At 38.5% G+C, this 72,089-nt stretch overlaps 2 protein-coding genes across 9 annotated transcripts in view; one reads left to right on the top strand and one right to left on the bottom strand.

The window, feature by feature from the left end:
- Positions 1 to 26,427, bottom strand: part of rfx2 (regulatory factor X2) — a 37,195-nt gene extending 10,768 nt beyond the window's left edge. The window contains exons 1-8 of one of the 7 annotated variants that reach the window (XM_015386214.1): positions 26,273 to 26,427; positions 11,182 to 11,290; positions 10,550 to 10,621; positions 6,954 to 7,030; positions 4,788 to 5,058; positions 3,771 to 3,845; positions 1,141 to 1,322; positions 865 to 984 (exon numbers count right to left, since the gene is read on the bottom strand). In XM_015386214.1, coding sequence (XP_015241700.1) covers positions 865 to 984; positions 1,141 to 1,322; positions 3,771 to 3,845; positions 4,788 to 5,058; positions 6,954 to 7,030; positions 10,550 to 10,621; positions 11,182 to 11,289 — 905 coding nt within the window. In that variant the 5' untranslated portion in view covers position 11,290; positions 26,273 to 26,427. Of the gene's footprint in view, positions 1 to 864; positions 985 to 1,140; positions 1,323 to 3,770; positions 3,846 to 4,787; positions 5,059 to 6,953; positions 7,031 to 10,549; positions 10,622 to 11,181; positions 11,291 to 12,542; positions 12,564 to 25,898; positions 25,987 to 26,272 lie in introns of those variants that run through there. The other 6 variants (XM_015386215.1, XM_015386216.1, XM_015386220.1 and 3 more) reach the window with 6 other exon arrangements.
- Positions 26,428 to 31,358: 4,931 nt separating this feature from the next.
- LOC107091968 (long-chain-fatty-acid--CoA ligase ACSBG2-like) lies at positions 31,359 to 61,414 on the top strand. 2 transcript variants are annotated; one of them, XM_015386223.1, is made up of 15 exons: positions 31,359 to 31,448; positions 42,142 to 42,274; positions 44,127 to 44,239; positions 46,930 to 47,177; positions 49,833 to 49,921; positions 51,187 to 51,307; positions 52,342 to 52,422; positions 52,498 to 52,647; positions 55,170 to 55,346; positions 56,316 to 56,497; positions 56,715 to 56,957; positions 59,592 to 59,809; positions 59,889 to 60,028; positions 60,672 to 60,918; positions 61,060 to 61,414. In XM_015386223.1, exons 2-15 carry the CDS (start codon positions 42,165 to 42,167, stop codon positions 61,176 to 61,178), a joined length of 2,238 nt encoding a protein of 745 aa, XP_015241709.1. In that variant the 5' UTR covers positions 31,359 to 31,448; positions 42,142 to 42,164; the 3' UTR covers positions 61,179 to 61,414. The 2 variants fall into 2 exon arrangements, with proteins under 2 accessions (XP_015241709.1, XP_015241707.1); XM_015386221.1 differs by lacking the exon at positions 31,359 to 31,448 and adding an exon at positions 38,058 to 38,244.
- The last annotated feature ends 10,675 nt before the right edge of the window (positions 61,415 to 72,089 follow it).

Below are 72,089 nucleotides of genomic sequence, written 5' to 3'. Positions count from 1 at the left end.
CTTACCTCCATCAGCAGGTGAATGACTGAATACAGTGTAAAAGCACTTTGGAGGCTTCTTGAAAACATGTCTGCATTGTTTCACCCCTACAGTATAGTTCTCTTGTGATGATCCCAAAGTTCTTTCCATAAAATAATCATTAGAGCTCAAACCTGACCAAAGAAAAAGGCTCCTAGTAGAAAAAAAACAACATGGCCGAATAGGATCAATGTAACAGACTGCATAAAGTAAAGGATGTAGTACTTGAAAAAAATTTTTTATATTACATTGATTATTAATTATCTGACTTTTGTCTTTATAATTGTAAATGTATATATTTCTGATTATAAAACATTATTTTCTGACTCCTCTGCTGTCAGTTCATTAGAAATCATTCTTTAAACTTTCTGTCAACAAGGAAAAGATCAATACAGATACACTTACAGAATATTTATTTTAGCTTCAAAGTATTAAAATTGTTTAAAAGTCAGTTCAAGCTGATCTACTTATATATTTTTTTGTGGATATATTTTCTTCCAGCCATAATTTTTCTAAGCAGCCTAAAGTAACAAGTTAATTTTAGGGAATAAAGTAGAATAAATCTGATAGTTTTGCTAAACTTTTTATTTTATGCCAATTAATATTCATACATCATTTAATCTCCATGTCTTGTTTTTTATAAACACTGGTTTTAAAGTATTTTATCAGTATTTAGTCTCAGATATCATCTAAAAGGAGAGCATAAATGTAAAGTAGAAGGAGGAGGACAGTGTTGCAGTGCGTACAGTTAACAAACGGCAACAACTATGACAGAAAATTACTAAGTGTTGTGGAAAAAAACCTAACTTATTCGATAATTATGGTACAAGTTCAGAGGAGTCTGACCTCTGTTTCTGGTGGACAGGCTGCTGCCTCATTGCCATGTACTGGGTGTCCTCCTGCAGCCGGTTCAGTGGAGAATCTGGCTTCACCCGGATGCCATAGTAATGGTACTTGGAGTTGCCTCTGAAGCAAAAAGAGAAAATATTCAGAAAGCAGTGAAAAAAGCCTCCCCATCAGTGTAATTACTGTCTTTGCTCTTCACCACCAGTCCCTCAGTGCATAATCGTATTCAATGAATCTTGAAAACTTATGCAATCCCTATTATCAGCGTCCTCCTACCTTGTGCCAAGGCGCCGCGTCCTTAGGCCCATAAAGACTGAGCGGATGAGTTTCCCAAAGGATGCTGCGTTGACAGGATCCAGTTTCTGCTCCTGACAGTGTCTTAGGTAATGGTTATACAGGGAGCACCGGGGCAGGCTCACCCCCTCCGCCGTCTCATAGTTGTCCAGCAGCCACTGAAGCTAAAAACAGAGAAGAATATATTTGTACCATCAGCGTTTCCAGGAGACGAGCCTGCTCTGTGATGGTCAGCTGCAGAGCAGAGCAAAGGAAGATCTTTTTATCATAACAGAAGCCAACATAAAACGAGCATCACTTGGCCTCGGGTTTTGAAATATCAGGGATTTTACTAAAATGAATCTGTGTCAAAACATTTGACTTATTTCTTAGCTCAAGCTGCAAACGAGCAGGTCAATCTGATCTGATGAGATCCTTACTAAGTCTGAATGATTTCCATATAAATGCTGCCTAATGCAGGAATGCTTCTCCTGTTCGAATGTTGAAAACAAAGTTAAACGAAGACCTTTAATCACATCCTTTAAACCTTTTTTAATACTATACAATCTTACACCTTGCAAAAAATCCTTTTCCAACGACTACAAGAAGGAAAAAATATTTAAATGCATCAAAATCAGAATCAATTATGTGACAAATTAGAAACAAAAATGTACAATTGAAAAACAAAAAAAATAAAAAGAAAAGAAACTAAATAGTAAAATAAAATAATATAAATCAAACACTTAAATGAGGAAATACTAATTAAATTTTAAATTTTACAAACAAAAATAAACCGAAAGCATCAAATATCTTGTTGCTCTTTCCCTTTTTTGTAACCTGTTCCAGTACTGATGTTTTTTTCTGGATTATATCCGTTAAAGACATTTAATCAAAAAAAGCTTAAGCTTCATAATTCAGCTTAATAAATGAACCAGAGTGGCTTTTTTTTTTCTTTAATGTTTTCATGCTGGAGAGATGTTGTACCCATCATTGATAAGTAATCACAAACAGTCCATGGAGACAGTTTTAATGGTCTAACCAGCGAGTTTTTTCTATAGCAGCTTGGGCTTTACAGAACAGACATCTCACAATCAATATTCCATTAAACATTCCTCTAGAAAACAACAAAAACATGGTAAATCAAGATGGTATTATCTTTTAAGTTTTATATTTAACATAGTTTATTAGATGTTAAATGTGTTGCTGAATATCACTTTATTTTGTCTTTTTTTTCTTTAGCAGTTTTCATCTTCATTCTCCTTTTATAACACAGTATGTTCATCTTTCTGTGTTGCTCTGTTCAGTCATGCTGATCTAAACTACACTATAATATGCGGTAAAGATCTTCCTGAATAAGTGAGACCAAACACCAAATGTTAAAAGGGAGACTTGGCTGCTTTAGCTCAGTGTGCTCAGATATCCTCAGGTAACTGTGGAAGAAAGCAACTGGATATTTGATTTTAGAATTATATTTTTAAGAAAGCACTAAGATTAGAACATGTGGACAAATGCTTTTTTTTTTTTTTCAAGTTTTACCACATAAAATACTTCATAAAATTTTTTTTGGGGAGCTTATTTTTCAATGAGTCATATCAAAAAAGAAAATAAGAAATAATTTTAGCCTTTAGCACTGGCTTTGTATATGTGTCTGATTTATCCGTTTCAGTTCTATCCCATGGTCTTATTTTAATGATGAATCAGCTGGAACGACTGAGTTTTTCTTTTACTTTGCAAAATGAAAAACAGTTGAAAGACAAACAATATTGAATGTCTACTCAAAGGTCCAGGAAGCAAACGGTTCAGACTCCAAAGCTTACAGCTTGTTATCTGGAATGGGTTCATACTAATTCGATTTAAAATTCATGTCGGAATCAAGTAACCTCAAGTATGGGGTAGGAGAACAGAGACCTTAAATGGTTTTGATTAGCTCTGCTCACCACGGGAATCCAGTGTGATCTTTGCTCCCCACGTGCAGTTTACTTTATTTTCCTTATTGGTTAAAATCTCTCTTTTTTTTAATCCAAATTCATCAGGAATGCAAAGCTAAATTTTTTATATTTAACAAAAAGAAATAATTTTGGTCCGGTTACCTAACCTGAACAGAACAAGCTTAATCTTATTTTTTGTCTGTGAGTGACACAAAATGGATATATATCTTCGTAGGCATTGAGCCGCATGATAAAGGCCTGACAGGAGAATTGGAAGATGTGGAGTCAGTTGTTTATACACTAAAATCTGCTAAAAATGTAATGACTAAACAGAAAACTTAAAATGCTGTAAAGTTATGTAACTTCTGTTAGTACATCAATGTTTTCCAAGTAAAATGACCAGATATAAAAACCAAAAATAAAGCTAGCCAGTGAAAACGAATTCGATTACTCTTATAATGAAAGTAAGAAAAACAATCAGTAATAAACCATGCATCAAAGGAATCATCTCAAATCTGCATGTCATGAAAAGTAAAAGCACACAGCTCTGATTTCAGATCAAGAATTAAAAGAAAATAATATCAAAATAAAATTAGAAAGGAAATAGTGTATTTCACTGAGCAGACACAAGCAGAACACAGAGGCTAGAGATTCAGTCGTCACTTTCTGATGTTTCCTTACATAGAAAGTTCCTGTTTGACTTACATGGCTGTTGAGCAGGCTGCTTTTGTGACTGGCAATTCCTTCAGACTTTTGGAGGTTTTCAATCGCCATTTCAAGCTGAAGAAAGAAGCATGCAAAACAGAAAAAAAGGACACAGAAGGGGGAGGATGCAGAGCGAAAAGAGGGAGAGAGAGAGAGAGAGAGGAAAAGAAATAACCAGGGACATAATGTTGGGGGAAAAAGAAGCGAGAAGGGAAATAAGACTGTTAGAAAGCAGCCAGATCTGTGCATTTCCATTCAAATAGTCAGTGTTGCAGCCAAATCAATTATTGGCTGACAAAAGCATGCAAATCAGGGGACTCATAGGGTTAAGCGGCTCAGTGAAGGTCCTAACACCAAAGTATGCAAAACTAGAACAACAAACAGGGATACGGGTCACATCCAGACCTGGGACGGAGGATCAACAATGTCAATCATCTCAGAGTTTAATAAAAGCAGAGAAAACATCAGTAAAACCAAAGAAGTAGATAAGGCAAGATGATACTATGTCAAAATTAAGCACTAAATATATTAACCCTACATAATTCTAAAACTTTATAAGAAAAACATCTAAACAAAAAACAATCCAAGTCTGCTTAAAGCTTTAACTGAGTGAGTAAAGCAGGAGGATTTTCTAAAGTTAAGGATGAAAATCTATGAAAACTGCACTAAACTTCAGACATGAGAGAAGAAAGAGAAGCAGGCAGTGTTCAAAGAGAGCTCCAGAGGACCCTTAGCCAAATGGTAATAAGCCCCAGGGGTTTCTTTGTTTCAGGGGGTGCTCAAGGCCTGTGAAAACCCATAAAACAAGGCAGCGCTTCCTTAAGGCAAAGTCCCACTTCTACAGGCTTACGGCCTAGCACCACTTTTCTCTCAGTGATTGTTCATATAACAGTACAACAGCTCCTGATGCGGACCCCTGGCATAAAGGATGGTTAGTCTGGACATGGGTACTGACTGGTGAGACAATAGAAACTACAGCTATAACAGCCCCACCACAGGAGCAGGAGTTATCCTCACCATTGCTGAGGAGGAGCGAGACGAGTGTGAGATGTGGTTGCGGTTTCCGTCCAAGCCTCCGCTATGAAGCAGGTAGGTGCTGCCACCGGAGATGATGTGGCTGCTGCCCACGTCCATGGCAATGCCGACCATGCCATGAGGAGGCACGCCACTGCTGGCGGAGGAGACCACAGTGGTGACGTGGGTTCCACCAGCCTGGGAGTCAAAGTAGGTCCCTCCGCTACCTTGTCCATACAGCTGAGAGTCAGGGTTGTAGGAGTAGGCTGTTCGGCTGGAGAAAGATCACTGCAGTTAGCATGACATGCTTTTTAAATCCATCTCACATTATATGATACTGAAATACACTGAATCCTGTTTGAGGGGATTGTGGAAAAAAGAGATGCACTTAGAAATCAATTAATGGGCAAGAACTGTCCGACCTTTTAGCTCGATAGGCCCCCGATTAGTCGGAAACCTAGTGAATGCATCACACAGTAAGAAAACTACTCAGTACTGCTGCACATCATACTAATTGCTGCATTAGCCTGTTTTGTAGCTAAATTCTGAGCTTCAGTAACATTTTAGTTAAATTAACTTTTATTGCCATCTGAAGTCGATTTTCAATGGCTGAGCTAGTAAAGCTCCCTAAGAGAAAAGAAAGAGAAACATAGTGGTAAAATGTGGGATAGTCTTTATCAGCTTGTAATGAAAACATCCAACATTAGTATGTCAACTACATGCTTTCCTGTTATGCTGTTCTGCCCTTTAGTGAGAACTCGTGGGGCTATAACGGGATCTTTTCTTTCCAAAATAAGGCATAGGAAGTGATGACAAGTTAAACTAAAGGCTGCTGTTTTAGTAATGCTGGCTGATGCCACCCTGCCATATTCTGAACATTTTAATCATTCCTTTAACATTATCGATTCTAATTGGCTGCAGGGTCTTCGTTAAAAGGTGCTGTAGGAGCCTTTTTAAGGACCCTGATTGTTGAAAGTTTTTGGTCTAGCTCAAATGTTGGCTGCACTTGCCCTATGAAACTATACCTTGTATCATTTAACATAACATTTAAAAATAATATTACTTCCCTCTGCTGATTAAATCTAATTTGCCATTTGCTGCTGATTGAGCTACAGGTTCTGTGGCCAAATCAGATTAACTTTGTAACAAGTCATAATGACAGTTATTAAATAATACAAAAATGTACAATGTTAATGGTAAAGGAGCAATAATTACAAAACTGCATTAGTTATTACGATAGATGACATTTAACATTTATTTATTTTGTAATTGTTCGTGGTAAAAATGGGATAAGGCCCTTGGAAGTGTCCATTATTGGACATGAATGCTTGGAAAACAAATTCTCATTAGTGTTTGTCCAGTGTAAAGTAAGGTACACAAACATTGTCATGGTGACGATATTTAAGAATGCTTATTTGAATATTTTTTCTCTTGATAATTTTACATTTCTGGATGTTTTGCATATTTAATAATAACACCTCAGCCAACCTTAAAATACTGTCAAAATGCGTTTTATTTAAGTTATTTTGCATTTATTTCAACACCTATTTGTCAGTTATTTATGATTCTGTTGGTATTTATGTCAACTTGGAAGGCAAGTTCCAAGTTAAGATTAAAAAATGTTTATGTAAATAAAAATATTCTTTATGCTTTTAATTATCAAATATTTTCCTTGATTTCGATATCTAGCTTCAAATTTCAGTATGGTGACAACTCTAGTGTAAAGCAACAGGTCTGCTGAGAGATATTTGTGTTCAAAGGGAAGATGACTAACTGATGTCACAATATTTGGTATTATCGTAGTAAAATGAATCACTGAAACTTTAAGAAAAAAACAAAACAACTGAGCCTTAATTATTCTAAATGGCAAGTTGATTGGAGCTACATTAAAACCAGTTGGTGACACATATAAAACAAATAGTGTAGGAGATCTTATCGGTCACCGTTTATCAACACAACACTTGTTCAAACTTGAGTCACAAAGATCACCGGATCAACAATCATTGGATGCTAAATGCAGGTGTAGCTCTGAGTCAGACTTTGAAAGAAATACCTGGAGGTTTTTTCACTACTAAGACTGTTTTTTTCCCCTTCCCATTTATTATTTAGTGCCTTTAAACAGAACCTAAAAACCTCATTAACAAAGTAAAATGAAAGAACCGGTCTTACATAGTTCCGTTGGTATAAACAGCTTCCTCGCTTTCTCCTACATATTGTACTTGGGACTGGTAGACATGTGGCACCTGCTGCTCATACAAAGATAAAATTAAAAAAAAGGAGAGTTTAGAGTTAAAACAGCAGTGCTTAGGTAAAACACACTGAAAAAACAACAGTAAAAAACTATCCACCCCTTGGCTTATTGACAATCTGTCCAAACAGACGTTGCTGAATCGGAAAAAAAAATAAATAAATATTTCACCGCAGAAGGGTGTGTGAAAGAAAAAATAAATGACTAAAATAACATGAGAACATATAATAAAAATACATAAATGTATTCAATGAGACAAAAAAAACAAAAAAACAAACAATTTTTTCTATGCGTTTTTGTTTTAGGTGAACAATATTTGACATTATTTTATTGTTATATTATATATTGTATAGCTATGGTAATATTTTAGTGTTAATGTGTATTTATCATGTTATTGTGATTTTGTTTATTTCTGCAATGCAATATTGTCTTAAATCCCTCTTAGTGCTGCCCTCTTAGGGTTGAAGAGTGGCTACTGCTGATTTATTTTCCTATTGGCTCAAACAGAATGTGATTCTAAGATGTATTTATCAAGAGCCTTTCATAGAGGAAAGCTTCACAAAGCCATATACAGAAAAAGGCAACATAAAGAAGGACGACAAACTAGTCCTTCTAGGGCTAAATCAAAACATCTTTTTTTTTAAGCCCTACACAAAGCTCTTATCATTTGTCAATATCATTTTATCCATATTCAATTTTGACTCTAAAAAGCTTGTCTCTGTAGTAAAAGCCACATCTTGTCTCTGATTAAATTTCCCAGGACAAATGTGAAAGACGATTCCAACCATGTTGGTTGTATTTTGTTAAAGTTATCTGTGTACTGGTTTATGCTTAACAGGGGGTGAGTTACACTTTACACTTTAATGTGACACATTAAAGTGACACACAATTTTGCTATTAATAATTAAAAAAACAAAACAAAAAAAAAAACACATGAGATTGAAGTAATGCAGATTTGTGCTGCCAAACTGCACAAACCTGTTTTCCCTTGCGTTTGGGAGATTTTATTTTGTATTTTCCCACATAGCAAATGCATTTTACTTTGCAACCACATCTCTCTTTCCTCAGGTGCTGAATTTTCTTCAGGTCCAAATCCATCCTCTTGAGTCTAGGCTTCTATTTAGGTCACTCAAAGAGCCCCCTGCCCTCTTTAGAGCAATGCAATGCTAAACATCTGTGTGTCATTACAGATAACAGCAGAAATGTAGGTTCTTCAAGACGAGCATTGTGCTGGTGTGACTTTACTGGTTTTATGGCTACAACCGAAGCATTTGGTTTCTAAAGCAGCCGTTATGGCACACTTTGGCTAAACGAAATGAAAATATGTTTTTGCCAATCCATAATCATAACCGTTCAGTCCTCGCTATTAAAAATGAAAACTCTTTTTCTGTTGTTAATTAACTCTATATCCCATCTTTAAATAAAGAAAGCATTAGTCTCTGTGGGTTTTGGTTTCTCCACACTGGATAAAGATAATCCAATTTATAATTTTTTTTATCTGAGGCTATAAAACAGAAGCAAAACATTGTTTTATTAAAAAAAAAAAAACTTACGCCTTACCTGGGGTGCCAATATATTTGGATGTAAAGCAATTACATTTAATTCTTTTCAACTGATTATGAAGTTCATCATAACCTTAACACAGAGAGAAATGTAGGTTCTATATGAGGTTGAGATGATGAAGTTACACGATAAAAGATATATGATCTACTAAACTATGACAATGGAGGAAAACGTTGTGGAAAATGGTTGGGTTTTGGTTCAAGCCTTCAGGAGAAACATTATAAATCTGCAGCAGGTAGAAAACAAAGACTCCTCCTCATTACAAGGTAACATGTCACATTGAACACCTAAGCCCCAAACTGTCCATAGCCCTGGCAGTTTTAGATTTGGAACCATTTCTATCCAACAAGAAGTTTGTTTATGATTGGTGATCAGATTACATCATCCGAAAATTTGACCATGCAAAAAATCTTTCATAACAAAATCTTACTTTCATTTTATTATCAAATCCAGAGTCACAATCAATCGATAGGCCCTTTATTATAATCAATGAATATTTGTTTTTCTGATTTTTAGGGTATTTTAATCACCTGTTTTGGTGACGAGCTCAGAGTTTTCCACGTTGAAAGGCCTCCTCAGCATCCCTCTAACTGTAAACTCTTTCAACAGATTTTCTATCAGATTTAAGCCGGGACTCTGGCTGGCTGCTTCGAAATATTAATTTTACATTGAATTGGAGGAAACATGTTGATAAAAATATTACTGTAAACATGCTCTTTGTTAAGTGCAGCATTTGAATAATGCTGCACTTAACAATGCCAACATTATTGCAGCTGAAATCATTCCAGTTTATGTTTAAATCTGAGCTTCTCTCTGTATGTTTAGCATGTTGATAAGAGTCCTTCCTTCATAAGACTGACAGCCCTATGAGAGTTTCTTAGAGGAAGGGGGGGGGGGGGGGGGGGGGGGGTGCTGACAACAACCTTGCAGATGTTTTAACAAAAGTATTTCAATAAAGATGTTTCTAACAAAATGAGGTGGAATACAGTATCAACACCAACTCTTATGAGGACAAAAAAAACCTAAAGAGCCTGATACCTCCCTTCACATTGGGGAAAAGGAAGCTCCTGTGCCAAATAAGAAAAAGAAAACTGCCTGACTAACTCAGGTTTCACAGCTCAGCCACAGAATAAAATGTTCCATATCTTCAAGTGGTAGAGGAAGATAATGAGTAAGATCAGGATTTATATTTACCAAACAAAACCGAAATGTTTAAAGTCTAATCATAAATTCATTAAATCTCTTAATTTTGTATTTTGGATAGAATCCAATCAAGTGAGATTCTTTTTCTGATTGACTAAGTCTTTGATTTATTCATATTATATTATATTTTTATTACATATAAAAAAATAAATCAATCATCAATGAGTAAAATCATGATTTTGCTAAAGAGAGAAAACGTGTTGAATCCAGCCAGGCCCTGTTACAAAATACAATTTCCTCTTTTGTTCATTCTTAAATTATCTGTGCCAAACCACATTTACTGGTTTTATTTTACTAGCTACACTCATTACTACCCGACCTGAAGGGTCTTGGAATTACTTTAATGAACCTTTATGACAACATTAAGTGGACAATAAATGCCCATAATCAGCAGACGGGCAGTAAACAAAGTCACCGATATAACAGTATGAATCACTTCTAAGGCTTTGTGTGATCACAGAAAACCAAAATAAGAGCATTGATACACAAATAGAGAGATTATGGAGCAGTGAACCTTTCAAGGATTGGCTGCTCTACAAAGACTATTGTAACAAAGAGTAACTAAGAAGGGCCTAGTTAAAGTCTAGATGTAAAACTGAATGGAACGCTGTGATGAGATATTAGGAAGATTCATAATGTAAATGGCTAAACTGAAATATATATATTAAAAAAAATTGAAGTAGCCTGTAACAAGTCAAGGGGTGTCCAAAGCTTTTCAGAACACGGTACAGGTATGCACAGTACTGTGTACCTGCTGGGAGGCCCTGGATACTGATACTTGTCCTCCTTTCTGAGCTGAGCCTATGGCTTGAACCAGCACCCTCTGTGTGAATATGAGACACAACTCAATTACATAGGTACACACATTCAAACACTAGACTAAACACACACAGGTCAAAACATCATAGTCAGAAAACACCGACTACTATGTTAAACTCTGCTTCTTTCTGAAAAGATAATGTTGACAAGTCAGTGACAAACAAGTGGTTAAAACACAGGAATGTGGTGACAAGTGGGATGGAAATGAGATGAGAAATGTTGGCTTTAATGTTTCTGACATGCAATCTAATCTCTCTGCCAGCAACAGCCTTTTTGTAGAACCAAATGATAGAAAGACAGCTGTTAGTAACTTAAAGTTTTATACCTATATTTCTGATCAACAACCGATCTAAGAACTTAAACAAGGTTTCTGCTTGTGTTATTTAGAAAGATTATTGTTGGTGCATTCAAAAGTATGCAGCTCACTGCACTGAATCATTAAAAAAAGATTTACTATAAGCTCTTGACCACAGTAAAGATTTTCTTAACTGGGATTAAGGAGTCTAATGAGTATAGGCTTTATCCTGTCCTTATGGAAGCAGCAGGGCAGTCCTGTCTCCCTACCTGCTGGGAGGCGGGGACTGGCTGTACCACAGGAGCCTGGGCTGATGATGATGTCCGCAGCGTTGCCACACCAGTGGGGGTGTCTGCCGCTGCCTCTGAGTTCTGCATGCTGGAAAACAAAAAGGACAAATAAATACAGGATAGTCCTACATTAGCCCACTGCATAAACTTCGGAGGTGATACATTTTTAAAACCGGAGGTGAATTAAGATGATTGTTGAGTAGAATAGGACGATGTTTCGTTCAATTGCTATTGATCATTGGCTCTTCAGTCAGAAACTGAAAAAATCCAACACTTTTCCAATCCATGATTGTCTAAGAAGTCGGCGTTTGTAGGTTATGCTGAAATACAGTGTGAAGTTCTCACCAAACTTTAGAAATTAAGGTAGCTGAAACATGAGCAAACATTACTAAAGAATAAGATACCATATGCAAGACCAGGAACATTTCACCAGAAATATTCCTAATATGTAGAAAAATGTTTTAAGTATCCTTGTGATTCTTGGTCATTTTGTGTGAATTTTACATTTGCTCCTATACCCTGGTTTGATATAACTGAAAGAGACCCACAAAACAGACAGTGGCAGGGTCACTTTTGTTGCTTTTTTACTTTGGTTTAATGACTATTCTCTAAATATAATAAAAACAAACCCATCCATCCATCCATCCATCTTTTGTGTCACGCTTATCCCAAGGGGGTTCGCTGTCTAAGTGGGAGAGGCGGGGTAAACCCTGGAAAGGTCTCGAGTCCATCGCAGGGCAACACAGAGACAAACAGGACAAACAATCATTCACACACACAATTACACCTAAGGAAGATTTAGAGAAGCCAATTTATCTAAGAGTCATGTTTTTGGTGGGAGGAAGCCGGAGTAACCAGAGAAAGCCCACCATTGCACTGGGAGAACATGCAAACTCCAAGCATAAAGACCCCAGGCCGGGAATCCAACCTGGAACCTTCTTGCTGCAAAGCAGCAGTGCTACCCACTGCGCCACTGAGCAGCCCAAAAGAAACCCTAAGATCCACTGGCTTTTTAAATTTTATTTTAATCAAAGACAATGGGACTAACACAGTGCACTCCAGTAAAAGTCTTCGTATCAGAACAGACTAATGAGGGAAAGCTATAGCAGAGGAGCTAAAATTACCAACAGGGTTGAGTGGTTTCCTGAAGGCCAAACCCACTACCACTACTTTGCTTTCCACTGGGTCACAGTGTGTGCAGCATAGCAAAGGGGAGCTAAAAATGGAGCGACACAAAGGCTCTTTAAAAATAAAAGACACAGGGAGAAGGAAGAAAGAGCTGGGGTACGACATGCAAAAGAATGGTACAGCAAGGGGGGAGGAGAAAAAAAGTTCCCTACTTTCCAAAATATTGGAAGAAAGAATAAAAAAGATTGGGGTTTCATCCCCTGCTAGGTTCCTGATGATATCCTGCATGAGTTTTAAATGAGAGACGTCTCCAAGCGCTCCAATAATCCAGCTGATATGAGGAAATTCCTCAATGCTTTGTAAACGCTCTCCAGTTGCTATGGTGAGGGATCCATGACGACCACCATGAGAAAACCCCCCACCCCTCTGTGTTCACTCGCCATCCTCATCCCTCTTTTATAAAGCTCTTCCACAGGAACTCTTGAGTGTGACAACAAAGGGGAGAGGGGGGGAGGAGAGCTTCAATAAGGGTGAGGCAGATAGAGCACAGCTGGGGGGGGCGGACTGATGAGCAACATGTAGTTTATGGCATAAATCCTGTAGTTAAAGTTAATTGAGTTGGCCAAGTTATTCAACATCCTCTGATCATGAGCCTCGTCACTGGAGCTGTGCAACTTTTCCTTTTTTAATTTGCTGAAGGCTCTCTGAAAAGCACCACTTCAATCATTTAGTCTCTACATAAGTGAGTATATAATATCTTGATAAGGAGCTGTTATCTAATCCGCATTTTAGAAAGAAAAAGTTGGAGAGGATGATACTCTGACTAAGTGAGGACTAAGACAGTTTGCAAGGAAAAAACATGCAGGTCTGTATGTTTTGTTGCAGTTTTTTTGTTAAACAAGGACAATTTAATAGGACTTTAAAATAACTTTAACTCAAACAAAACATAAATAATACCCAAAGTTAGTCAGTAGGATTCAAACACTACAGTTGAAATAGCTAAGAATGAAAACAAACCCAAAAATACTACTAAAACTGGTTATAACTATAAAAACATAACAGTGGCGTGAAGAGGAAGTGGCGATAAATATCAACAGCTCAGAAGAAAAGTGCTGTGTTCACAGAGAAAACTGCTGTTAGATCCACTTTGATGAAACATTTCCAGAAAAAAATAAAAATACATTCTCAATACTACAGGAGCGACTGACACTGAATTACACCTAAGGACAAAAAGGTAAAAGAGCCACAATCTATTTTTAAAGGAGCATTACACAACTTTGGAATAATACTACCACCTGTGGCCAAAATTCAGAACTGCAGCACTCTTCTGCCTGTCCTCGCAGCTTGCGCGAATACTCAAGTTTTTTTTTTTTATTACTTTCTTCACCTTACATGGAGCTGCCTTTGGTTTCTGTCTTTTGAAATATCAGACCTGTGCAGGACTCTGCGCTGAAGGTCCCCCACGTGGTCCTGGAGGGCCCCTTGGTGCCGACTGGCACTGCGTTGGTGACCCTTAGGCTACAGGCGTATAAATGCATCTCGATCGAACCAACAGGGTGTCAGTCTGCTCATCAATGCTTTAGTCTTAGTGGGTTAAATAAAAAGACTATTGTAAAAATATTTTTCAGTAATGTCTCTTTTATTCACAAAATTGTGAGATTTCAATTTATAAACAAATATAACATCAATGTAAAATTTACAGAATTGAATCTGATCTTAAATGTAACACTTGATAGTTGAATTTAGATGTTAATATGAATTGGTATAACTAATTTTAGTGAAGAAGCAAAGCTAATGGCAGATACCTGGTCCACCTCAATCTCTGGATTGAGGAGGAACAGAAGGTAGACTGGTACGAAACGGAAGGACTCTAGGGTTAGCAAGGTATGACCAGATCCAAGCTTTTTCTGAATGTCACGCCAACAACACTCTTCAGTGTGGATGATGTTTCTGAATGAGGAGGAATGAATTACCCTTCATACCTCATGAAATAGATGCTTTTAAGGATGAATGTGTCATTAAAAAAAGAAAACATTGCATTTTTTATACATGAAGGGGGGGGGGTTCATTTAGGATGCCTCATTTGGAGGGAAAGATCAGCAGATAACATGAAGCTGAAATAAAAGCAAGGAGTCTAATTCATGCTGGATTAGGAAATGAAAGAAAACTCAAACAGGTTGAGGTTAATATAACGGTTTAAAATGCCACATGTTGGGAGCATGGCATGGGTCAGTCTGTAGAGCAGATGAACCATATATGGAGGCGACGGTCCTCCGGGTAGCTTTTTACGGTTTGGGTTTAGAGCATATCTTCACCTTTTTCTATCTTCCACATTGCTTTTCAACTTTGTATACTATCTGGTCCTCTTCAGGTTCTGGAATAGTTAAATTACGTTTAAGAAAGGATATGAAGCATGACTTCACATTTGCTTTCTCTATTTCAGCTCCACATTTTAATGCTTTAATCTGAACCAAAAAGAAAAAATTCTTACATGTAAAAAACTGGTTTATGATGTTGGCATCACATCCTAATTTTAACTCAGTGCCAATAAGGCTGGTTGACTCAGTGGCATTATAAAATTGTCTGGTGATTTTCAAAACATGGCGATAAAAGAAAAAGTGTGATTCTCTGCTCCTGGTTGTCGAAGCTAAAAGTGAATATAAAGTGTTTTTAGGTGGTAAAAATTGCAAGTTACAAAATTTAAAATCGCATAATTTTTTTCTGGCCAGTTTTGCTACTTTAAAATGATGTAGGTGTAAATTATAAACTATCGTCACAATCCAGTGACAAAATATTTTAGTAGAGGTATGATTATGTTGCCATGTGAACGAGCCTTTAAGCCATGAAAAATTCCAGAAAAAAGCTGTAACGTTTAAGAAGAGCTCAGACCGCCGTAAAGTATAGCTTTAAGTCACAAGACCCATTTAGAGACGGATCTGACCTCTCAAGTTACATAGGTGAGTTTTAAAAAAGATCAGCCCACCTTGAGCTCTGATTGCTAGGTTTGAATGAATGAGGGTTGAATAAGTTTTTAAAGTAGGCTGAAAAATCTACTTGACTTGTGTCAAAGCTTGTTATTTGGAGGTGATGGTGCCTCCTGAACCACGATGGGTTTAGATTGACCGGTTTATAGATAGGTCTGGAGGAGTTCACTGGAACTACAGATTTCCAGTGATGAGGGTGAGATACATCTGTTAGTTTTAGCTGAAGTGTTAAGTAACTCTTATTCAGAAAGTTAAGTTTGAAAACTAATCAGAAAAGACTAAATTAATATTTTGTTATTCATCTTTTTAAAAGAAAGTGATTAGAAATAAGCCTCAAAAACCTTTTATCAGTGCATCTTGATCAACTGCTTGTAAAACTTGCCAACAGTCAGTAAGAAATATATTACCTTGCAGGTATTAAAGCCAGGCATATGCCTTTACATTGCAATTAAACTATGCTATCTATTCAGATTACGGAGTCGTGGAGATATCTGGAGGAACTACTGTGAGATAAAAAAAAAAAACAACACATCGGTGTGTGAAGCTGATTAAATACCAGTGGAAAATGGATCGTTTACAAGACAAACACACTTGGTCAATCTAAACATCATTTTTACAGAATATAATTAAAACAACCACTGAAACATATTTCTAAAAATATTTCTTCACATTCCTAACTTGTACTTGTGTTAAACATCAATCTCTTGAACAACTTGAAAGAGGGAGCATTTAAAAGGCTCCTGCAATCTTCAAATATCATTCTGAAGGCTGGAATTCAAGATTTGAAGTGTTAGCTAAGCTATAAATACATGGCAGCAACCCTATCATTTTTCTCTGCAACTTGTCATTTTCCCCAGAGGAAGGACAGCACCCTCGGGAGCAATTTATCTCATTGATGAGTGGGTGGCAATGTGTCACGATGGGAGATAACCAGCAAACTGTGTGCTGCCCACCTGTATATTCTCATCATTTAAAATACAGACTTTAATAGGTTGGCTGAAAAATACCAAACCATTGAGTTGGAGAAGGGCGGAAAAGAGTGAGGGCTTAGAGAAGCCTTTCTGCTTCATGCTTGGATAAGGTTAAAAGTCACACAGATTCCCCACCAGCAGCAGAGAAAAGGCACAAAGGTAGGACACAGCGGGAGGCACATTACTCTGCTGTAAAAACCAATACTGAGGAAAGTCCTTTCTGCCTCCAACACTTAGACAGCTTCATCCAAAAGTCTGGTTTCAAGTTAAGTCTTTGAGCCTGATTTTATGCGAGTAAATCCCAGCAGAGCACTTAACAACATTACAGCGGCTCCACCATTGAAGAAATACCCGAGTTTCACAAGCTGCACTGAAACAATGAGAGATCTAAATAAAAAGCCAATGCCCACAGAGTGTAAGTAAGACCAGAGAGCTAAGCCTGAATCTAACCCCCTGTCACCGATACGTATCAAACTAAAGCAGCAGAAAAATACATACAGATGTTCAATTAAAAGCAGGAGCCCACAGTCTTGGCTCGTGTTTGCGCCGGCCCACATTGTTTGCAGAGCAACAACCGTTGCTCATGGCAACACCGTCCACTCCCGTTTCCAGGAGCCTGTTGCTATGCAACCGACAGAATACTTCCCAAACCAAACAATGCCATCCCCCCACCTGAATTCTCTGGCTCATACTAAGTAAAACTTACAATAAACAGTATGTAAGCTGGTAATTTCAGACAGCGAGGAGGGGGAGCCAGAAATCTACACACTTGATACTCGCTGTGGATGTGTCATCTCTGGCTTGATAAAGTTTGTTACTTTTGTAGAAACGCAGCGGTCAGAAGAAGTTAAAACATCTGAGTCATCAGGAAGACAAAAGATTCTCCTTCTGCTCTTTAGAACCATATAATTTAAAAAACAAACAGTGGAAAAGGAGTGTGGGTTTTTTTTCCCCCCAAATATTTCTAGTCCGATAAAATAACAAAAACTTCAGAGTTGTTTTTTCTCCTCAGCCTAATCAACTCCCATTTCGAACTAAGGCGACACTTGTTGCTTTAACAGAACATCTATGAAAGGAAACTCTCTCAGAGTAAAAATATTTGCCCTTTATTGTCCAACATTAAAAAGCAACACATTTGACTGATATCAAACATCTGTTTTCCATTTACAAAACGTATTTACATATTTTATGTCTTTTTTTTCTTTGTTCTCAGGTTAAAAAACATTTTGATCATAAAAGTTCATCTTTATGGAAAATCAAATCTAAGGCAAACATGCTCACACAAAAAGCAAATTAAGATATGATGAGAGATTTCCACAGCAGAAGCTGTTCTTCAAGCCTGTCTCATTAATTCATGGCTAATCCAATCAAAGCAGCTCTCGGTGTCTGCAGATGGCAGAGCAGGGGGGGTTAGGCAGAGAAAAGAGGCACCGACCACTGCCTCTGATCCAAGAATACTCCTCCTCCTCCCCAGCTCTGGTCATCAGCACAACCTGTCCGCTCTGTCACTGCGTGCACTGCAGACCTGACAGCCACAGAGACAAAGATCAAACTGCTGCCATGGAGATCGTATGTTCGCCACCTCCTCCCCCACATCCTTCCTCATCTAACCCTTTCCAAATTTCCACAGCCTCTTAACCTTTATCTTCTCCATACCTTCATCCTTACAATTTCACATCTTAAGAAGTTGGGAGTCAATTTTATTCTCAAACATAAATTAGGATTAAAGCAACGAGAAGTAGGGGTGAAACAAACAAAGCTGGAGATGCTCTCGGGCTATATATAAGCTTGGACATTGCTCTCCATCACATTAATTTCATCTCAAGCTATAATGATGACATTCTGGACTTGTATTAAGAAAGAGGCTGGCGATTAAAGTGGTCAGTTTCCTGCTTGACTGGCTCCGGTCGCTGATCACAGCAGTTAAAAACCTAAACATTTCATCCGTCAGCTGGTATTGGCCATGGCACATGCCACCCGAAGACGTTGAGAGAAAAGCATCACTCTAATGCTTGCATTCATCTCCTATTTTGCACACTTAACTCTTTTTTCTCAACAATCAAAAACCACTTCAAGAGGGCATAAAAACTTTTTCGTGTAATATAGTTAGTTGATTCCAATTTTGTTGCTTTTATAGACGTGTCTCTATCTTTTTATATGCATTTTGAAGTAAGGTTTATGCAGAGCTTGCTGGAAATTGCAAAATTCCAATACAGAGGGTTGGATCTGTCACTGAATGGGTCATCTGAACCAGAGCGTCCCTTAACGGCTCCCCTTTAACACCAAAGCTAACAAACCTTAAAGTCGTTGTCAGCCAATAAACAGCTAGGATTCTGACAGGACATGTTTTTGCTTCTCTGATGTAAGACTTAATCTAACGCTGTGTAAATGTGGCCTTGAATTTAAGACTCACTCCATGACTTCTCAATCTCTTGCTCCAAACTGGTCTGCTGGCAGATTCCAAACAGAGAAAGACTATTTAGTGTTTGACAGGCAGTGTTATCAGTTTGCTTTCAGGGGTGCCAAACCTGGTGTTTACAGGTCTAGCGCCCCCAGTGGCTGAAAGATACACGGGATAATGAACATGAAAACAGACCTTAGATTCTAGCAGCTTTTTTCTTCTCTAATTTTCCCATAAAACTAAGAGAAATATCATGTTAAGCTTAATGAGACCTGACCACACAGAAACAGGACTCAGATACCCCTCTCTAATGTAAATTTTTAGAGTTAAAGCAGGCATCAGAGCTTTGAATCTGGGATGGATCAAGTTTGTTTTGTTGACGCTAGCATCTAATAGAACATACTTAATCAAAAACAAACTGAACATATCCAGAATATCTTTTCATTTAATGTCATGTTATATCCTTATATATGAGATCACCTGAACACTGTCAAAACAATGTATAAAAAAAGAACCCCAGCTAAAGCTAGACACATCATCATGTTTAAAGCAGAACATCTTGGGATCAAGCCTCTAATCCAGGATGGGTTTAAGGCTGAGCTTTTCACAGATAAAAAAACAAATATGATCCTGAGCAAACATAAGCTTTCAAAAAATATAATCCAACTCCTCTCTTATTTAATAAGAAACCATCACAAATGGAATCAAACTTTACAAATTTAAATCCAAACTATCTTCCTGTAAAGCTTCCAGACTTATGTTCAATTTTAAGAGAGAACCGACTAAAAGGGGAAATCAGCCACAGTGGTTACTAACACTACAGCCCCATTTAATCATCTAAGAAAAACATTTTTTTTTTTATATGAGCCCATAAAATATCTAACATAGATAAGACAGATCCCCATTAACTAGTTTCTAAAAAAGTCATGTAAAACAATATTTTGTATTTAGTCTCCTGAGGCCATCATTTTACAAATCCACATTTTGCTGTAATTTCAGCTACAGGTATAAATGAAGTGTGTCTCTAAAAACTGTGGAACTACAGACTAAAATCTTTAACCATTCTTCTTTGAAAAAAGTTTAAAAAAAAAAAAACTTCATTCATAATCTGTGAATGACAATTTTCAAGTCTTGCTACTACTTCTTTGATCCAAGTTTGGACTAGATCAGTTAAGGGACTGATATGCTCCATTTGGATCATTATGCTGGTAATGATCCAAAAAAAGTTAAAAACCAATCCACTGGACTTTGTTTCCAATTTGAAGATCTTTCGCTTCCCATCCAGGAAGCTTTTTCAATTTAAAATGTCAGGAATAGAGTTTGAGGTTTTAATAGGATCATTGTGACTCAGGCTAGATGTTTAGGGTAACTGTGCGGTGTAAAGGTGAAACTCCATCCCAGACAGAATCATAAACCCAGATGTAGGAAAAGAAAATTTTTATCGATGTCTTATCTTAACTGATCCACCGACTTTTTAAATATCTCATTTGTAATGTGACAAATGATGACTTCAAACAGGCTCTCGTCTTATCGCTATAAAACACTGCATTCTGCCCTGTCCCTTCTGGTAGACCGCTTCACAGCTGCACCTGTTGTCTAGTTAGTTGCTAAGCTAAAAAGTCAAGCATTCATACTCCTCCGCTTCTTCTCCCACCTTGTTTCTTTCTTCTGAAATCTACAATTATTGTTTTGTTCACATTCAGGTTCAGATGATTGTTTCCATGCCGTGCCACAAAGCGGTTCACCAGCTCCCTCAGCTTCTTGTCCATCTGTGATGCACCTGACCACAACAGATTCATATGAGTGTTTCTGCAGATGGCAGGACTCTGCCTGGTCATGGAAGCCTGGTTGTGATGCTGCAAGTTCTCAGATGTTTACAGAACATCTGTATTTATACTGAGACTGAATCCCTCACAGCTGGAATCTCATTAATAACTGGGGAATTTTTGAAGGCAATGGGTTGTATTGTATCGTCTTCAGTAGCAATCAGAATAAAAAGGCTGAAAAGAGAGAAACCATCAGTTTCTGTGTAGTTTATGTTTATCTATTAGATAATAGTGAAAAAAAATCCACTGAATGTGTTCATTTATGGCAATTTGCACTGTAATTATGTGTTAATATTTAACATGAAACCATCAAAAACATTTCCCAAAAAAAAAAAAAAAAATTAAGAAAATTAAAAACAATCCACTGGACTTTGCTTCAAAGTTTGAAGACATTCCCTTCCAGGAAGCGAAACGTCTTCAAACTTGGAAACAAAGTCCAGTGGATTGTTTTTAATGTTTTTTTCTGGAATGACTATGACCTGGATGGCTGAGAACCTTCACCAGCACAACAAAAATATGCCACTTTTAGAGGTTTTGTTTGACATGGCAGATATTTGCCTGGTGGGAGAATTCACACAACTGGCAAAAGCCTCCAATACATCATTTATTCTGTTGTTTGTCAATTGGTGGTGCTTTATTTACTTTGAAGAGCTGAAAAAAAACCCAGCGTCGATGGATCCAGCAGATCCTCCAGAGACGCTGCCTATTCAGGGTGTCCGGGATCAACGGCATCACGGCTGCTTTTAGTAGAGCTTAAGGTAAGGTGAGACGGCTCAAGACACAAGCTGCAGGAAATCAGAGCAGCAACCCACAGCTGGAGAACAGCGAGGGATCAGAGAAGTCTGCTGAGCAGAACCGGGGAGAGGCGGCAGGAACTGGACGGTGTCTGTGCTGGAGCTAAGGAAATTACGAACGATAAATAATTTCACAGTCATTCTAGGACTGAATTAAAACTGCATTTTTAAAAGCCACCTTCAAACTGATCAGGGCATTCCCTACTATATCCTTTGTCAAAATTATTTTCTCCATCTCTCATCTTGAGTGACAGCATCTACTTCTGTTGTATGTTGTGATGCGAAAATACACTAAAGTTCAGATTTTCCAACTGCTGCGAATTTCTCTTGCAAACCTTCATAGGTAGAGCGGCACACTCGCCTTGCAGTCCTTCTGAGGAGCCCTCTACATGGGCATAACGTGGAAATGCTTCGGTCCAGAAGCTAAATTTGCATTCAATGTGAACACACCTTGTTTCACAGTTTGCTTTTTTGTGAATTAAGCAAAGACCTGCATCTATATTAACTTAGAAAATAAACTACAAACTGTGCTCACATGAAGGCCACTGCCAGAAGTTGCTTTTGGTCCAACTATAGTTGATTTGTTTGTTAAATATTAACATGCTAAAGAAATGGAACACGTGTCCCACAAGGACCAGGGTAAAGCTATTTAAATCTGGTGTGGGGGAAGAGAAAACTGTTGATGATTAAAACGAGGATCTAAAGAACAGCAAATCCACATCCAGATGTGGGCTGAAACAAAGCTGGGTCTTCTCTGAGTCTTTGCCACTGCTTCCCATGCTTGGTTAAAAAAATGTTGTAGAACTAAGAGAAAATCTAAAAACTCATTCTGCATCTCATTCTTTGCTGACTGCTGAAAACTTAGCTCAACAAAAAAGATTAATCTGGGATCCTTTTAGAACTTTGAGGCAGGTCTTCACCAACAGACCTTTTTATTGCCAAACTAGCCCTTAACTCCACAAAGGAAAGGAAAAGTGGGGAGCAAATAGGGGTCTGCAGTTATCCGCCTGAACCCAGGGAGGGGGTGGGTCATTCTAATGCAAATCTTGCTCCCTTGTCTTCAGTTTGTGGCAGGAAATTTAATTAGCAGTTGTGTAACCATGAAACAAGCAGGTGTAATGCAAGGTATGCAGCTGATGACACATACACTCAGACGTGGGGTACAGAGGGAAAAACATTTCATTTCACAACAAGTCTCGGCTTGTTACCAGCACACGAGGGCGAATCGGTGATCGCATTTTCGGAGGGAACAACAAGAGTTGTTTCTCCGTCTCCTAGCAGCAAGAAAACCCTCACAGTTTCCAAAATCTCTCTAGATTGACTTAACGCAACAGAGACAGTTCTGCTTACAGATAACAGCGTGTCACTCAACAGACCAGTGACTTGTGGAGATAATGAAAGTGTAACATAAAATTTATGTACTAATGGCACATTTCTATTTAACAAGCCCCCACAGGGCGTTCTGCTCTCAGCCGTTCTGTTCTGCCGTGTGATTTCCTGACATGCTATGACATGGGTTCAGCTATAAACCATTAACTGGATCTTAAAAAATGAGAAAGGCATGTGCAAAAATAGATCTCCCTTTTCAAAAGACACATATGCAAACATCAAATGCATGACAGTAAGCTCTTCGGGAGATTAGCAGATTGTATTCGACATCTTGTATGAAGGTAAGAAAAAAAAGGGACCTTTTCCAGTTATTTTAAACAGGTACAAGAGAAAATTTCAACATAAATAACTCAGCCTGAACCCTGCCCACCTGTTGCAACACACTGTTGCTCATCTGGTTGAAAGAGGGAACGGAGCCGTTCCTTCGTTTATATGACAAATTCAGCTGTTTGGACATGCTTTGAAATGCAATGACTACATCAGAGTGTGGAAACTACAAAAACCAAAACCGCTAAAAGGTGGTAGTTGAAAAGCACATCCAACTTAAATGTCCAATCATCCATTTTATGAAGCGGTTGGGATATTTGTTCCTTGCATTACTTTTTATTCAAACTATACACAAACATCACAATTGCTGTTTTTTTTTTTTTTTTATAAAAGTTTCGATACTATAGGATCACTCCACAATGACTAATCTATAGTAAGCTAAAACGTTTTCCCTGAGGGTCACAGAGGGTTCTAGTCAGGACTGCTAAATACTCCATTAGCAACCAGCACCACAACACACCTATAAACACACACAGACAATTCACTCAGATTGAACAAATAAGTAAAAGCTGAGTTAGGTCAGTGGAGTCACCCACTGCTCTCTGCAGCTGCTCTACTGCATACTGAGCTCTACAAGTGCCTAATCATGTAATATAACAATCCAACAATTTATAGCAACAGCTTTTTTCCATGAAATCACACCAGTTTTGAGCTAAAATAGCTTTAGACAGAATGATAAGCCCAGAGCTATTCATCACATTATTGAAGCAACATTAGAAATAAAATAAAATACTTCTGCACTGTTTCACCAGATGCTTTCCACATAGCTTTTCTCTCAGACCTGCCAGCACAAACTAAAGGTATGCAGCCCGGGAGCAAGCAGAGGTAGATAAAATATACCTGATCCGGACATTTCATTCCTTGGCCAACTCTGACCCCTTTTCTTTCCATGCCTTCTGTGTTTTGTGTATCAAGTTGCCATGTAAACATAACAGTGTCACGCTTAAACAGGGAGGTGGGGCTGGTGGAGGTTTTACAGTTTCAGCAGAATCATCGCTTTGATATCACTGTTATGATTTGCTCTTATTGCCTCTGTGAGGAATGTCTGACTGATCGAATTATCGCACTCCAAAACAGAGATTTACATTTGGAAGTAGTTGGTAGCACTCCAAGGGAACAGCATTTAAAAATGTGAGGAACATTTAGTTTGAGGAAAACAGATTTGCTCTGATAACACAAACTTGGAACAAAAATGGAAAATGTGAATGAAAACGCAGAACCAAGTCACAGAGTTCATATTGGGTTCTTAAAACAGGGATTATAAGCATAAAGTTGAAGCTTCTAAAATTTAAGTTTCTTGCAAACAAGTGGCAAAAAACACAAAGTTAGACAGAAAAACAATTATTTATGTTCTGCTCCACCAGGTTTCCCCATCCCTTTCCTCTTAGACCTGCCTGCATCGGAAACAGAAACTTCAAGCTTTTTTTTTACGTTGCCTTTCTGTGGGAAATTGAACTAAAATCCACATTTAGGCGGGAATTAAAGCAACACGGATCAGATGCTGGATCTGGAAATACCGGAATTTTTATGGAATCTCAGAGCAGAAACGAGAATCTAGACGGTTGTTATTGATTTAAGTGTTGATATAAGATGCTAAAGACATTTTAAAGTGTCAACCCTGTAATCTTTCTGTCTTTGAGATGGTAATGTAACACTTCCTCACACAAAGTCATATCACCTCTGATCCAAACCTAACTGGCTTCTCATTGACTGGTGTAAAGAGGCTGTTAAAGTACAATGATCTGACTTTATCACACCTTGTAGAAATGTATTGTATTTGGAGATTTAAGGTGATGAGTTAAGAAGGTCTACTTTTTAGAAAGCGCAGAAAACATATTCTTCTGCCCTTCCATTTCTAGAAAAATACAAGTTTAGGCTAAAACATTAAGATAGCCCTTCTTTACATAAAACTAATTTTTAAAAAGTAGAACACTGTTTGGAAACTGGCAAAAAAAAATAATCATTGATCTGTGTGTCTTTATCAAACAGATCGCTGATTTAATTTACATGGTAAAAACTATAAAACATCAAAAACCTGATGGGATGTTTTTCAGGAAACAGGTTCTGAGGAATAATGTCCCCCCTGAGACAAAACAAGGCAAAAACCTGACAGGAAAAGAGAATTTGTAGTGTTTTGTAGAGAAAAACTATAAAACGAAAGCTATGGCCTCTAAAAATCCCAGGGATCTACTTTATCCATTCTTCTCATCAGATTTATGGCTGAGATTCAGATAAATAAAACTACTGCCAAATTGAACAAATAAAAGCCAGCTGAAAACAACTATCCTCTAAGGCCTTCTCTAATAATAATAAATGGTTATAGAAGCAAGTCTAAAGTTAACTCCAATCACTTTATATTAAGGAAACAAATGATCCTTATAAATCAATAAAAGGACTTTAAACACAACAGTATAACAGTAGGAATCTTCATGCAGTGGCACCACCTAGCTGTAACTCATCGTGTTAATAAAGTTAGGCCAGAAATACTGAAAGCAATTTAACTTTATAGGGAACCATTTTAAGCATTGGATATTCTGATAATTACGGTAAGTTTTATTTTAAGAAAAAACACATAAAACATGTAATGTCTCTCTACTTCGCTTAAAAATGTTTTAAAATTTTTCTTTTTATGAAAAAAAGAGTAAAAACCCTCCAGTGTGAACCTCACTGAAAGTGTCGCGAGCCGAACGTTGGTAACCGTTGTAGCAACAGAAGCCAGCGGGGCTAAAGGCTACAGCTAGCGACACTTCCACCTGTTAAAACGGCCCCAAAAGCGACGCTGTGCCGGTCAAAGTTTAACCGCGTTTGTCTAAATAAAACGCCGAAAACAATTCTCAAAACGCACCAGCCGCGTTCAAACTCACAAGTCAACTTACTCTCACGTGAGCGAGTAAAACTAGCATTAGCCGTACTCTAGGTTTATCCATCCATCCATCCTGCTGGAGCCCAGGGAGCGTTTACGGCTCGGTTTGGTAGCAACAAGTGTAAAGTGGTGAATTAGTTCAGAGTTGCTGTTATTTAGAATCTGATATGAAAGCATTCTGTAGGAAAAGTAGGAAAAGACCCAGCAAGAATATTAGAAGTGAAATTTTATCGTTTAACGGAAGGGAAGAAAAAGAAGCTGTTCGCAACTTGGGGCGGATGCCAGAAATAGGAGAAAGTTACAGTCAGTAAGACGCCTTCGAGAACACATATTTCTTTCTCCCTTTTGAATTAAGCCATTCTCCAAATGTTATAAACATAAAATCACCTTTGCCTTGAGAAAAGTTCTGCCCTGGAACTGCTCTCTTTCCCTCTCTCCAACTCACTCGGTGACTTCCAGATGCTGCTGCTGCTGTTGCTGAGTGTTGCGCCCGTTGGTAAGTAACTGTCTCCACGGCTACAGTCACTATAGCGCGGCGGGGTCTCAAGGCAACTGTTGCTACCCTCGAACGCCTACGTCAGATACCCATTCTGCGAAGGAGGGGCCTATGAGTAGGCGATCCGCCCGGTTAAACATGGCTGTTAGTTTAAACTAGTCCGCTAGGAGGCGCTGTTGTCACTGGAAATATTATGTGCCGGAAGATTTCTTATTAGGTTAAATATATTTAATTACGGTCAATAAATGGTGTAACATGAGTATCTAAGTATATTAGAATAGTATCATACAAAATGGCACATGCTGAAGACCCTTTTTAGCCTTAATGAACATAAAAACATTACAAAAAGCTGAATTTTTTGTTTTTAATTATTTTACAGCCATAGTCATAAAAACAAAACGAGAATTTTTGTGTCACACTGTTTTTTACATACACGTTTTACTTTTTGAATACATTTACTGCAATTAATTAACATTAAAGTACCATAATTCATTGAAAATCACCTGTTTGGATTAAAATATTTCACAGATAATCAGAGACATCTTCATGAAACTTATTATTATCGTTCATTATTCTTTTCTGAGTCCTTGAAATTCACATCAGTAAATATTTCAATATGTTACATGTTAAACTTTATCAGGAAATATGTTTTATGCTGGCCAGGGATGAGAATAATAGAATGCTTCCCTGGTGCAGAAACCATTATTGGTTTTAAAATGCATTTCAACCATATTACCAATGCACTGACAACATTATACTACAAGTTATGTACAAATGTTAAAAGATCTAGACTTGTTCTAAATAATTGTATTTATTTGTGTAGCTATGATGACATTACTCATGATATTTGCACAGTATAATGGTTTGGGTTACTGTAGTTTTTAATAGACCATGTTTTTTTCTGCTGCATGTATTCTTTGAATGTCTGTTTCTGCTAGAGAATAGCTAAACTAGTGCTGAAAAATAAATGTAGGGGAAATTTTCCAGTAGTTTACAAAATTATTTATACTCCCACAGTTTTTCTAATTGTTACAACCACAAAAATCTACTTCTGCTGTTATTTATAACTTGACTGATGCAATTTTGAGGAGGATAATCACTTCTGTTGAGTAAATCATATACTGTCACAACCATTTCTGAGGGGAATATGTCAGGTCAAATATGTCATTCCTTAATGGGCAAAAGTATATTACATTGGTATTATATGTGATTAAAAAACTAAAAGTAGTTTATTAGTGTTAAGTGGAGATAAAAGAAAGTCATAGTACTTGGAAAGAACTTTTGAAGAAAATTACTGTTTCAGCATGACGCTGATTGATTATTGGCAGTCTGATTGGATGATCTGGTTGAATTGTCTGTGTTTTGAATTAGTGTTATATGAATAAACAGAATTTAATTGAGTCATCCTGCTTCTGCCATGATCTGCCCTGATAGTTGACCTTAATTGTTCATGTCCCTCACCTGCCTAACTCTTCCTGGTCTCTAATTATCACTCATCTCATCCACCTGCATGTTCTGCTTTATATATGGGTCAGCCCAGTTATCGGTGCCAGATCATTGTTTGTTTTTTTAACAGTGTCCTGTCTGGCAAGGTGGCAATAAGAATAATTTTCTTGATGCCAAAAAGAGCCCAAGAGATTTTGCTTTCACAAGTGGAGCAGTACGGCAATCGCCATAGTGTTCCGCATGATTTATTCATGTAAATAGCTTTATTATAATTCATGCATTAAGTATTAAGGATTATATGGACACTGCAATGTAAGTAGAACAGGAAAGGAAAAACAGAAAAAAAAATGAAAGAAAGAGGAGATAAAAGGGAGATAACGATAAAACATCTTGAGTCTGCTTCATCACCTGCAAAGAGATGTAAAAAGAACATTACCAATGGATATAGTATAAGAGATACAATGAAGTAATACCTAGATACTATCGCTGAAGTATAAGTAGTATTCTTTAATCTGACATGTATAATGTGGTAGTAGATATATGGGCTTTCTGTATGGAAGTGAATCTCTAAATACCTGGAACCAAGCACCTGTAGTTGTTTGTGAGAGTGAACTTGTGCATGTAAAGTTTATCCAAAGGACAAATGCTCAATAGTGGTTGTGAAGAGCCAAAGACCCTCCCCTCCAGAGCAGCGGGGCGAGCGCTGGGGGAACCCGAGGCCCCGGACCACCAACCGGGCCCCGGGGAGCAGCCGTGAGGAATAAGCCAGTACTTGCCCGGGCATACACTGAGCACCACCATTGCACCAAGCGAGTGAGCCAAGCGCCAGCCAGCGGAGGGGGGGCAGGACGGGGGGAATGGGCTCCTCACTTAGCGGACACTTGAGATGTTATTGGGAGAGGGAGCAGTTCACATCCGAACCTGACAAGTAAAGTAAAATATATACATATATATATTTACACAGTCTCAATCATGCCTTCCCAACCTAGTTCTCCCACTCTCAACAATTTTCTGTGAAGAAAAAAAACATAAAACACGGTCGCACATTCAAACATTACACTCACATCCAAGAATCCCAGGGCCGAGGACCCGGAGGTGCAGGTGGCCAGTCCCGGATGACCCAGTAGATGAACCTGAAATTCAGATTGGGGGAGGTGGAGCGGTGTCACCGCCACACTAACCCATATAGTTCCTGCTTCGGACATAGCCCCCCACCCCGAACCCGGACCAAACAACCCCCAATAAAAGCCCTCCGGGGACGGGGCCAACATGTCCTGCACAGGCTACCCAACCAGAGTCTCCATCCCCCACTAAATAAACAATTCCACTTCCTCCCTCTCTATACCCCAGCCACCCCTCCCCCCATCTCCCTTTGGGGAGAGCAGAAATGACAGCACCGGCAGTCCACACAGGCCATAAGCCCCTGCCAAGACCCTGGACAAAGCGGTTGGAAACCGGAGAACCGGGGTGTGAGAAAGACCCGGATCTTCCCTACGCCCGCTCAAATGTTGTGTTGTTGCGTGTTGTTCTCAAGTGTAATTAAAACTGGGAGTACCAAAGGGTTGTCCGGCACAGTCCACCCCCCTCCGGTAGCAGACAGACAGTAGGAAGGTCCAAAACGCCCATCAACCAAAAACACATAACAGAACAGAAGTGGGCTATTGTGGCTGCAGGGGGGAGGCGGGGCACCGTCTAATCACTGACACTCAGGTTTAACAGTTCAGTCCATCCTCTCCAAGGAAGGCGAGATCTAGCCAATGGACTGCCAAACGAGCTGTGTCGCAGAGCCGCCCAGAGTGTCCCCGTTGCAGAAACCACAGTGAGCAGGCATGAATCCGATCCTCATCAGGAAAAAGAGGACAGTTTTGGAATCCAGTAGTCCACAGCCCCGTCAGGGGTTCCGATCCAACATAAACAGAGTGATCCAGGGTTCCAGGAATCCACAGAGCATGAAGGCAGGTTCAGAGTTCCATGGGTCAAGCAACGAGCTGAGACAGAAATGCACAGATGCAGACAGGCAGTGGGGTACAGAGACTAGACATGGTACCAGAATAAGTGGAGAGCTTTAAACTGTACTCCACAAAGGAGCCAGGACTATGGGTCATTAAACTAACTAAAGAGCACAGCAGGAAAGAGCCAGGCCATGGCCTCCGGGTAACGGAACATGAACCTTAGACTAACTCGAACTAACAAAAACAGAACAAACAACATCTAATGATCTGGCCCGTATAGCTGGGTTGAGCCGTATATAAAGCACCATGCGCAGGTGTATATGATGAGTGGTAATTAGAGACCGGGCAGAGTTGGGCTGGTAAGTAAAATTAACAATTAAGGTCAGCAATCGGGGCAGATCATGACAACTTCATGGCCTGTTTAAAATGAAATGCATGGTTGATTTACAATCTTTGCACCAGCTTTTTTTTTTTTTTTTTTGCAAATAAAATATCCATATCAGTAAAGACACATTAACAATAGATGCAAAACTTTTTTTCCCCCAAAAGACATCCTCAAGGTTTCTCACTTAATTATACTACAAATAAAAAAAAAATGACTTGAAAATGTCATATTTTTCTCTTTAAGAGGAAGGATCATTTAGGATTTACATCTATATCTCTAAAATACATTATATATTTGTTTCTTTATTTAAAGCTCAAATCAGGAAAACCTTCAAAAACATTGTCTGCAATTTTTTATGTTTAAATAACTTGCATTTAAATCAACACCTTGTGCATCTGACCATAAGCCTAAATCATCATCATCATCATCATCATTATGAAATGATTAAATAAATACGCAAATATATTCTTACATTGTCTTCTGAAAGACTCAAAACAACGTTGATAATCAGAAAGTGTCTCATAATACACACATTTATAACTGCTTATAACTACCTGTTTCATTAATGTCATCATTAATGTCATCATGAAAACACGTCACCTTATCTTATCGTTAGACTGTAAATTCTATAGGCCCATACTTTCCTCGTGTAATTACATCCTTTTACCACACGATGGCAGCACATCCCTATTCTGCGAAAAAACTAAACAGATTATTCTAATCTCTGTACAACAATCCTACAAACGCTTTATAATGACCTGGTAAACATGTCGTATTGGAGTACATTACTTATATATATATATATATATATATATATATATATATATATATATATATATATATATATATATATATATATATATATATATGTGCATTTACAGAACAAACTGAACAGTTATGTTTAAAGTCAAATCTGATCCTGTGTTATTTTAACTTTTAAAACCTTTACAAAGAATGCATCCTGGAATTCCTACAGTTTAGGACACATAGAGCACATAACTATGTAATAAATCTGCTACTGCTTGTTTATTTTTAACATATTAGTACTGACACCACCTTGAAGATTAAATGCACCTTTAAAATGAAATAAAAATACTTTCCTATTAACAAATTGTTATTTATTATTAACAATGTATTTATTTATATTGGAGATCAGTTCCCTGTGTGAGTTAAAGTGGGAGTGTTGCTCTGGAGCTGTGGCTCCTGCTCTAAGCAGCAGGAATCCTTTCAGTTGCTTGGCTGTCAAACTCAGAGACAGACGTGTTTCAGGAGCTTCTTCTGACGGTAAGTGGTGATTAACTCACCTTCCATTGTTTTCATCGTCCTCACATCAACCTGTAAGACAAGTTTAGATAATATCGTGTAAAGTTAGCTGGATAGAGGCCGTAGATACTTACAGCAGCAGATAAGAGGTTTAAAGGCTGCTAATTACTCTCTGCTGTAGATGTTTTTACTTCACCTGATTTATAAAATAATTTCGGTTTGTTTTCTAATCATTTTAAAAGCATTTATTAGATATCCAACCTTTCTGAACTCAGGTGTTTCTTCCTCAGGTAGAATCCCTCCACTTATGAATCTATGCTTAACTTACTGTTACTGTAAGGCTCAGCTATAAAATGCAGTTTGTGAATATGTTTCTTTAAACACAGTGAAGGAAATTACTTTTACATCCACTGAAAAGAAATCATAAATAATAATAAAAACTGGTGTTTTTTTATGATAAAAACATAAAAATGTACCGTATTAATGTACATTTTTTAGTAAAAGACTGCAGCTCAGATGAGCTAAATGGGTTTTCTGCAGGATCCAGAATTGTTGGTTCAATATAAAATGGTTCTTTCTACTGACTGATAATCTTCCTCACTATATGCAGCCCATCTCTTATAAGTAATTTAACTTAACAGATTCACTGAAAGAAACAGATACACTTTTATTAAGGAATGTTGTACAAATTCTACTTTTTTCTGATTCTATTGATTGTCCTTCAGGGTGTCTGTGGGGTTTGGGGCTTTATCTCCTGCAGTCTTTAGGTTAAAGGAAGGAAACATTCTGGACAGGTTGCCAGTCCATCACCGAGACACACAACTAGGCACACACCCACACCTGAGGGACATTTAGAGACACTAATTAACAGTCATGTGTTTATGGAGGACCCAGAGAGTCACTAAAAATAAATAAAAGTCACTTCAAATTTAAAATTCAACTCTTACTCTTAAAAATCCAATTTGAAAAAAAAACCTCCTAACATTAGAAATACAATTATTGAAGAGGATATGTAAATTATATTTGTTAATCTATTATAATACTGCAACCTAAAAATTAATTTTGTCGAAGTCGGAGACAGTCAGTAAATGGAAGTGCATGCATTTCCCGACTCATTAGCGCATTCACAGAAAATTAAAAAGTGTTAAATAATATGGTGATAGTAGACTTTGTTAAAATATGGAGTCAATTTAGCTCTTAATAGAGTTATATTATACAAAATAACTCTGAGGTGTCACATGTTAGTAGGTAAAATTGAGTGTTAAAAAGTAGTGTTACATACAGTAATAAATCAGGAGGTGTTAAAATGGAAAAAATAACTCTTTTTCTATCAACTCTGAACTCCTATAGTGGATTTGACACCCAAAGAGTAAATTCACAGACTCTGTGTGTGAATGTGTAACAGCAGAAAACTTTACTCTCCATTTTGGAGAGGAGGAAAGCGAGGACGAAGATGTTGTGGAAGAGGACGCAAGGGCGGCAGAAGCTTGGTTTGGTGTAGAAGGCTTACAGCCGTACATGTTTGAGCCCTTGCCTCGCAACGCTGCCAGTTCTGTTAGCTCTACACCTGCTGAAGACACAGACGTCCATCTCCGTAAAGGAAATGATTCATATTTTTTAATACAACCGTTGCGTATATTAGCTGCGACATATGAATCAAGATGCTATGACTGAAACAATCTGATTGACTGATGACCGTTGATATATGATTGGCCAAATTCAGGTGTGCAAGCTGACGTATAACTAACTGGCCTGCATAAGATAACGGAAAAAAAAACAACTGTATTTTTAAAAAAATAGAAATTTTCTAACTTTTTGGACAATGTCTGATAAAGATTACATTTATTTACATGTTTAAGGCAGAATGATTTGACATTTAAATAATTTTTGTAAATATTGGTTATTAACAGCAATATTATTATTGGCCCAAACATTGTTATCGGTGCATCCCTCATGAAATATCAAGCGCTCTTGGAAAGCAGTGAGTTTGCTTGGGTTGCTTTGGCTCTGCTGCAGTAAGACTGAGCTGCTGGGTTCTCATTGCAAACTATCACCAATGTGAAATACTGTTCCTTCTTTTGCTTGTCTGTATTTATGCTTAAATAAGGCCTACTGAAAATCTAAACTGTTATTATTGGTGAATCAGTTTTTCAAAAATAGAATAAAGCTGTGGTAAAAATACACCATACTTCCTTTATGCTCGGTGCCAGATCTGTGAGAATGAAGCTTCAAAGCATGTTAAAGGAGCAACAAGTACCACTAGTGCTCTAAAAAAAATGTGCTTTTACGTGAAAGGATACCTTTTTCTAAAACTAGGTTCATTTTTATACATTAAACAAAATAAAAGCAAAAACTAAAGATGTATACTAATTAAAAAAGATCTAAAAATACAGTCTAAATGATTTATTGATGAGTCAGCCGGCCGGGGGTTTGGTTGCTTTGCTGTCAAGATGTGTCCTGTCATTAAGTGGATTGAGAGAAATGAGGATGGGAGGCGCTCTGTAGGAAGCACTGGTGCTCAGCTCCTCCTGCAGCATGTCAGGGCGGCACACGTGGATCAGCCGGCTTCTGGGTGTCGCATGACGCTGTGGTGAGGTGGCTCTGTTGTGATGATTCGCTTGGTGATTGGCTGAAATTTTCAACAGAGCAGTGAGGACACAGATTAGTGAGGTCATGTGAGCATGTCGAAACTAAGATTGAGATCAGTTCTTTCAAATTAAGACAAATATGTTCCAGCATTTTTATATAAGGACAAAATGTTTTTTTTTTTTGTTTTGAAAAGAACGCACTCTGCTTCCTCAGCTTTAGAATGTAAAAGCTTCTAGTAGGAGGTTAGAGGAAATCTTTACATCTTTGCCCCTAATGGGAAATTGTAGACATTAAGGGAGTTTTATCACATTTAGGATATAGAAGTGAAGATAAGGTTTTTGTTTAGTTTTTTTCTTTCTGTCAATTAGGACTTGACAAACAAAGAACAAAACAAGTAGAGCAGGATTGGCTCGTCAAGCTGCGTAGTTTCAGTAAGAGTCATGATTTTGTTCCAGATGCCCAGAATCAGGTCAGAAAACAAGTTCATGTTAAGGCACTTTTCTGGGTCATTGCACTTAGCAGTACGGGGTCAGTGGATGTTTATTTCTGAACAGAACTGATCTTAAAGTCTTGAAGTCAGGCATTAAATGGGTTTATTTAAAATCTAAGCGACGTTGTTAGAGAAATGAACATGAATGAGTGTTTTTTTATGGTCACAAAGGATATGAGTGGATTTGCAATTCAAACCAGATTTATTTGTAGAGCATCGTTCATACATGAGATGATTTAATGTACTTTAACGGAAAATAAGAAAAACAAAAATAAAATCAGATCCTGGAATACATGTAAATGTAAAATAATTATGATTAAAGCAGAAAGGCTGAACTTTGGAGTCAGTTTTTGAACTGATTCCTCGCAGCAAGAACCTCCTGGGTCTTACTTCATGGAGTTAGCATGTTCTCCTTGTCCATGTGTGGGTGCCCTCCACATAGCTTAGCTTCCTCCCACAGTCCAAATAAGGTAGGTTGGTGACTCTAAAAGGTGCCCCGTGTGAGTGTGTGCATGGTTGAGTGTCTCTGTTAGGGACGGGCGACCTGTCCAGGGTGTTCCCTGTCTTTTCCCAATAGACTGCTACAGATAAGACACCAACGAGAGAAGAGGAATTGTTAAAAGAAGCATTACTAATACATCTATAGGATGTTTTTTGGGGGAATGCTGCAGTATAATGTTTCCAGTGTTGATTGAAGGGACCCAACGTTTTTAATAAGCTGATTCCTGAGACGAGGAGCATAGAAGCTAAACAGAGTCCCCTTCTTTAGTTCTGGTTCTAGAAAGACCCGAGGGGCCTGCAAGATTTATAAATGTGATATGCAAATTTGAAATATTTGTAGACCAAGGCGATTAATTCCTGAGGCATGTACCATGAAGCAGGATTACTGGGTTAGAGAGACAACTTCAGGTTTAACCCTGACTTTCCAGTACCAGGAAGCAGGATTCATTCTTAGCGAGGCTAGTCACCATGGTAACCTACTCTGAACGTCAAAACCTTCTCTGGGGCAGTTTAGCTTTCAGGATTGATCAGAACTAAAGGACCCAGAGTTCGAGGCGGAAATACAGTTAGATTTAACAAAAGTTTATTTTAGACGGAACTGCAGAGAACAGCATCAGGATCTAAGGCAGGAACCTCTGCAGGAGGAGAACACAGGTTAGTGACCCAGAAGCTGATGTCTTGGAGGTTGGAGGACAGGAGTGAGCAGACGAAGGAAGGCAGGATAATCCAGAAGGCGAGGCCATGTCGATGACGTGCTCTGAAGTCAGAGCCAGGAGATCAGAGGGCCGAAGAGGTGCCAAAGGGAAATCCAGACCGGAGTCGGGGGACAGTTCCTGGTTCGGTACACTGGCAGAAATCTGGCAAGAGTCAGAAGACAGGTCAGACAAATAGATCAGATAGGCAGGCTCAGAGGTCCAGAGGCAGAACAGGTCAGGATCAGGCAATCAGAACACACAGGAACGCTAGAGAAATCTCACCAAAGGCTCCATTAATCAGGCACTTATGAATGGTTGAAGGCTGGGTAAATAGAGGCTGAAGCAGGTGGATCAGATGAACGGTAATGAGAACTGGGTGGCGATAGGCAGGTGAGTGGAATGAGTAACCAGACCAGGCACCAGCACCAAGATCATGACGACAAGATGAAATTATGTTTTTGTTTTCTAATTTTATCTGCTCACAAGTCCTCTTCATTCCCGAGGGCCAAACAGTTACCATGCAGTACAGTTATCGGGATGCAGTCTGTGTTAAATGACACTGATGTATAACTTGCTCATCTACGCAGTCAGGAATCCTTTGCAGAATGTTTGACTTTTCATTGACACTTTTTCTTTTCTCTTTGTATTTCTGTAAGACGAGTTGTAGTTCCTTACCTGATAAGTACGACGTTCTCCCTTCTGAGCTCATGATTGTGACTGGTCTGCTACCTTGAACCTGCCTCTTTATATGTTTCAGAGTTATTCACAGATTCACAATCAGTTGATTGTGAATCAAACTGGATTGAGTTGATAACCATGTTCATAGTACTGCTGATCCAGATTGCTGTTGTTGTGGATTGTTTAAACTGGTTAGGCTTGGAGTAATCCCATTCAGCTGAGCTCGCTTCCTGTTACGGGCCACATTTAGACCTTTAGTACATTTTTAAAATAAGTCATTGAACAAACAAGGAACCAATGCAGTCATTTAAGGAACAATGTGCATTACAGTTGGTCAAAGCTCTGTTAGCTGCTTTTTGGATTAACTGGTGAAGACTATTTTAGACACACTGACTCAGTGACCGTAGCAAACTACTCATGCGATGAGTTAAATAAATGAATGTCATCAGCATATTTATCAGGTCAAATGAAATCTTTGTATATCTTAACCTAATCTAAGGGGGCCTTTAGAGACAAACCAGGTCACTTTGGCTACGTTTACACTGCAGGCTTTGATGCTCAATTACGATTTTCTTGTGAAATTTTTTGCGTTGCCATTCCCATTTCCAAATATATGCGACTTGTATGTGATCTACTGTGGGAACTGCAGTCATACAACCCAAGTGTCCCGCATGTGCAGTAGAGGACGAAATGATGTCCCAGGCCAGTGTGCTCTATGTTTACGGAAGTAAACATGGATGTAGTGCTGGAGCGCATCTAGTGATCTTTCCCAACTAGAAAAACACAATCTTTTCAAGATACCGTAGTTAAACATAAATACTTCTCTCTGCATCATCATCTGCCATGGTTGTTGTTTTTCTTGTTGCTTCTTCATAGCAAGACCCAGAATAGTGACCTTTGTTGGGTATTAATAGCGTTCAGGTCGGATGAATCTGACGTGGCCGTTCAGACACAGGTTGCATTTGAAAAGATCAGATTCGTATCGGATTCAGGACCACATAGCCAAGTAGCCTGGGTCAGATTGGAAAAAAATGGGATCTGTGTTGTTTAGACTGCCATGGAAAGATCAGATCCAGGTTGTGTATGGGCAAAAAATCTGATTTGGTTCACTTCAGGCTGCAGTAACGCAGCAAAAACGTAGCCTTTGTTGTTTACACAGATCTGAACCAGTTTAAAACAGAACCAATCTGTCCCATTCACTTTTAATTTCCATGAGTCGGAAAGTCATCATCATCCTATCAACTAGGTTAAATAAAACATTTAGTGTTTTCCTTTGAAATAGGGAAAAACAAATTAGGTGATGTTAGATAGAAATGGGCTCAGATTTAACTTCTCTATCAGGTTTGTTCTCAGCAGTTTTAAGAAAATGCTGCGTATATATAGCAGACATCAAAATGCTTGTCCGATAGTAACCCTCCTGTGAATGTTGCTGTGTGCAAAAGGCGTGTTTCTCTCTGGTGGGGGATGGGTCTCAGTTTCAGCATCATCTCTAAAGAGGGAGATGTGTGTCTGCTTCCTCCCTGCAACTTCCCCCTCCCTTTTTTTTTTTGGTTTGCATGACCTTATGTGGTGCATGGTGTGAGCATTTTCAGCCAATGGGGCTGAGTAAAGATGAAATGGGTGGGGAGATTGCCTGGAAGAAGCTGGTGAGCCTGTCTTGGGTGGGGTATGGGATGGAGGAGGGACCTGCAGAGCCGGCCGGCTGCTACTCCTGTTTGAAAATAAATGATATGCTGCTGCTGTAGACATCCTGGTCGGTTGTAGGATTAGTGATCCATCTGCTTCATTAGAAGAAAGGGAAAATACATTCCTAGAGAAAACCTGTTGGATAGGAACCGGGAAGATAATCATCTGACAATGCAACGTGAGTAGCTGAATTTAAAACAAAATGTTGATTTTGATCTCTGGGCTTTAATTTTTGGGTAATGATCATTGAGAAAACAGACCAGGTTGTTGTGGATTTCACCTTTAAATGTCTGAAGAAGGAGGAAAACCATTGTCTAAAGATTTTATCCCTGGTTTATTTTTCCTAAAGGTATATAATATTTAAAGAAGTGTTATATTTCTCCTTTGGTTGTGGCTGTTTTGCTCAACTTAGATCTGGACCTGAGTATTTGGACAGCTTGGCTCCATCTCTATGCTGAATGGGTGTAACCCAGCCTGCAGATCTGTATAAATTTCCCATCTCACTCTTGTCTTTTAAAAGCTTCAGCTCATTTTTTAATGAGGTCCCCATCTTACTAAGGGCAGGAACTTGATCTCCAAAAAATGAGGATGCAGACGATCACGCCCAGATCTCCCTGTCAGCAGCAGTGGCTTCAGATCGCCCTATGCTTTGAAAGCTTAAAATTCCTCAGCCTGTTTAAGGAAACAGAAAAAAACGTCCAGAGGGGATTTTTTTTCTTTGTTTGCAGATCAACCCAAAAGAAACAGATATTCATTGATCAAATTATACTGTTTAGTGAGATTCCCTCATGTGGTTCATGCCAAAGGCTGTTTCTGTTAGGATTTTATTTCATCTCCTTCTGTTAACAGGACACCCTGAATAAGACGTGTGTTTACCCGCTCAACTGTTGCTGCTTTCTCCCTTCCTGAACAGAGCAGCTGTTGCAAAGCTCGACTGTACTCCATCGTCATAATCCTCTCTCCCATCTGCATGACTGCAGTGTTTCTGCAGCCGTGTCAGCGTGTGCAGGCCTGAGTGATTCATTCTTAGCAGTGAATTTTCCAGCCTCAACAAGCCACATTTTTTTTACGTGCTTGTGATATTAATACCAAATCATGCTCATCATCCTGCACAAAAAAGACATAAAAAGTACCGTTTACAGTTTACTCATTGCATTAGTTGAATATGTGCAAAAATTAAAGGTTTCAGACATGATAAGATTGATTTAAATACTTGAATACTGGGGAAATCCATCTTTTCCACCAGAAAGCATGACATTTGAGATTGCCTTACAGCTTCAACCATTGTCTCCTCGGTGAGCTTTTGTTGATGCTTAAAGGTGTTTTTTTTTTCTGCCAAGAGTAGCTGTGGGTGTTTAAATACTTAGTGATGAGTGGAATCTTAAGAAGGTAGAAAGATGTTGAATGACGAGTTCATATGATGGTGGCTGATGATTAGAAATGGTGTTTTAAGAGAGAAAGAAGTGCAAAAGAAAGCAAATAGGTTGTAAATATTTAGTTGTCTTACACAGAAATGGCACAGATCCACTAAAGATGAAATTAAAAAACAAATTTATTAGAACTATAGCAAAAAAAAGATGCAACTACCTGTTTGGATCCTAATGAAACTAAATATCAGTATTACGTCTTCTTCAGTAGAAGTCAGTCAGCACCCTAAACCTTAATTTTGAGACATTAACTAGCTTGGCATCTCATACGTTTTCCATATCTCTCATATAACATCTAAAGATTTTCCTCTGCAGTTCGTTTAGCCCTTTTCAAAATGTTTCCCTTTCCCTGAATCGCCCTTTTATCTATTTGGATGTATTTTTCGACTTAAGGTGATGATAAGAAATGTCGTTTTTTTTAAATTTGGGGCGTTTGGTCAGGTGTGGATGTAGAGAGGAGCAGGTTGGGAATTCCTGCAGTCCAGCTAGTGGTGTCGTCCTCCTCCTTGACCAATTTCAATCTCTTTTTTTTTCAGCCAATTTGTTGTATCTGTTAGTGTTTCTTTAGTCTGAAAGTTGTTTTTGGAACCGGCTTGCAGTCAGATAAATAAAATGCCTGTAACTTGTGGATTTAGTTCAAGAAGGCAAATTAGCTGAACTATATTTCAGGTTCATCAGGTTTCATATATCGACTGCAGGCGTTGTCACAAGAAGACTGAATGTTTAAAAAGTGTTTCTGAGAAGTCTCAGGTTAAAGGTTAATACATGTGGCCAAGAAAGGCTTTCTCTACTGACCTTCAGGAAAATGTTTCCTGCTCTACCTAGAAAAATAGTTTTCATTTATTAATTTCTTTCTTTCTTTTTTTATTACAATTCAAAGATCACCACAGGTGTTTAAGCTTTAGAAAGGCATCGTACATTTAAGGCCAATTCTGAGTCTTATATTTAAATCAGTATTTGCCCCCAAACATCAGAGAAAGATGTAGAAGAATAATTCACATTAGATCTAGACACGGGCTTTTTAGGTTTATCCAGACAGACCGAAGGTTAGCGCTTTCAAAATGACCAACATTAGCTGATACCAATGTTAGAGCAGATTTCTTAAGTTCATTGAAAAGAAATTAATCTAATATAGGTTGTAGACAGCATTATTATAACTGCTAATGTGTAACATTACCAAAAAAAACCCTCTAATCTCTTACCTAACTTTAAATCAGTAAAGAAACAGATCATAGTTGATGTTTTTTGTTCAAATCTATACTCAAACATTGATACCACTAACATCAAGGATTTTCCTACTCAAGGCTGTTGTCCTGTTATAATGTCATACCGACCCATGCCTGATGAGATCCCTGTCCCGCCCAAAACCAAAACAAAGCCAGAAACTAAAGGCATGAGGAGGGGTTGAGGTCTCAGTACCCCCCCACCCCCCTCATGTCTCAGCACCCTGACTGAACAAACCTCCTCAACCCTGAGCCTCCTCTGTGCTATGTGGCCGCCCCACTAAGGGCGTCAGCCACCCTGCGACGTTACGTTCGCCACCGATTTGGATGCATTTTAGTGTTAAAAATGAGTTCAACCTGTTGTGGTTGGTTACTGGAGGTTTAGTTTGAACAAATTCGTGTCAACCTCTAAAGCTCGCTTCAAAATATGTTTGCCCCTGCTCTCTCTGACCTCTCTGGAGCCTTTTTTCTGTCCGATTAGCCAAGCCTAATTGTTCCTGACAGGCGAGCCATGATAGGCTCCTGCCACAACAAGCAGAGGAAGCTGCTAGTATGGGTTAAAGTAAACAGGTCAAAGATGTGATAGGGGAACTGGAGGGGGATGTCCGTCCGGTCATGATGTAAAACAAAACTAAAAGTACCTGAGACTCTTCTTTAACTTCTGTGTTCAGTTTTCAAACTATGTTAAAACTTTAACCTCTGATTAGAGAGTAAAGGATAGCTGTTAGATACATCTGGAGCTGTGTTCTTCCACTTTATAGGTCCATATGCTCCTCATGATAAAGTTGTGGTTGGTGTTGGAAGTAGGGCTAAACTATGAATTGCATTTGAAATATGGCAGATTTAAAGCTCAATATTTCTGGTTAGGTTCTTTTTAACGAGAGTAAGACACTAACTTAGGAAAGGTAGTTACAGGTAGCCTGCAAATCCATGCAAAACAACTAGAAGTAAGCAGGTTTCCACTCAACATGTCAGAAACGTAGATGCTTGTGGTTGGTGCAAAGGAAAATTAATATATTTTGGTGCAAAATCAGACAGCCCTAGTAGGAAGTTTACATTAAAAATCATTGTTGGCATGAAACCTATAGAAAATTTTGTCTTTTGGATTTATCTGAGGGATTTTTTTTATTACTATGCTGGACTGAAAGCATAAAATCTAATTGTAATTCTGTTTTCTAATCAAAAATATGGAGCTTATACATAAAAATTAAATATATATACAAAGTTAACAAACGGAAAATGGTTTAACAAACTCATACATGAATAATAGAAAGTAATTCTAACATTAGGATTGTTTCATTAATGACCACGGACAATGTGTGGTTTTCTCTATTTGCTTCTAGAAGCCATTTAAACATAAAAATGTGTGTATTATTTCGACCTAATGTGGAGTAAAAAAAAACCCCAATAATATTTGTGTTACAGTGACTGCGTGCGAACCCAGTGCCATGTCTGAAGCTGTGGTGATGGAGCTTCCTCGAGAAGGAGGCTTTCTGGGGTCATGTGGAGCAGGAGAAAGTTCAGCTTCCCTTGATGATGGCATTTTGGACACAGCAAAGTAGGTTAACTCTTAACGTATTACAACTGTTACCCTCAGAAAATTAAATTTAACCTTTAGTCAGTTGTGCCATGTGTTGCATTAGAAACCATCCTCTCTGTGTTGGCAAATAGGCCATTCATTGGCTGCTGGAGTTGCACCTTTGAAAATGACAGCAGCCAATGGAAGCTTTGCAAGCTATCTTGTGACACACAAGTAATTCAGATTGATCTGTCTACCTCAGACAGAAACGTTCCACAAGGTGCACTACTTGGCCCATTTGTTATTCATCTTCACATATTTCTAAAACCAAGGATAAAAAAGGCTGGGCAATAAATCACTCTCAATATATATATATATATATAGCAATAGACCCCTGATTAATATCAATATAAAATATATTGATAGATTTTTACTAATTCCACCGAACTCTGGTTCAGAAACACATGGCATTCTGGGAGATGTAGGCAGAGGAAAGGATAGAGTCTCTCAACCAAAACTAAGCAAGGTTGGTAGTCAGGCCGACCTCTTTTTAAAGGTTAAAGTCGTAGGGAAGTCATATTTAAATGTCAAATAATTCTGGCTTAAAAATGTACTCTTTATCAGTCCATATTGTTCCAAAAGTTAGATTAAAAAAAAAAATCCTGCCTTAAAACCTGTTTTTTATTTCGTTATTTTATGCGGGCCAGTTAGTTATATGTCAGCTTGTACACCTAAATTCGGCCATATATCAACAGTCATCTGTCAATCAAATTTTTTCTGGTCATAGCATCTTGATTCATATATTGCAGCTAATATACGTAACGGTTGAAATAAGAATAATTTACTTTACCATTGAGTTCTGTCCCAGTGTTCACGGGGTTGGACGTCTGTGGGAACCTACTAGCACTAAGTTGCTAACTGGTTAGCAAGATGCTTCTGACAAACCGGCCACAACCAAACTTACTTGCCACAACAATCCCGCCCCCTTGATAATTGACCAATCACATTCACTTTATTAAGTCGGGCACCACTCGGGAGAATTCAGAAATGCAACTGTTGGATCAGCCGCTTCCCTACGACTTTTAAGTATATGTTTAAGGGCTTTTTTCATTGGTCTTTATGTCAAATAGGCAAATAAAACACATGTAATTAATAATCGATCTCAGCTGATAATAAAAAGCTTATATACGGATACGTTTTTCAGACGTGTCACTCTGCCCAGGACTGTATGCTGGATTTCACTTCTTCCCTGATGATACTCCTATTTACTGCTCCTCATGTAATCCTTTTGATCCCAACATAATACAGCCTGCTTTAAAGGCAGAGAAAGCAACATTTATGTTTTTGAAAATATAAATAATAAATTGTTCAACAAACAATCTTATGGTCTACCTCTAAATACATCTGATTTTTATTTCGTGTTGTCTAAAATAATCTTTTATTTTAGATACTAGCCTACTCCTAGACCTGATTTATTTGTCTGTTCTTTGGTGATATCTACAGTATCAGTGTCCTACATGCTTGTCAGTTCACTCTTTAGTCGTCATTCCAGATAGTTCATTAGTTTTGAAACACAGAAAGGGAAATCACCATCTTGTCTGAAAGATATTTTTTGATTGGCTCAAAGAGTGACACCAACCTTTGGGTCACTCTGAACTTCATCTGCAACATCTGGTATCTATGACTAAATTTAGATAACCTGTTAAATACTTAGGAGTCCAAAATAACTGTGTTTCTGTTCTTGTTATTGTGACCCGTCTATAAGCAGCTCCTAACATGCTGTTAACTGTTTCTTCCCTCTAATGACTCAACACTGTTACGTCTCTCCTCCAGTTTTCCTCTAGTTCCTTTGCAGAGACTCTAACTCTGACTTCTCTTCCTTTTTCCTCAGTGAGTCTTCAGAGGAAGAGTCCACGGGGGAGAAGGAGGAGATGGCAGCTCCAGATGCAGCCACCAGCAGCACTAAGTCTTCAGCAGCGCTGCAGAGCTCAGAGGCTCAACTGGGTGAGGCCTGAAGCTGCACTGCCATGTGTTTATATTGTCTGAGCAGCTGGATTTAACATGTAAAAGAGGATTAAAAAACACTTTAAGGATTTATTTTAATCTCGGATGAAGTTATTCTGTCTGTTCTTGTTGCTGAAGTCAGCATTTTTTTGGCTGAAAGTCTTTTCCCGAGGAAGCAGAACCCACATTCTTTGGAAAAAAAAAAAACTCCACTTCCCTTTTCCTGAAACTCATGAGCGGCGCTCTGCCCTGTTAGTCAGTAAAGGAAGAGTCTTCTCTTTCATGTTAGCTATAAAGATAACAAGAAAATCTATATTTCATTGCGAAAATCCCGGCAAATATTTGTTAAAACATTTGTTATCCAATATTTAGATAGACTGACTCAGTGGAAATTATTTTAATACACCCAGCCCATATTTACATAATAGAAATCCTATTGTATTTTTTTGTTCAGTGAGAAAGTTATTCCCCATCCTGTCTGTTGGAGGAACTGATAAGCAGCTGTTTCACCAGCAATAAATCCAGCATGTGACTCCACTTTATACACAAACATCCTGCTGCTCGTTAGGCCAAAAACACATCTGTTCTTTCACACTGCAAACTCCCAAAGGACCAAGAGACGTCTTCTCCTGGTTTAATTATCAGAATCCTTTGGGGTCTATCAAACCCAGAAGAATATGTTAGCCTATGGTGTAGTTTTAATCTAATATGTCGTACACCTGGGTTTCTCACTTAACTATATTTTTTTCTAATTACGAAGAATGTCTGGCTTAAACCGGGGATCAGCTGAGATTTTTGTGACATATTTGTACAATTTAAAACAAGATCTTAAGACCTGCAGTATAAATTGACACACATCCTGTTTTTGTGTGTGTCCGACCTTAGATAGGATAAAACTTCTCTTATTTTAGTCGAGTTGGGATTTTAAAAATTTGATCTATTAGCTAAAATGTTTTAATGGGCTACTGTCGAAAACCTCGAACTCAACGCTATTCCTGACACTTTGAATTGAAAAATCTTCCTGGATGGGAAACAAAACGTCTTCAAACTTGGAACTTGTTTTTTTTTTTTTTTTATAACTATCCAAAGACTGACTGAGAATCTTCACCAGCATATTAGCTACAAAACAGGATAATAAGAGAGATATTTTTTTACTATGTTAAAAAATATTTCTATTAAAGTCAAAGTTTACGAACACTCAGATGTGAACAAACCTGACTCAGCTACAATATTTCTGTCTGGAGGAATGGGCCAAAACCACAGCAAACTACCGTGAGAAGCTTAAAGCATCACTGTAACTTTTAGCCACTAGGGGAGCTAGACTAGACGTAACTTCCAGGTTTAGCGCCCCTGGTAGCCACTGACGGCACTGCACAGTCTAAAGGAACCAGACGACCTCTTTGTAGCAGCAGATTGAGAAGTCATGGAGTTACTGTGAATTCAAGGCTACATTCAGTCCATCCATCTATTTTCCGTTACCCAAGCGGGGTCACGAGGGGTGCTGGTGCCTATCTCCAGCTGCCTACGGGCGAGAGGCGGGGTACACCCTGAACAGGTCGTCGGTCTATCGCAGGGCAGGCCACATTCAGTCTCTACATTAAATCCTGCATCAGAAAAACTAAAATATATCTGATCAGAGTCATATCTATTCTCTAGTGAGCTCAGACTGTTGTGAGGTGACGCTCTGGGTCAGTGATAGATCCGAGCCTCCCTGGTTACATTGGACGGTTTTTGAAAAGTGCATGGATAGGCACCAAGAGCTGAATATAGACCCCCCCCCCAAAAAAAAAATTGTTGAATAAATCACAAATTAAGCTAACATCGGGGTCAAACATTACACAGTGCTGCTTAACCCGAGTCGATTTTTTTTACTATTTATTTCTTCGTTAAAAGTTTATTTTATAAATCTGAGTGAATATGAAATTCAGCTAAATGTCCTTTTGATCAGAGCTCTAAATGTTTAATGTACTTATCCCAACCTAAAGTGTTGTTGTGTATTTTTGCGTGACTGCACCAGCCTGCCATGACTTTAGATAAGCTTTATAACCTTTTCCCCATATTTATTTTAAAGTTATTACATATTTAATTGATGTTTCCTTTGGGTTTTTCCTTTCTCCTTTTTAACCACTCCTAGCAATGATCCCTTTCTTTCTGTGCAGTGCTTTAGTCTAACATGTTTGCTTTAAGTGCTGTATAAATGAAGAAGTTTGGACTAAACACCCCAGACAAAGGTTGGGACACACCTTAGCATTTCAATGGCTTTTCCTTATTTCTATTACTTTCTAGATCATATATACAGAGAGCAGAACTAAAAATAACAAAATATCTTTTATACTTTAGTTTTTTGTTAAGACCCCCCCTTGGTTTAATTGCTGCTTTCTAATTCTCTCAATGAGAATTAATGAGAGAAATGACTTTATGTTAATATTTACCTCATTAATGCTTAATGAGGTAAACCTCAAAAGCTTTTTAAACAGTTTTGATGAAGTTAGATGAGTTGGAATAAAAAACAAAAAAAAATCACTGAATAAGGAAGGTGTGTCAAATAGCTACATAGAAACTGTAAATATATTCTTTGTTGGAAATCATGACCCTTAAAAATGACTCAGCTCTACAGACAAAGTCTAGAAGAAAGAATTTATCACAGCGGCTCGTTATCAAAGCTCTAAGTGTCTCTTCTCATCATTCAGCCCAGAGTCCACCGTCAGCAGAGCTCCGTCTTTGGACGACACATCGCGACGGAGAGGTCAAACTGAGGGTCGGAGACTCTGGTGTGGCTGCCGAGGAACCTCTGACTGTCAACCAGATGTTTGCCGCAGCTGCAGAACGTTTTGGTGATTTCACGGCTTTGGGTTGGAAGGAGGGTGAGCAACAGAAAACCCTCACCTACAAAGAGTACTACCAGGCTTGTCGCACTGCTGCAAAGGGTTTTTTAAAGGTTGGTTTCCTTCTTTTATGCTGATCAGATCAGAACTTGCCTTCTTCTTTTAGTTGGAATTTCTTTGGATGGATCTCCTGACTCGATATCCGTTAATTCATCTGTAAAACCAAAACTTTTGACCTTGTTGGAAATATATTGTCCTGTATGTTTAGGCAAGTCCAGATGTTTCAGAATTAGGCAAAGCAAACGCTGCGTTAGTTAGAAAAAAAACACCAGATGAGGCAAAAAAATCTAAACCTTGCATCCTTTACAAGATCCTGGTAAAGAATTGTTGGGATGCTCAGAATTTAGTGCAAGCTCCGCCCACAAACCCTCCGCACCTCTAACCTTCCGCTGGTACCATTCTACCATCAGTCGCTCTTTGCTTAATATTGTACTCATCGTAATGAAAGAGCCTAATAATTTAAACAGCTCTCATGTACGTAGGTGTAACTTTACCTTGATATAGACTCAACAGACTAGACTCTTCATAGATCACATGGTGCTGCTGTGATGATCAGCTGATTTAATATAAGCTGGGGATGGTCTGCAAATATTCTAGGAATTTGCTGTGAATTCAGTGGAATTCATACCTTAGAAAAAAAGAACAATCTTAGGATTTTAAGTCTTGTAACGGCCTTAAAAACCTTTCTGTGCAAAAAAAGCTATGGTGCTTTTTCTGTATGGAATTACAAGAATGTCTATCAACTATTAAATAAAAGGAAATGCTTGACTTATTAAATGTTATTTGGCTGATAAGGAATCCAGTCAGTCAGCCGACTTGTGCATTTATGTTTAATCTTTCTTTTGTTTTTGTGTTGTCTGTATAAAAAAGTAAAATGCACTGAATAGTATTTGTTTCCCTAACATATTTTGTCATTTAGTTTTAACCTTTTTTTTTTGGTGAAGACGTTATTAGCATTTGTTTTCATTTAGTCATGTTTAAGCCTTAACATCTGGACAGGAATTCATGAAATGAAAGTTTTGGATTGGCCTAGTCAAAGTCTAGCAGTCCTGATTGTTCTGGGGTGGTTGCTTCCTCCTGGATTGGTCGTCATTGAGTTGTTTGAGTTAAGTTGATTGGCGGCCAATTCTCAGAAGGCTGTTCCATGTTCCAGCTCTACCTGTGCTGGGACTGATAGAGATGAAGAGCTCTGCTTTTTCTGTTTCTGTGTTATTAAGAACAGGATCAGGGACCTTCCAGCCTACTTCATGTTGAAAGTCAGGTTCTGTTTAAGTAAGTCTGTAGGTCTAGAATAAAACAAGCCAAAGGGTGTTCTCCCTTTTACTTCATTAAATAAAAGCTTTATTTAACAGCTTCCTGAATTTAACCAGCTTATCTTGAAATTATAAAATGTGTTTGAAATCTGAAACATTGAGAAACACTAGACAAAAAAGCAAACAATAAAGAAAAGGAAGCAAATATTGAAATCCTAACATCCAGGTTTAATATCTGGTGGCCGTCCCTTATTAAAGAAAACAAACATTGATTTAGATGATTATGTTTTTATAGAATGTGGTACAACCATGATTGAGATGCACATGAACAGGGTTCATAGCTTTTTACTTCCTTCTTCTCCTTTTGAGGCATAACTTTGAATTCTCATTATAAAATTGTTTTCTTTTTTTGTATTATTCATGAAGATTATCATAACACTAGGATGTCTCAATTCGGTATTAATGTCAGATATGGGGTCCGATGTTTGCCAAAAACTAATATCGTATTTTATCGGCCGACAACTAAAATCTCCGATATTTTCTGATAGAAAAACTCTTCTGCTAAGAGTTCCTGTAAGTCATTTGTTAAATTTACAGGCATCTGTTGTTGACTTTTGTTCCCTGCTTTAGTAATATTACTTACTTATTATTAAGTGTTTTCTTACATTCTGCAGTATAAAGTAAGCAATAAAAGCCTACGCATTTCCTGCTAATATCTTATCGACTCAATGTTGGTTTTGGCCAATTCTCATGTGTGCAATACTGCATTGTATCAGAAATAAAAACATTGCAAGGGGACTTCCCTATATAACGGGTTTGATCATTAACGGAGGGAATTTGGTTCCATTATTGTTGCTAGCAAATAAAACCATATAAAAAAAGGACATTTGAACAACAAAAAAAGCAATCCAGATATAAAACTTAAAAAGGTAGCCTTGCTGTTTTCTCAGATTTATTTTGTCCAATTAGTTTTTGTTTAAATTTCTTTTTCTTTTTTTTATTATGTGTTTTTAAGACTTCATTTTAAATTTTCAAATTTATGTTCAAATTTTTTTTTTTGCAGAATTTCTATTTTAAAATGTTCTCTTTTTGGATTTTTTTTTTTTTTCGTTTTTACAAATGACATTGTCTTCACTTCTGGGGACGGGCTTCTCCCTGGAGTTAGGAGCGAAAACGTTTCTGTTGGGCAGCTTTTGCATTGGCAGAAACATTTTTATCAGTCTGTGTGTTTTCCAAATTTCAATTAATAAAACATGTTATTTTTCTGCAGCAATAATGGAACAAAATTCACTCCATACACTTGTGGATAATTAGTTTGAACTAAAAAAAAAGAATTGCACATTTAAAAACAGGACGTTTAATGAATTTTCCTCGCTGATATTATTCCCCAGATTGTTAAGATGTTTTAACTGTGGGCTCTTTTTATTTATGGCTCTGTTTGTGGTTTCTCTGCAGCTTGGTTTGAAGCGCTTCCACGGAGTGGGAATTCTGGGCTTCAACTCTGCAGAGTGGTTCATCGCCGACATTGGAGCCATTTTGGCAGGGTGAGTTCCCATTTCTCTAGTTCAGTGTCCATTTTTTTTAAAACAAAACAAATATTTTATCTCTAATCTGCATCAGTTTATTGACGTTGCTTATCGTGACTTAGTGAGATAGAATGTGCCACAGCTCGACCTCGGCCAGCAGGTCACATCTTAGCCTTGAGACATTTAACATAAACAAGCTGAAAAATATTTCTGTTGACATATTAAGCTTTTTTTTTGCAATATTTGCTAAGTTTACTAAAGTTCACATCTGACATTGGACGTGATGTATTGTTTCTGCTTTTAAGGACCCTTTTTTGTATTTGCTTCCTCAGGAGGGAAACAGAGCACAGATGATTTGATCAGAACTGCAGATAATCACTTCTGCTCACATTTAACTATGTTTTTTAGATGCTGAGAACTAAGAGCAGTTGAAACCAGGACGTTCAGCAGAATAAAAACTGAACAAACCGATTGGTCAAAACTGCAGCTGCTGCAGCTCACAGAGCCTCAACCTGTTGTGTAGAAATATGTACTTTTCTGGCCTCTAGTTTGTTTTTTGTTTTGTTTTTTTACCATGGCTTCATTAAAAGAGAAGCTAGCCTCAGAAAGGACAGGTTCCCCATTGTTCTCCTGTGTGCAAAGATAAACGCTCATGTCTTGCAGTTTAAGTATGGCTTTATGGCACGTACCGTGGTGGTATGTGGGTTTGCCTTCCACTCCCACGCCTCCTGTCACTGCAGACCAATCATAGAAAGAATGTGACCTAACCAGCTGCAGCGAGTCAAATCTCAGTTGCACTTCAGTATCTCAGTAGGAGCATCAGTTTAAGAAACCTTAGAAGACAAGATTAGTTGTTCCTTTATCTGGTTTTATGTAGATGCCAACTAACAAGGTCTTAATTTTCACTCGCCTTGGTTTACTTATTTTCATTTCATGCAATGTCGGCCCTTTCACAACAGAATTTATGCATTTGGTTCTCCATAGGTTTACAGATGCCTTTTTTTTTTTATCCTGGCACATGTCTATGAGCCCCATCCACACCATAAAGTAGCTCCCCAGCTTCCTGCTAACTCCTGGATTATTTTCCATGCATAAAAACTTAAACTTTGTGACTTTACCATAAAAACACAACTTCCCTGTATCTTACTAGGAGATTTTTTAAAACATGCTAACAAAAAGAGGCCTGTGAACAATTCTATGTTTTGATTTTAACCATTTCTTTACCCCCCTGTCCTCATTTTAAAGAAAATCATCACCTTTGACCTTCTCCTCCTCTCTTGCAGCGGGTTTGCTGTGGGGATCTACACCACCAATTCCCCTGAGGCGTGCCAATACGTAGCAGAAAACTCCGAAGCTAACATTATCGTGGTGGAGAACCACAAACAGCTGCAGAAAATCCTTCAGGTGAGAGAAGAATCACCATATAAACCACTGATCTGATTGGTTTTAAATTCCAGGAACGTAAAACCTGCAACACAGGATCAAATAAACAGCTTTAACAAGTTCTGATCAGTATTTCTGTTTTGTTTATCTTCTGTTTCCTCTTTCCACTGCTGTCATTATTGTTGTTTTATTTCAGTTTATAGCTTTAATGTCATTCATTAGTTTACTCTTTTATTTTGAACATTATTACACTAACAAAACCAAGAGTTTCAACATGAAGTAGTTTTGCATTTTATGTCTTAATTTAAGTAAAAATATATAAAGCAAATAAAATGTGTTGTTTGGGGAAATGTGTGACCGGTTTTGAATTAACAATATTTTTACCATAAATACAAAGAAACTTTGGTGGATTTTTTACTCATAAACGGCTATTTTCATCAGGAAGAACATCTCAGTCAGGAAGTTATTGGCACTATGCAACACGTTTTATATTTCGTGTTTTCTGCATCCGGAGTTTATTTTTATTTTTGCGAGCAAAGAACATTGCAAGAAAATTGACAACATGCAACCTAGAAATGAAGCTTTAAAAAGCTTCTTCATAGAAAAGGGAGCGTTTATATTGGGTTTGGAGGGAAGAGAATGGGATCTATAAAATCAAATTTGAAAAAAAGGCAATTGGCAAATTTCAAGCTGAAAAAGAAAAAATTGAACAAAATAAAATTGAAAAAAAAAAGTAAAACTTTTATTTTTTTATTTTTTAAAGGTGAAATATGGAAAGAAAGAAGATATTGACAATAAAAGAAAAAACATTTTGATTATAGGTTTTCAAACTTTTGGTTTTTGTTTGCATTTCTTTCAATTTTCCTTTTACAAAAGATGTTCTTTGCTTCCCACACAATGTAATAAAATTACTCCACATGCATCTTATTCAAGAAAACATGGAATATAAAATTTTAGCATCGTACCACTAAATTCTTGAATGAGCAGAACTTCTCATTTAAAATGGCCTTTTTTAAATGAGTAAGTGTTTTACTCAGTCATGTTATTGTCTGCAGATTAAAGACAGGCTGCCTCACCTGAAAGCCATTATCCAATACAAAGATGCAGTGAAAGAGAAGAGAGAGAATCTGTACTCGGTAAGCAGACTGTTTGATCCAGATCGCTCAGAGGTATGTAGGGAGGCCCAACTGATCGGTTCATCTCATTTCCAGTGGGAAGAATTCATGGAGATCGGTCGCAAAGAACCGGACGGACCTCTGGATGCCATCATCTCCAGCCAGAAGCCCAATCAGTGCTGCACGCTCATCTACACCTCAGGGACCACGGGCCAGCCAAAGGGGGTCATGCTAAGTCACGACAACGTGAGTTCTGAGTTCCCATGATGTGACTGCGTGTTGAAGGGTTTTTGGGTCGGATGTTCGCGGCTCTTTGGGGAATGGAAGCAGATGGACAGATGAAAAGTTTTCTGGATTTTTTGCTGGAGCGTTTCAGTGTTTGATTCAATTCAAACATCTGGACACTAAAGGCGGATTTATACTCACTAACCAGATCGTCTGTGTGTGTCGCTGTTAACGCAGATATGCCCCCGCCCCTTCCGCAGACAGGAATCCTCTGACTTATATAGCGCTTTTTCAAGTCAGGAGACTTGACCAAAGCGCTTTACACTACACTCAGTCATTCACCCATTCATGCACACACTGATAGTGGCAAGCTACATTGTAGCCACAGCTGCCCTGGGGCTCACTGACAGAAGCGGGGCTGCCGTACACTGGCGACCACCATCAGTAGACAATGCAGGTAAAGTGTCTTGCCCAAGGACACAACGACACTGAAAGTCAGAGTCAGGGCTTGAACCATCAACCCTTCGATTTCAGGGCAAACTCCTACATCCGACGCCACTATTGATAGAAGAGCGAGATGCGTTAGAATGCTGGGACCCTTTTTCCTACTGGATCCCCACTCTTTTTCGCCCTCCTGTCCCTCTGTTGTCGCACAAACTGGTCCTCCCCCCCTCGGCCGTATCTGTGGCAGCAGTGTGTCACTCACCCTTAACAGTTTCACCCTGCTAGTTTAAACAAAAGGCATCATTGTGCTGCATGCTAAGGTGACAGATCAATGCAAAACAACAAACAGGAAGCGTTTGTATGCAGCCAACGTAAAACCCAGTTTAACCAGTTTGTACTTTACTTAGCCTAAATTCAGTCTCAGAGGATTGTTAGAGAACATTAGTGAACAAACGGCTCAACGGAAAGGGCAGGGAGGAATCAGCTATAGAGGAGCAGCGCACTGTCAATGGAACAGCTTTTTGTCCTGTATAGAAGAGGAGCAGATGAAAAGAGAACAAATCAAGCTTTTTGCCCTACATGTAAAACACTGGAGGAAAACAATGAGCCAGCATCTCTCAGGTGAAATATGGTGGTGGGAGGATTATTCTGCGTTCAGCAGAGTTTGGGGAGAGGATGTAGGAACTGAATGCTGGGTAATCTTGGAACAAAATGCATTAAAGATCAGAAAAGGTTGAGATTGGGACAAAGGTTTGCCTTCCAACAGCACGGCAAACCCTAAACACACAGCATAGCCTCAGCTGGAGGAGTTACATCATCACATTTAGGATCTTTTACAAAAGGAAAAGGCAATAAAATTCTGTGGTTGTGTGAAGCCCAGATAGATGTATGGGAAATCCAATTAAAGAAAGATTGAAGGATTACAAACACTTTAATACAATATGTTTCTGTTATGATAATAAATAAGCATGAAAACATACATCATAAAACATCCTTCATGGCTAAACTCTGTATAATTCAGTTAATATTTAAAATCCGAATAATAATTCAAACTAAAACAGAGAAGATCCTGGACAACAAAGGATTGTTTCCCTTTTTCCTCCACTGCTGATCATCTCTGAACACCTCAGGTTGATCTTGTGATGCTTTTAAGACCCTCAGGCTGGAGAAGAAAAAAAAAAAAATGCAGCTGATTTTGTTTTACAACCGTAACAGAGTGCTGCACCTCAGCAAGGCGTGTTTTATGGGGAAAGAAGCGCATTATGCTTTACTCAGCATATCAAGTTAACCTTTATCTGATCACGGCGAAATGACTGATCCTTTCTGGCTTTACGTGATCTCTTTAAATCCTGCGACAAATTTAATAATTTACTATAAAAAGATCTCAAACTGTTAAGCTGATATTTGGGGTTATAGTGAAAAGGAACCAGTGTGAACTTTTACATCACTGGGATTTTTTATAAGCCTGGTTAGATTATTCATTAAAGGGTCAGTTTGTTTTTCCAGCTACAGAGTTATTAGAGATGCTCCAGATTTGCTCAAGTTACAAACACTGAATTATATTTGAAGCAAGATGTAAATGTTTGCCATAAAAAAATACAACAGTTTCTCAATTTAGAAAATAAGTGGAAGATAAGAGAAAAAAAGGAAACCAATTTCTTGGTCCAACGCTTCAGTTTTTGGGATAAAACTGAGGAATTCAATTCATGAAGATCTCAAACGTGTTTAAATCATGTAAAAACAAAGTATTTTTATTTAATATTAATATGAAGAGGCTCATGTTAGGTTTTCCTTATGTCGATTATTTTATTATTCTATGTTTTATACATATTGATAGTTTCCTTAAAAAGTTTACTGATTTAATCAAACTAATGCATTACTATTTTGCTTTATTTTGTCTGTAAGCTTCTTGGCAAAGGATATTTAGTTTTTTTCCTCTCCCTTTTGCTTAGGGGAAATGTTTGACAGAAAGAAAATGTAATTTTTGGTGATTTTATGCCTGAATTAAGTCTGAATCTTATTTACCTCCCAGCTGTTCTTTTGTACTGTTTTAAATGTTCTAGACCTGCAGTTTAAAATATGGGTGTCTGTGTGTTCAGATAACTTGGACCGCTCTATCAACGGGCAAACACGTCCACCTGAAGGACGCCACCCAGTCCCAGGAGGTGGTGGTCAGCTACCTGCCGCTGAGTCACATCGCGGCGCAGATGGTCGACATCTGGGTCATCATGAGGGTCGGAGGGGCGACCTACTTCGCTCAGCCAGACGCCCTGAAGGTGAGCAGCTGACAACAGTCTGACCTAATCTCAGACTGAACTGTTAACATTAGCTGTTTGCTAAAAGCCTGAATAGGTAGAAAGAGTTATGTGTAACTACGGCAACTCCTTAAGGCATTTTTTTCCCAGCTTTAAAGATGGCGTGTAGAATGCATCTTCTGGTTATTTATCTATTTATGGATTAAGTGTAAAAACATTGTACATAAAGCCAAACAATTAGAGATTCTTATAATATAAAAACAAACACTAAATATGTTTTTCTACAATGTAAAGCTCTACATTTTATATCTCTCAATCCAGTTCAAACACTGAATAAATAACGCTTGACCCTCCGTGGCTTATTGGACCAAATGTGCTTCACTTCTTCATGTTTTGGTCTCACCTGTGAGGCAGTTTTAGAGCAGATAAACTCCTTCTGTTTATCAAACGGACGTTTATGATGTCCCTCATGTTCCGTGCACTTTGACTGTTACAGGTGTGTTGATTCACTTCAACGTTTATCTCACAGGTCATAAAGTTCTGAGGATTTACTGCGCTGAAGGAAAGAAAAAAGCGGATTTATCTTCCTGCAAAGTTGATCTCAAAGAAATTAAAATAATATATCAATTTTTTTCGTGTTTGAGCACAAAAACATTTAGAAAAAAGGAGGATGGCGTCAGTTTGCTGCAACCAATCCTTTAAAATTAATTTCCACTTCAGCTGCTTCCTAACAAGGATTGTTTTTATTCTGCAGGCATTTCCATCTTATCTATCACCTCAATGTGTTCATATAACTATTAAAGCATGGCATGTTGTTAAGAGTAGATTATCTACAGGACACGGACGCCCTTAAGGCTATGTGACTGTTACACAAACAGAAAAGGCCCTTTTTTATTGGATTTTCCTCATTAATTTCAGTTTATTTGAAGGCTTTTTCACCGAAGGTTTGATAATCGGGTAAAATGTTTCTTTTTGAATGCGTTTTCTCAGGGAACTCTGGTGAACACTTTGAAAGAAGTGCGTCCCACTGCCTTCATGGGCGTCCCGCGGGTTTGGGAAAAGATGCAGGAGAGGATGAAATCAGTCGGAGCCAAATCTTCAGCCGTGCGGCGGAAAGTGGCCGCCTGGGCCAAAGATGTCGGTCTGCAGACCAATCTGACCAAGATGAACCAGTAAGGCTGCTCTGAATAACTTCCTGCTTGTTTTTTTTACCAATTACACAGAACCACTATACACACACACATATATATATATATATATATATATATATATATATATATATATATATATACACACACATATACATACATACATACATACATACATACATACATACCTACCTACTGATATATTTTTTTAATGTTCCTTCCTTGTTTTTCTCCCATAAAGAAACGCAGCAGCCGGCCGTGCACCGTTCAGCTATCAGGTGGCCAAAAAGCTTGTGTTTAAGAAAGTTCGTAAGGCTCTCGGTCTGGACCGCTGCACCAAATGCTACACCGGCGCCGCGCCGATCACCAAAGACACGCTGGAGTTCTTCCTCAGCCTGGATATCCCTCTGTACGAGCTGTACGGCATGAGCGAGAGCACCGGACCCCACACCATCTCCAAACCAGAGGCCTTCAAACTCACCAGGTACAGCTTCTCTGAATTCACTCTGAAAACATCCAGGAAGGCCTTTAAACCTGTCAGTCAGAGGCAACATGGAGCATTTATTACATCAGCACAAGCAGAGAAAGAACAAAGAAGAGAATATTTTTAAAAAAAGTAAAGAATCTAAAGATGCACAGATCTGAAAATAATATCAGTATCAGTCTTGATCATTGAAGATAATTCTGGATCCAGTATTGGTAAAAATGGGCCTGATCCATTAGGAGAAAGATTCGATCTATTCAGTCTATTTCTGTGATAAATTTAAATTAGGTTAAAAATCTCTTCATCATAAAAGTTTTCTTCTTTTGGGGTATATGTCTTTGATTTAGGGGATACCTGCTGGTTTAACTCCTCCCATAGAATGTTTCCCTGTTCTTGTTTGCTGGTTAGCCAATGCTAACAGTCAACTTGAATTTCCAGAGGGAAATCAGAAACCTCTGCCTGTTATCTGGGTCACTATGCTTCCTTATATCAGCTCCAACGCTCAAATGTTTGGACGTTCATCCTTATTTTTTTTTTTTTGTTTGTTTGTTTTTTCTGGCTTTAATCTAAGAAATGTCAGAGTGAGAGGAAGCTTTTTCTCCACTCTGTCAGAGAGCTCCACTCAGTTAACTTTAACCTACCATTACTATTGGTGCAGAATGTCAACCTCTGCATCGTAACGTGTGTCCCGCATGCGCAGTAGAGGATGCAATGGCGTCACAAGTTATGATCGTGCTCTGCGTTTGCGGAAATAAACATCGTTGGTAGTGCTGGGGCACAGCTCTCCACCGTTCATTTCCTTCCTTTTCTTCCTGCTCCTGGGTCGCATTGGAAAATATCTGATCTGTGTTGTTCAGACTGTCACGAAAAGATCAGATCCAGGTCACAAATGGGCAAAAAACAGAATCTGCTGCAGTGCGAACGTAGCCCATGACAACCTCCCAATAAAACCAACAGTCAGGATGGTAACATTAAAGCAAACAGAGCTCTGGTATCGGAAAATGTTGGGCTCAGCAGATATCGGATCAGATGTGGAAAAAATGCGGATCAGTTCATCCCACATCTGAATAAAGTTGAAGTCTGAATGCTGTTTGCATTTGAATAAATAGGGCATCAGATTGTAAAAGATGGTGGTAATGCATCTAATTCACTCAGAGATAATGAAGAGAAAAATGTTGATAAACTACATTAATCTGCTTAAGAAGAAATCAGAAGTCTTCCTTAAACACTAAATCTTTGTTTTGAGATAAATTCAGAAACACCTTAAAAGACAACTAGAATATATTCAGAATATTTTGTTATTATTCATTAACAGATTTAATAAACCTGAAAATCCCAAACTTAGCTAAAATATTAAATTCCATAATATTCTGGCAACTCATTAAAGGTATTATGGAGGATTTTCGCGAATTTTTGAAAACACCTACCCTCTCCACTTTCAATAAAAAAATGCACATGCACAACCCTGTACCTGCTGCCAAAAGGGAACGCCAATTAAACAAGTAAACGAGCACTGGAAAAACGATCTAGAAATAAGTAAAGATTACTTACATTAAGTTAATTTACTGTTAATTTGAGTAGTTAAATGAGATATTTTGCCAATGGAATTAATATTTTTACTTTTAAAATAAGATAATTATTGTAATTAAATGTGATTTCTCTTGTTCCTTTGGCAAAATGTCTCTTTTACCTCCTCAAACCATGAATAAATGCACTTATTTTAAGAAAGAAATGACATATCTAGATTTTTTTTCCAGTGAGAGCGTGCACGAGCCCATTTCTCCTCGTGCACGCTCCGTTTAAAAGTTGCTCTTTGCATCACTCATACAAGCTTACTTTCTAATAATAATTAATATTATAGTTGAACTTTATTGATCTCACACTGGAGAAATTTACCTCTTCATTTAACCCATCCCCTTGTGGATCAGTGGGCTGCCATTGTGTGGCGCCTAGGGAGCAGTGTGGGGTTAAGGGTCTTGCTCAGGGACCCAGAGTGGAGCGTCAGGTTCTTGCAATCTTCTCAGAGCACAAGCACAATGCTCTAAGCACTAGGCCAACACTCCCCCCAAAAGAAGATCAGCAGTTTTTCCACTATGTAAGACTTTCCACCAGTAAGGGAAAATGGGGACGTAGGATGGCCTTAAGTAAACACATCACCAGAATGATTGACAATTAGGAGGACCACTTATTGAGATTGACATCCTCCACTGTACCTTTTAATTACATTAAAAACATTCAAATAATGAATATTGTGGAACTAAAAGTTTTGTATCTTCATATATATTGATTACATTCAGTGATTACATTCAGTGTATAAACTAAAGGGTAATCAGCTGTAATATGCTAAGGCGAAGCTCCGTGGTGTGGACCTTCTCATTGTTTCTACCAGTGTTGTGCCGATGCCATTTTTTGGCCCTGATACCGATACCCGATAACTGGCTGTGCAGTATCGGCCCATTAGCTTTGCTCTCGCTAACTAACTTCCAGCTGTTTCTGCATCTTGATCAGAGATGTTCAGAGTCGAGGTTCTACTGATTTACTGCCTGGAAATGGCCTTTAGTCTTTTTTTGTTGTTTTCAAATTAAGAGCATGTTAAAGACTCTGCTTACAATGTTGCTTTTTGTGCTCCTGCAGCTGTGGTATAGAGATCCCTGGGTGTAAAACTAAGCTGCACAACCCTGATGAGGAGGGAAACGGGGAGATCTGCTTCTGGGGCCGACACGTCTTCATGGGTTACCTCAACGCCGTCGACAAGACTCAGGAGGCCATCGATGAAGACGGCTGGCTGCACTCGGGTGACCTGGGCAAACACGACGACAGCGGATTCCTCTTCATCACCGGCAGAATCAAAGGTACTCCTCAGATTGTCCAGGGATGTTCATCCCTCCTACCTCCAAACGACCAGACTTTTCATTGCATTGTTTCCTGCAGAGCTGATCATCACAGCAGGAGGGGAAAACATCCCTCCGGTTCCCATCGAGGACGCAGTAAAGGAAGCAGTGCCGCTGATAAGCAACGCCATGCTGATCGGAGACAAGAGGAAGTTCCTCTCCATGCTGCTCACTGTCAAGGTGAGAACAGAGGCATTTAGCCGCTTCCTACAGCAGCCAGTTAAACTGCAATTAGATGGAGTGTCAGAAACTAATCTATTTAAAGCTCAACACCGCCATCTGGTGATCCCTGAGAAAACTACATCTTTACGTCTTATTTTAATAGACAATAAAAAAAGGCCTTAATGAGGGAATAAGTTGATCAAAATAAACATAAAAACCAAAAGTAGGTAAAAAAATTTCACAGCTGATAATGACATAGGCATAAAATTCCATTTAAACCCAAGGTTATTGCTATACCTGCTGGTTTTGCTTTTTTGACTTTAGTCAGAGGTTGTATGAAGCGAGGTAAAGATTAGGGTGATGGTGAGGAGGCCCTCTAACATAAAGAACAAATAGACAATAATAAGAGATCATAAGTAAATTCTGGGTAACATTTAAAGGGTTTATTTATGCTGCAAATAAAGTAAAACTTTTCTGTTGGTTGTTGGTAAAGTTTTGTTTTTTCAAACATTTTTTAATAAAATGTAAATGAAAGTAGCATTTTTTTGTTGTTTTTAAAAAAAATGGAAATAAAAAAATTCTCTTTATTTATTGTAAATAATCCTGGATATAAATAATAATAAAAGGTTGTACAGTTAAAGCTGATTTTCTCGTCCCGCAGTGCCAAGTGAACCCAGAGACGGGCGACCCACAGGATGAGCTGACGCCAGAGGCCGTGGAGCTCTGCAGGAGGCTGGGCAGCAACGCCACGCGCGTCTCTGAGGTCGCGGGCGGTCGGGACCGCGCCGTCCACGCCGCCATCCAGGAGGGGATCAACAGAGTCAACGAGAAGGCGACATCCAACGCCCAGCGCATTCAGAAGTGGGTCATTCTGGACCGGGACTTCTCTGTCGGTGGAGGCGAGCTGGGTCAGTGTACCATCAATAAATAGAACCACAGAGGTTCTAAATAAAGAGAGTCTTCATATAACTGATGAGCTTTTCCAACCAAACCAGTCCTAGCGTCAGTTCTAGTGATGCTCATAACTCTAATCTGCTTTTGTCCAACAGGTCCCACCATGAAGCTGAAGAGGCCCGTAGTGCTGAAGATGTACAAAGATCAGATTGAAAACTTTTACAAAGAGACGGCGCCTCCAGCGAGCCAGGACAACCAGCTGCCTCCCAAATAGACGCAGCTTTCCCAGCAGCGACCGTCAGACGGCTCCACGTCACCCCCTGCCTCATCAGTCCACCTCCTCTTTGTTCCTTTTTCTGCCTCAGGCTGGTATATGTCGGGTCTTGTACAAAGAAAAGCAGATAGCTTTAAAGTTTAAAATATAAATGCAGCTATTTGTTTGGATCCGATGGCTGACGGATGGGGTTGAGCCGTTTATGGGGGAAATCGCACTGAAAAACTTGAGCTAAAGACACAGAATCCAAACACAGCAGTTAAGAGGATGTTTTTTTTTTTGTTTTGTTTTTTAAATGGACTGACTTGATTTATTTATTCTTTTAGTTTGCCAAAGTTGACGTTCTCACCAAAAACAAATGAAGAAAATTGTTTTATTTGCAGAAAATGTAACGTTTGAACTCAAAGCTGTCTCCAAACATGAAGCCATATCTGTCGCTTTTATTATTTTTTTTTACCTGTAAATCTCCTGTGTTGATTCCTTGATGTTTGTAAGTATTGTCAATACGTTTGCTCTCCTTCTTCTGTCTTGGTTGAATCGACTCGTTTTAACCTGAAATGTACATTTGTCAGAATATGTCAGATTATTACATCAGCGAAAATCACCTATTTTTTGGCCTTCTTAAAGATTTTCTTTTTGAATTTTATGAAATATAAGGCGTATTGCACTCAGTACAGCGGATGTTTACATGCGGATGTTGTAAATAATGACATACGGTGGAAGAGGAAGCGATAACTTTGTGGCTCTGGTTCTCTTAAAGCAGCTAAAGTTAACTGTAAATAACTTATTTAAACAGCTAAGTAAAGGAAATGATGGTGATTCAGTGTGTGTGTGTGTGTGGGGGGGTGTTAGGTGGCTTTAAATAAAGAAAACATGCAGCTCTAAGTAAAGCTGTGGTTTATCTGTGAAACATCAGAAAACTTGTTCCTGTTATCAGAGCGAGAAGTAAAGCAGGCAGAGACTGAATTCACTTGAACCTGAGCTGCTGTTTGATAAGAGCCCGATTCATGCAGCAGAGATAAAGTGAAGCTGGCCTGTTTGTCCTGACAGAAATGTGAAGATTCCTTTAATCTGTTCTGGAATAAATCCTCATTCAAATCTTGTCTGCAGATTATTTTCTGTGACTTTTACTTGTTTTTCTGGAGAATTGAAACCAACCATCACACTTTGACACCAACAATGGGGAATTAGTTCAAGCTGAACTGCTTGGTTAAAAATATTTGTTGGTAGAACAAAGTGACCTTAAACATCTTCTTAAAAAAAAAAACATGACAGTGAGACTTTAAAATTTGAAATGCTTTGTTGGGTTTTTCTGACTGACGCCATGGACAGAAGAAAGGCTGATTTTTAAAGGTTTATGCAAATAGAAATCTGGAAAATGCAGCATGCATTTCAACTTAGTAGATAAATCACCTGTACATAGTGACAGGTCTACAATCTATGAATATAGTAACGCTTCAAATGTCGACACAAAAGGATTCAGCTCTGAAAGGAACAGTTGGATGAGGTCTGGATCCCAAAGTGGGAATTAATCATGCAATTACTGGAGTCTTGGTAGAAATTAATGGAAATTAATTAATTGAAATTATGATGCATTTTTTAGGTCGTATTTAGCCATGTTGAACAGGTTTCTTTCAGACAGGTAATTCAATTGTCTGCTTTTCTTTTTTCTGGCCCTTTGCCTCTGATTAGTAGGGCAGACCTGGAAAATTGTACAGGAGGAGTGAGAGGGGCGCCCCCTACTGGCCAGGAGGAGGACTGAAAGTCAAGCTCATCCTTTAACAGAACAGCAGCAGCCTGAGCAGCTTCCTTTTACATGTTAAACAGACTCCAGGAAGGAGAGCAGGTCTATGAGCACATGTCTAAAAATGTTTATAACCTTCAAAAATGTTTTATAGTTATGGTCACTACTTTTGGAAAGTGAAGCTTCAGGAGATTTAAGGCTTTATTTCTTGTAATTTTGATAATTCTGGTTTAAACATAAAACCAAAGATTGTCTCAGAAATTGAAAAAACAGCAAATTTTCTTCTCAGTCTAAGAACAAAATCATGAAGAAGAATGCAGATTAGACACACGTCACTGATGCCGTCCTGAAAAAATAATCGCTTAGGAAGATGGATGTTCACAGAAAGCTGGAGCCGAGGATATTCAAAGAAAGTTAAGTGAAAGGAAAAAGTGCCCCAACAACAGGGAGAAAACCACATAGAGGAATCCTAATCTGATCTAGAGACGTCAGACGCATCTAACCTGAGCTAAAGAGAAGAACTGGACAGTTCCTCGGAATTTGAAAGCTCTCTCTTCAAATGACACCATTTTGCATTTCACTGCTCAAGAAGCAGTTAAGACTGAATTTATGGTTTTTTAATTTAAGTGATTATCATAGAACTTCCTAAACATGCAAAATAAAGTGTTTTTTCCTTTCTAAAAATTCAAATAAAATAACTGGAGGAAAATCAGCAGAAACCTAAACATGTTTCCTGCAGCATTTAAACACAAAGCAGCACTGCAGTCCCTCCAACAGCTTCATGATGCGTTCAGGAACATGTGGTACGTTTGATTATAGAGGGCTTTGTCTATACTGTACTATACCTATAAAATGTCAAATTATGTTCACGTTAAAACTGAGTTGCATAGCACTTGTTGATTTTCTTTTGTGCGTCTCTACGGATCTTAGGCATTTTCCTCATCGGTTTCACTCCTCTGGTGGGAAAACACTGACTTGTGTGATTCCATTACTTCCTTGTTCCCCTGGACATTTTTTTATTATAAACATAGAAAACTAAATTAAAAATGGAAGCTGAGATTTTGCCATAATTTAATCAGAACGCCTTTTGATGCAACCAGAGTGAGGACCAATTTAAACCTTTAGATTTTGGGACTCTGAAACAATAATCGCTTTCTTCTGGTTGCTAACGTAATATAAAACCATCTCTATGATAATTTCTATAGAAACCAAGTTGTTTCTCTTGACTTAAACAGAAAAAAATCGAACATACTGTTAGGATAATTATTATTGATGATCTGTGAGTTAATTTCACCTGAACTGATGTTTTCCACAATAGTTTAATTAAAACAGTTCCTCTGTCCGGATATACAGTTATAATCTTCATTTTGCACGTGGCAAAGATTTGGGAATGGAATGAGAGCGGCGTCCTTCCGCTAAGAACAAAGTGTAATATTTTGATAAGGCTGGAGCCATGGATGTCTCATCTGCTAACATGTATGATCTAAAATATGATGATGTGGCAGACGGGAGATGTATAAAATGCTTTTTTAACTGTTAATTGGGGCAACTTCCTGAGAGGTGAGCAGCTGCCCTCTGTAAACTCTAAGCAACTTATCTGATTTATATCCGAATCTGTTGTCATGTCTCCTGGTTATTTAATACATATAAGTTATGAAGTGTTATTTAAAGAGTTTGTCCCGGGTGTCAGAATTCTAGCTGATAGGTGTTCAAAATACTTATTTGCAGCTGTATCATACAAATTAATAGTTAAAAAATCATAAATTGGGATTTCTGGATTGTTTTTAGATTGTCTCTTAAAGGGACATGCACCTACATTGACAATTTCAGACCTTTCAGTGACCTTTCAGAGTGGCAGGGTGTTCAAATACTTATTTCCCTCCCTGTATAAATATATATTTTTACAGTGGTACCTGAATCTGTATTACTAGGAGAGAAATTACAACAGCCAGGGTTCACATTACTGACATTTAAAAGGCAAAACCATGTAGTTGTTTCTGGGTTATTTACTAGTCAGGTGGTGCTGGCCCTTATTCTCTATTTGGGTATTTAAATCTCCATTTCTGCATCTCTTGAGTTTCATGTTTGTTCTGATAAAAACCTGATGCCTTCACAGAAAATCTGGATTTATATTCAGCGCTTAAACACAGACATATAGGCTCTAATCACCAATTAGGGGGTTCTAAAAATTTATCTTTTCCTCAGGATAAAATGGGTTAAATATAAAAGCAACTATTTTCAGATCTTTGTCACCAAAAATCCCAACAATGACATTCAAGTTGGCTGTCAGAGCGACAAAATATTAAAACACTTAAGTATGAGAAACATATCTGCTTAGAACATAAGTCGTTTTTTTTTTATTGAAAAATAAGAAACGGGAACCAATTCCTCACAACTCTAATCTGGATCGTTCATTCATAGGATTGGAGGTTCAATACGGGCCCCCAGGTAGAACTGATCCAAATCCCTTTTATGGCCCCTGTACCAAAGCCATAACAGAAAAGCAAATGTGTGAGAAATAAATAAGATGCTCTGAACAGAAACGGATACTGATAGAATTCAGTTTTTTGTTTTTGCAGCCTTATTGCATCGATATAAAAATTAGGCTGTTGCTCTAGTATAGGATTAGTTTAGATCTGATTGGAGGTTTCCAGAGCTGAAAATGGCTTCTTGGTTAACTTAATAATTCAAACGTTGAACCTATGTCTTTTATTTTATTCCTTTATTTTGTGCCCCCATGAAAAAGCACCAAGAGTGCCACCGCTCGCTAAACTGCTACTCGGAAAGAATTTAACAATCAACAAAAATCTGAACTAAAACCTTAAAAAGAGAAATTGATTCAGGAAAAACTAGGATCTGATTGCTTTCCTGCATCTTTTAATCACAGTATCAACCACCAAACAGGAAGTAAAACCTTCCCGCTCCACCAGACGGAGGTTGTATTGCAGACATCGGAAAGATGGATTTGACTCTTCCCATTCACGGCGTTCTTATCCAGTTGTGAATCCCATAATAATAAGCCCTGTTGTTATTGATCAGCCCCACCCCCACCTGCTGCTTGTCCTTTTAACCCCTCAGTGGGGTTGAACTTCCCATGAACCCGGGTCACACGGCGGTCACAGACTTCACACACACAGGTCAACAGTTCTTAATGACTTTATTAATAATATGAATTCAAAATAAAAAATAACATTAAAATAAGGTTTCATCCTCGTTAAGAACTTGCATCATATGGCCACATGGTGGCATCGCAATGCCAAGTTTTTTGTTTTGTTTCAAAAATACCAAATTGTTCTTTTTGCCGTCCGTCCAGTTCGTTTGTTCTGCTCCTGGTTGCTTTGACCCCCCCCCCCCCCATAGATGCAGGCGACCCTGTCCCCTCAGACACATTATGACACAAACGACACAGGAAACACCCGGCATGCCCCCCCGGTGTTTGATCTTCCCTCCATCTGCTAAGGATCCACACAGTAGATAACCAGCCTCTGCAGCTCAACAACACATATTACATATAATATAGCCTGAGCCGAACCTCGCAGAGCTACAGAGTAAAGGCTCTGCTGCCATTTTGTTTTGTTTTATTTCCCCTCCTCTACCACTTGACGGTTAGGGCTTCTACATTACACTACATTACCCATGATCCTAAGCTCACTGGACGAGGAAGAGAACAGAAGTAGATCAAAAATATTTTCTAGTTATTTGAAAGTCATCAAGGCACAAAAAGCACTGGGTTTAAGCAGAGCTTCTAGCAGCTCCCTTCACTTTGCAACTCTGCATTCTGGGATTTATTTCTTCTGTAACGCAGTCAAAATAACAATCAAATGATGATTAAACTTTGTTTACAGTCAATGATTCAGACAAAAACAAACAGAAAACAAATCCTAAACCAGATATGATACAGGATGAGATCATTTCCAGGTATCAGAGTAAACATCTTGTTTCCTCCTCTTGTCCAGTTATTTCTACCGAGCATGGGCCGCTTAACGCGTCACCGCTCCACCTTTTAGTGGGGCGATGACTGTAGTTTAGCACTGAAAGTTAACAAAGGAATGTTTTCCTGTTTGAAGACGTTTGCTGCTGCAAAAAAGGATTAAAAAAAGCTGCAGTCTTTTCGACAAAGACTGAAAGAGGCTCCTAGAAAAGCTGTTTAAAAAAAAAATGACTGCCATCCATCACAAACAGCCAATTCTACGTTTTATTGTGTGAAATTGGTGATCAGTGTTCATTTGAGAATATTTTTTTTCTTCCTTTAAAAAAAAAAAATAAAGAGCTCAGAGAAGCATTTAATTTAATCGACTCTTTTAGGTTTAAATTCTAACATGCTGGGAAGCTAAATGATGATCCAAATCATTTTCTTTCAGTAACATGTTGCATTAGGAATAAAGACCAATACCGATTTCTATCTTAAGAGCAAATATTTTCCAGCCGTCCTGCTTTTATCTTTTTTAGAAATTAGCTTTTTTTGTCCCTTATTTTTTATAGTATCAAAGACTTCTTTAGTTCCAAATCAGAACCCAAATATTCAGACCTGAAAGAAAAGCAGAAAAGCCATTTTGGCCAAGAAAGGTTTGGCTAGCTGCTAGCAGCTGGCTACCTGATTCTAGTTCAATTTGATCTAAAAGCACAGAAAGCTCTAAGCTACGATCAGTTTACTGTTTGATGATCAGATGCACGGATCAGGCTTTGAGCGGCTGATGCCGATTTCTTTTCAGGACTGACCTGTTGGAGGAGATTTGACACAAAAAGGTGCAGCAGGTTTGACAGTCCGGTAAATGGCTGCAAGGTTCAGGAGGATAACTCACACCTGGAGCCTCTTTATTAGTTTTAATAAAGCCTGAACTATGTTGGATCATGATTGTTTAAATCACACAGAAAACAAGGCTTTCTGTGGTTTGTTGGCGAATCGATAACAAAAAACCCCCAGAAAAATCAGAACCAATCAATGGTTGCTTAAAAATATTTCCGCTTTTATATTTGTTTTTCTAAATAAAATCAATTGGCCCATAGCGGACATCTGTGTTTAGACTTATTTTCCTATACGAGATCAAACCATTAGATTTATCTTTAGGCGGCCCATGCTCAAGTTCTACTTGGAGTGGAAGGTAACAGACAGTCAAGCTTTTCCTACCACCTGCTTCTTGGTGTTCAGCTTTCATCAAACGGATTAAAAACACATAAAACATTAAAATCACAGGGATCATTCCCTCTTATAAACTAACGTGCCTCAATCAGATTTGACCGGCATGTTTGTGTGTAAATAATGACATCACATGCCGTTAGAAACAAAATTAAATAAAAACAAGATTGGCAAAGAAAAAAAAACCCAAACAAATTGATTCAGTATTGCATGTAAATATCGTATAAAATCCTTAAAAATACAGTTTCGGTAACTAATGAAGTACTGAAATCATCACAGCCAAAAGTGCAGAGGTCCATAAATAAAACTGGGGGTAGACTAGAGGAAGGGGGGCCTTCCTATCATGACCCCCCATGAATGAGTGCCAGGTCAGGGGTCAGAGTTCAGGAACTGGGATCAAGAAGTTCTCAGATTGGTGCAGAGGAAAGAGGAAGGTTCTTCATGGATTCTCTCCTATGTTCGCTTCAAAGTAAGGGTTGGGGGGGGCTGCAGGTGGAGGTAGGGGGTTTGTGGGGGGGGCAGCATGGAGGCAAACCGGCAGGGTGAGTAAGGCCGCGTGGATCCAGGTTGTTTTGTTTTTTTATCATCTTACTGTAAAAAGGAGCGTGTCGCCCTGAGCCGCGCAGGGAGGCAAATAAAGAGGAGTTAAAGCTTTCCAAAACACAGGAGGGGGAGGAGCTGTCCCACAGTGGGCCGGTGTGTGTGATAATCTGACAGAAAAGAGGACCAAAACACAGCAAGCGCCTGAATCAAACTGATGGAGAGAAAAAAAAAGAACTGAGCCGCAGGAAAAAACGTGAAATACAAAAAATACGAGACAACTTTCCAGAACCAGGACCGACTCCATCCTGGCAGCAAACATGGCTTCCACGCCTCATTTCTGCTGCTCATACAGTCCTGTCTGATGGAGAAGGCCTCAGTGACCCCCGGGGGATTCCCGTCTCATTTTGTTTACTGATCAGAAGCGTATCTGATGGGTTTATAATTTAGGACGACTGGAGACTCAGCCTCTTTCAGCTTCTCCTAAACTCAACCTTCAGAATCTGTTAGGATGCAGGAGGAGCTCATCGTTTCATCTTCCAAAGATGGAAACACAAACTGCTCAAAGGTTAAACGCAAGCTGAAGGACGTAGATGAAAACTGGACCCTGTAATGTCAGCAGTTTGGTCATTTGAAAGAAAATAGTAAATAAAAGAACTGGAATATTAACGTCCTCATAGCCGCTCATACATAATTAATGTGGAGAATAAGCGAGTCTGACTCTTCAGTGCAGCGTAGCCCTTGATACGTAATAAAGAGCACTTTTACAATAACAGGAGAAAATGGAAATAAATCCTTTTCCAGAACTGAAAAAAGAGAAACACTAATTTAAGACGTGTAGGAACCCGGACCTCGTCTCCCATCACCTAATCACACAGATTCTTTTGTGCTCTAGATCATCTCTACTAATCCGGGACAATATTTCATTTCTTAAGTATTCACACCCCTTTAACATTTCCACACTTTTAAGCCGGGATTCATTTTATTGGGAAACGATGCAAAATGTCGACAAACTGCAGGGAAAATCGTGAAGTTTAAGGTTTTCCCTTTTCTCCTCAAATAAGAATCTGAAAAGTGTGGCATGCTTTTGAAGCCCTTAACTAAAATTCAGGCCAATTAGCATGTAGTTAAACTGGAGCCAAACTTTTTTTATATATATATATTTTCCATCTAAAAAACAAAAAATAAGATTAAACACAAATGTATTTGGAAAAAAAAAAAAATTAAAATTGACAAATATTTTTAAACTTTAAAACTAAATAAATATTTGAAACAAGATCTAAGATTTATTTTAAGATGTTGCATTCAGTGACTGTGGGAGATTTTGTTACAATTTCCAACCATGTCTTTATCTTCAGATTAAATATTTTCCCCGTTTCAAATCTTTTTCAGTTTTTAAATTATTTTGAAGTTTTAAATAACTATTGTTTTTAAGCTTCAAATTATTTTTCTTTTAATAAACTTTATTGACCCAGTTTAGCTCCAAAAACCACCCAGTGAGTAGAAAGAGTCATCCTGTAAATCTAATCTAATCTCGTTAAGACTCTAGCGACTCTGGGACACCTTCAGATGTTTGTTTGAGAAGAAAGCTTAACTGCAAACCGTCTGTCTGTCCGTCAGGCCAGGCAGGAGGAGCCCAGAGCATCATAACTGGAAGAGCTGCATGGATCCAATACCAAGGTGCAATCGGCTGAGGGTAGAACTATTGACCTGCACTTCATGGAAAAGCTGCTGGATATACCCCATCATGGCAGTGGCAGCATCATGCTGAGCGATATTTTCCTTCAGCAGCAATAGAAACTCTAAACCTCACTAGGACGGTTCAGATTAAAGTATCGCTGCAATCTAAATCCAACTGTCTTAAAAATAAAAACGCCATCTTGCAGGGCTCAGCTTTTATTTTAAAGAACAGGGTGCAGAGATCTTTTTCCTTGCACTTCACAATTAATACCGCTTATGTCTGACCGAGCTGTAAAATCCCACTAGAATAGTTATTAGTTTGTAGCTGTAACCGGCATAAACTTGAGCAAGTTCCAGGGGCGTGTAAACAAAGTGGAGCAGAGGGGGTGGAGGGGCTCCTTTTTTACCCCACTGTTATGGTTTTTAGTGCCCGGCTTCCATGGATCAAATGCGCCGCCGTTCAAACAGCAGAGGAGGGAGCGAGCGGCCTTTCATCGACAATGACAAACAAAGCAGAGCTAATTAAAGCGAGAAACTACCACAGTATCCTGACATTTCTCTTTTAAACAAAAAGCTGAACGCCAACCACCAGAAGCATCAATTATCAGGTCGGACCGACACGGATATTCTGGATAAAAGGACCAGAGATCAGAGGAGGAGAAGATGGAAACCATTAAGACAATACTGGGTATACAGGCATCCTGTACGACACTCGGGGAGGCAGGAGGGGGGGTCATTGTAAAGGGGAGGGTTGTTTTTTATCTGTATGAGCAAAACTAGCAAAGCACCCCCCTCTCCCCCCCGCTTGGTGCTATGCACTGCAGAAAAAGGCACTGGAGTGGGGCTGTTACAAGCCGTAAAAAACTAAGAGCAATATACATTCAGAGCTCACAGGTTATCTTGGGAATAAATACAGAAGATGCACTCGTAGAAAAATAAAATGTAAAAGAAGAAAAAAAAGAAAAAGGGAAGCTGCCCCCTCCCCCTTATTTTGGATTTAGGAAAAACAATTATGGCTACTTTTATGTCTTTATTAAACCCCCACTAGAACCTAACCCCACCTGGAAGGCAAATGCAGGAGCGATCCTCCACTGCTGTGGTCGCGAGCATTTCAGCCCTTCAACACATGCAAAACATGATGGGGGGGGGGATCTGTGTGTTGGGGGTCAAGGTTCAGCATTCTGCAGCAAAGACACTCAACAAAACGTCTTCTCAAAAGTACAGAGACAGAGAGTGGAGGTCTCAGACCACAGGAACCATTTTTTTTTTCCCCCTCCTCACCGTGTTTACAAGCACTGAAAACTTTACAGCAAAGAGGAAACTAAGCTCTGAGCAGAACTTTTCAATCACGGGGTTCATTTCTACAGGATTTATGAGGACTTTGTCCACTTTGACATTTGAAATGTGGAGAGAAAAGAAAAGGCTTCAGGTTTGACCTGAAAGTTTCAACCAAAGTTGAAGTTAATTCGTATTTGACCGACCCTCAGTCAGAGCCAATCGAAGGAAAATCTGCTAACAATGATCCACCTCTAAGACTAAAACAAGCCGACTTAAAAAAAAAGCTTTACCGAGTCGCTCGTTCGGTAAAAGAAACACTGGAGATGCACTGATCAGATGGCATCCAAGCATCCACCCCTCCATTTTATCTGATTTACAGTCAACTTAAAAAAATAAAAAGGCATCAAAGTGCATAATGTTGGTTGATGCTTTTATAGACTGAAAAAAGGGATTTATTAGATTTTATTTGGTAAATTATTTTAAATTTGTTCTAGTATAAGAGATATGTCAGCAAAGCTTCTACTTGCTGGAA

The sequence above is a fragment of the Cyprinodon variegatus genome, unplaced genomic scaffold (genome assembly GCF_000732505.1).
Source record: "Cyprinodon variegatus isolate N-32 unplaced genomic scaffold, C_variegatus-1.0 Scaffold359, whole genome shotgun sequence".
NCBI lineage: Eukaryota > Metazoa > Chordata > Actinopteri > Cyprinodontiformes > Cyprinodontidae > Cyprinodon > Cyprinodon variegatus.
Note: the sequence above shows the minus strand (reverse complement) of the source record. Positions and strands in the feature narration are given on the sequence as shown.

What these genes read in the sequence shown, in the direction of transcription:
- LOC107091968 (XM_015386221.1), top strand. An exon ending in CTGCAAAGGGTTTTTTAAAG is followed by an intron (nt 47,178 to 49,832) that starts GTTGGTTTCCTT and finishes GTTTCTCTGCAG; the next exon opens with CTTGGTTTGAAGCGCTTCCA. An exon ending in AGCTGCAGAAAATCCTTCAG is followed by an intron (nt 51,308 to 52,341) that starts GTGAGAGAAGAA and finishes TATTGTCTGCAG; the next exon opens with ATTAAAGACAGGCTGCCTCA.